We start from the raw sequence: 72,089 nt of genomic DNA on the forward strand, positions 1-72,089 counted from the left end.
TTATTAATTACTAAAATGTGGAAAACTTAATAACGTCCCAAGTCTCTTCCATAGTCCTGACATCACACACCATCCGCGCCACCTTGTCACATTCCTTTGCTAAATCTTTTCTTTTCCTGTATCTCTTCTTAAACCTACAACCGAACGAAAGAGGGCTTCTAGGGTTCCCGGAGGAGTGAAGATCTCGGTCTCTTCCTCGTGCCTACAGCTCCTCCTTGACGAGAGGATCTTGACAGTGTGAAGATCTCGCGAAAACGCCCCTTGGCCGGCGCCGGAGACGAAGCCCTAGCTTCGGCTGCAGTTTCGCCCAAGAGGAAGTCGACGCCGCGAGCGAGGAGAAGGAGAGGTTAATTCTCGAAATTTCACTTAAGTCCTTTCTTTTATAACTAGGGTAATTCGGTTACGGCTTAAGATTATTTCTCTCCCCTTTTTGTTCAGCAACGCTCGCTAGAATAGTTGGCTGGCTGGATTCGGTTAAGGCTCGATTCAGGTCCGAGGTCCACGGTTCGAATCTCGACTGGAATATTTTTTTGTCAAAACTTTCTTCGTTTCGTAAAAATACCAAACGACCTCCAAAAATTACATAAAAATACTCTAAAAATTTCTAAAAATCCCTAGAATATTTCTATAGAATTTTTAAATATTTTTAAATTACTTTTAGGACTCTAATTGAGGAAATTTGGGGCATTACAATTCTCCCTACCTTATAAAAAGTTCGTCCTCGAACTTAGAATAATTCTGGATATCTCTGTCTCATACTGTCCTCACGCTCCTAAGTAACTTCCTCGTGCTTCTGGTTCTAAATGACTTTCACTAATGGTACTCTTTGTTCCTTAGTCTCTTAATTTCTCGGTCCTCCATTATTCATATCGCATCGTACCCATTAGTGGTCCTTGGAAGGCTTGATATCTTTTCTATCCTTTCTAAACATACTTATGTATATGAATATGAGAGAACAAAACTTCTATCTCACTAAAGCGCATATAAGCAATTACTCCATACTGCAAATAATAAAGAAAGCATAAAAGGAAAACTTAAATACTTTCTTACTTGAAGACGGCAAAGATGGTGCTGATGTGTGATGCTGGAGAATAGAGACTGCTCTGATACCAACTGTAATGACCACCCTTCTCCCTACTATACTACTCTCTAAGGATGACCGTTACTTAACTACTAACTCTGCTTAACCGGTAAGATCGAAACCACGAGGAGTCTCTACCAAAAATTTCGGCAAAGTCTCCCCTGTACCGGTGACCATAAACTGAAATACATACATAGTATACATCAGCCACAGGCGGCTGGAATATATATCAATCACTCACGCAGTTAAATAAGTGACAAACATCAAAATATCTACTTATTAAACAAAACTCATCTCCATGCAATCTAAACAAAAATAATCTCAAATGACATGAACATAAAATACAACTTCAAATGTTTATTAATTACTAAAATGTGGAAAACTTAATAACGTCCCAAGTCTCTTCCATAGTCCTGGCATCACACACCATCCGCGCCACCTTGTCGCCTTCCTTTGCTAAATCTTTTCTTTTCCTGTATCTCTTCTTAAACCTACAACCGAACGAAAGAGGGCTTCTAGGGTTCCCGGAGGAGTGAAGATCTCGGTCTCTTCCTCGTGCCTATAGCTCCTCCTTGACGAGAGGATCTCGACGGTGTGAAGATCTCGCGAAAACGCCCCTTGGCCGGCGCCGGAGACGAAGCCCTAGCTTTGGCTGCAATTTCGCCCGAGAGGAAGTCGACGTCGTGAGCAAGGAGAAGGAGAGGTTAATTCCCAAAATTTCACTTAAGTCCTTTCTTTTATAACTAGGGTAATTCGGTTACGGCTTAAGACTATTTCTCTCCCCATTTTGTTCAGCAACGCTCGCTAGAATAGTTGGCTGGCTGGATTCGGTTAAGGCTTGGTTCAGGTCCGAGGTCCATGGTTCGAATCTCGACTGGAATATTTTTTTGTCAAAACTTCATTCGTTTCGTAAAAATACCAAACAACCTCCAAAAATTACATAAAAATACTCTAAAAATTTCTAAAAATCCCTAAAATATTTCATAGCATTTTTAAATATTTTTAAATTACTTTTAAGACTCTAATTGAGGAAATTTGGGGTGTTACATTAAGCTCCTCTTTTGCCTTCAAAAAGTTTAAAATTGACTATTCGAAAAATCCCTTCAAATTTAGCTAAGTTTTTGCAAAATTTAGCTCTAAAAAATTTCCTTTCAAAAATCATTTTGTTCTTTTTAGCCTTAGTCGTTCTTAAAAGTCCTTTTGAAATTAATAATTGTCAACAAAGCTTTTTTCGAATCTAGCTAAGTCTTTTAAATATCTCTCGTAATAACTGTTGAAAATTTAGCTAAGTACTTTCTAACAGATTTTCAAAATTTAGCTAAGACTTTCAAAGTATTCCAAGATGCTTTTCAAATTCTAAAACATGTTTTTCAAAGAATTCAACTAGGCTTCAAAATTGGCTAAAGTTATATTTCAAAGTCAACTTCTTATTAGTCTTTTAAACTGAGTTGAAAGAAAAATTGACCTTTAGATCGTGATTTCACTTAGCTAAGACTTTTATAATGAATTATAAAAAACTAAGTGTCCTAAGGAATTTTTAAAAGAAAATATTTGAAACTATAGTTTTTACTATGTTACAAAGAAAAATCTTTCTCTAGCAAAATTAAGATTTAAGATTTTTCTCTAAGTTAAGATTTTTTCAAACGTGCTTATTTTTTTTATAAATGGCAAAGGGGGAGAGTAGGGAAATTCAAAAGAAAATGTCATAAAGAAAAATTTATAAAGAAAGCCTTTATTAAGGGGGAGCCTGACAAAGTTTAAGTTTTAGCTTAATCATGTTGACATTCAAAATTTATTAAGCTTGCTTACTTAAACTTTATGCATCTATTTTACTTAGATTTGAATTTCAGTTGCCATAATCAAAAAGGGGGAGATTGTTGGTGCGGGAAGCATCCGACGATCGACCGTTGTTTTGATAATGGCAAAGGAATTCAAAGTTAAGTTGTTTTGTGATCTAACGTACTTAATTGAGTGTTTCAGGAAAGTCCTAGCTGCGGTTAGACAAGTGGAAAACCCTAGGGGGTGGTAACCCTAGGTCATAGGGGGTGGTAACCCTATGCGGAAAGTCTTGGCGGGTCGAGGGCTTTAGGCAAAAGTCCTAGGGGGTGGTAACCCTAGGTGAAAAGTTCTGGTATCGCGAACCAGGTTAAAGACTGGACGAGCCGGGAAGTGGGAGTCCAGTAGAAAATCCGGAAGCATCGAGCGCCGAGCAAAAGTCCAGTCGATCTGGAGGATCGTATTGGCAACAGGTAAATCTCTTTAGTGGAGTAAGTGAGGACGCGTTCCCCGCAGAGGGAACAGTAGGCGTCGAGTCGACCTAGGGTTTCCGGTCAAAAATCCGAAGTCAGACCCGGACAGTCTAGAGACTGTCAAATTTATTTCTATATATTATCGTTTGTGTTCTAACTCTGTTTTGCAGGAAACTAATAATTTTATGCAGGGTTAGGACTGACCAGGATCGGTCGACCGAACGTTGGGATCAGTCGACCGAACCCCCAAGCTACCATATCAGATTTCCGGAGGTTGAACCGGGCTCGACCAAGGGATCGGTCGACCGGACCTACAGATCGGTCGACCGAACCAAGGTTAGGCGTCGACTGGATCAGGCCGGCTGGACTGAGTCAGAGCAGCTAATCGGTCGACCGAACTTGTTGATCGATCGATCGAACCTCGGATAAAAGTTGACTGGATCGAGGCGGAGCGAGCGGATCAGATAAGGTGGAGGTCATCTGATCGGTCGACCGAACCGGTGATCGGTCGATCGATCCGCCTTGGGTCAAACTTGATCCCGAGCCTTGGGGATCTGGATCAGCTTTTGCAGAGCTATAAAAGGGAGCCTCGGGGTGCAGCTTACAACAATAACTCGAACAGAAGAACTTGTGATCTTTTACGCTGCTCCGAAAGCTTCAACTAGACTCTGCTACTCCGACAATCGACAACCACTTCATTCATCTTTGTATTTGTCGGTATAATCTTTTAAAGTTTAATACTTGTAAAAGATTTGCGATATTATAGTTGTTGCCCACCGAAAGCGATCAACAATCGCTGGCCTTGGAGTAGGAGTCGTCCTAGTCTCCGAACCAAGTAAATCTTGGAGTCTTCTGTGTGTTTGTTATTTTATCTATTTCCGTTGCGTTACTCGTAAGATTTCCGAAATGAAAAGTGAAAGCCACTAGCACTATTCACCCCCCTCTCTAGCGCTTCTTGATCCAACAATTACCTCCTTTTAGAGTAACATGACCCAGACATTAGACTTAGCTAATTTGTATATCAAACAATTTATTAAATTATACAACTTATCTACTAGAGTAGAACTTACAGTGTTATTTGACTATTCAAAAATGGATACGGATCTGTGGTTTCTCTCAGACTTATCTTCTGACTCGGACTCGACTTTGATTTCAATCTCGTACTTAGAGTCAATTACTTATTGTTGTGATGGTAGAGTGAGAAAGCTCGCTTGGGCTTGTTCTCTTCTTCTAATTCTTATGATGATGATTCATTCCATGTAGCTTTCAGGGCCTTCTTTCTCCTTTGCTTCTTTTCTCCTTTTAGGTTTGGGCATGCTAACTTGAAGTGTTCATTCTTGTTACAACCATAGCAGATTACGTCTGATTTGCCTTGTATACTTGTGTTTGGACTTGACTTATTGTCTTTTGTTTGGATCACCTTTTTGATCTCATTCTTGGTGAACTCTTTCTTCTTTTTACACGATTTTCGAACTAGACTTACTAGTTTGGCGGTGATCTCATCGTCGTCGGAATTTGATTCATCTTCAAATTGGGGTTCAGATAAGATTTTAGGCTCCAGCTCCTTAGTTTTGAATTTTCATGCAAGTAAGGTAATACCTTTCTTGATCGGAGTAGCATTAGATTATTCATATAATTTAAACTCAGAAAATAATTCATCTAATCTAATCAAAGAAAGATCCTTGTAAACTTTGTGTTGGTGCAATCTACCTCTAGGGTTTTGATGTTTGACAATATACCAATGTATGGTCAGGGTTAATTTAAACAGGACTTGATGTTTAGAAGAGAGAAGTCTAGTCAGGACTGAATGACTAGCAAGGGTAAGTCCTAACCAAAGAATAGGCCGGTGAGAAGTCTACCAAGTGAGTATTTCTAACTAAAGATTAGGTAAGGGGAAGTCTTGGTGAGTGAAGTTAGACCCTAGTGAGTGAAGCTAGGTGGTAAAAGTCCTAATGAGTGAAGTCATGCCCTAGTGAGTGAAGTTAGACGGTGAAAGTCCTAGTGAGTGAAGCTAGGCAGTGGAAGTCCTGTGAGTGAAGTCAGTCCCTAATGAGTGAAGCTAGGTGGTGAAAGTGTTGGTGAGTGAAGCCAGATAATAGAAGTCCTAGTGAGTGAAGCTAGGTAACCCTAGGAGGAGGTAACTTTAGGTAATCAAAAGTCTTGGAGGAGTAAACTCCAAGCATGTGTGACCGATTAGTTTTCGATCAACCATGCCTAGTAGACTAGACCATGCATGGAATATTTTCTTCTTCTTCCTTGATATACGACTTGATACTTATAATGAGGGTGAATATAGATTCTATATTCAATTAGTTCTCTATCTTTATTCCAAAATATTATGTAGTTATTTATACAACAATCAATCTTCTCTATAAGCAAACCTAAGGTCCTAACCAATTTTTTATACTATAAAAGTTATCAGTCATTGTGTTATAAGTAGAGAATAACTCTGTCATTAATTGACAAATGTCATCGTAACATCATTATGAGAAATGATGTTCTGCCTTCATATTCAATAGTCTTGTAATAACTGATAGTTAGAAATGACTAGAAGAAATGTCTTCCCACAATTTTCTTTCACTAACCTTTAACATGCCATATAGTTGCTGATATTCATGTGTTGATATTTCATCTATATAGGAATGATCAACTATATTCATTGTGTCGTAAACCATTGATTGCATTATAATATCATTAGTTGATGGTTCTCCTAGAGCAGTTGTGTCGGATAAAAAATCAACAGAAGGCCAAATTGGTTCATACAAATAAAGCTCTGCATGACAATACTAGTGATAGTAATTTGAAACAGAATCATTTCTACATATATGTACTTTCACGGTATACTCATCACGGAAAGTTGTATTTCTACATTTGTAATGATTACATAGACAGCATAACTCGATACCATTCATATATTCTAAATGACTCTTAGCAAAGTTCACAAACTCTTTAACTTTAGTAAAAATTTCATTTATAATAAATTCATTTTCTAATCTATTGTACATTTAAAATTTTGTTCATATACATTTTATAGCTTTTTACTGAACCACGTAGGTATGTTTCTAAAATTATCAAATCATATAGGGTAGTTTCAAAATTAAATCACATATCCATTTTTTGTTTTACCCCTATCAGTTGACAATTCTTTTTTATCATTCGAATCGATTTTGTTCTATGCCAAAATGTCAACATTTTGAGTAAATTGTTACGTCACCGCAAGTGTACGGTTACGTCGTCAGTAATACAAAGAATATCGAATCCACAGGACTGGTTATAACCACTAAAGATGTCTCAAAGTGAATTAGCTAAACAATCGAACAAAAGATTATATGACCTAAGAACCAATCAAAGAATAGAAGTAAAAGGTTAAATTCAGAAACTTAGTTTTATAAAGGTTCTAGGAGATCTAGTTTCTTTGTGATACTCATTAATGTGAAAAGATCTACTAATCCTATCCTCAATTGAATTGTATTTGTAAGAAGTCATCGGGTATTTCCTGCAAAAAATACCAGTCAAGGACTCTTATCTAAACCTTAAGTAATCAAATAGTTATGATCCCTATGAAGTCCGTTTAATGGGGCAGCCCTGTCACGACGACCCGCGATCATACAACATAGAAACACATCACCAATCAATTCACATTAAGATATATAATCCAGTACATCAATTCATCCTACTTCTTTGTAGATTCTTGTTTCACCCCTCACAATTATCCCCTAAATGTCCATTAATGGGGTAGCCCTGTCACGATGCCTCATGGCAATACAATCTAGAGAATTCCTCTATAAGATTCCACAAGAAATACAAACAACCAATCAAGAATGGTAATTAGGTTCAAAACACAACAATCCATACAAGATTTCATTGATACAAAATATTTCAACATCATTGAATCAAGAAAATGATAAATCCTTAAAATCTCACATCAATTACATCACAAATACTCCATCCATTCTAAAACAATGAGATCTACTCCATAGAACACAAGAAAAGAACCGAAGACAAGAAGATCATAAACATTCCGATCCCAATCAAGAAGATAGAAAAGAAATGTTTATCTAAAAGACGATGAGTGATATTCGGAACCAATCCATGCTATCGGAGTCGAATCTTGGATGAGAATGCCTCTTGATCGCTACATACATGCCAAGGATATGGAAAGAAGCCTCAAGAATGGATCTCCCCAAAGGGAGAGCCTCCCCCTTTTCAAAAAGGAAGAAGCCCCTTTATATAGAAGAGGGCATTTGGGCACCACACGGCCCGTGGCACGACCGTGTAAACCTCACACGACCATGCCCACTTCCCTCTCGGCCAAGGTCACACGGCCGTGTGACCATCACACGGCTGTGCCATGCTTTGTCCCTGGTTGGCTTGCATGACTGTGCAGATCTACATGGCCTAGCCAGTCTTCATCTCTGGAAACATCACACGACCGTGTGGCACACACGATCGTGTCATTCTTTGGCTCTAGAAAGGCTACACGGTCGTGTAACCATACACGGTCGTGTACTGGTTGGCTTCAAATGTGACACGGCCGTGTGGCTCTCACACGACCATGTCATTCTCCTTTGCTGCTGATGCTACACGACCTATCATCTCCACACAGCGAAGGCCATTATCCCTTGGCACGGCTGTGTAGCCCTCATGGCTGGTGTCAACTTCCTTCGTTTAATTGCAGAATTGGCTACGAGCATCAATTCTTCTCCAAATTTGACTCCTAAAAGAAGGAAATGTACAAGAACAAATCTCCGAACAAAGAAGAGTAAATATACTAAAAGTAAATGTTACGCTTCCGCAAGTGCACGAATACATCGTCAGTAATAAAAGATTATCGATCCCACGAGGGCTGGTTATAAGCACTAGCTATTGTTCATGTAGAATTAGCCAAACTACCGATGGTTGTAAGTTAACTATTTCCTAAGAGGAAAGGTAATGGGGAAGTAGACGTGAGAACTAGCAAAAGAGAGAAAGGTTAACTTGGCTTGGGAAGAGTTCTAGGAGTTCGGTTTCGTTGTAGTGGTACCTGATGTATCATGTTCTATCTTTTCTCATTGTCAATCAACATGCATTCGCCGGAAGTTAAAACTGCTATCCTTAAGCACTAAACAGAGAAGATCCCTGTAAAATTCTATTATGGTTAACCCCTGTCACTAGGGCGCTTCGATAGATCATAAGAATACAAATCTTATCGGTATCATTAAGGATATAGATAGGGGTTTGGTTCGGTCTCTTACTTCCTTGTGGAGAAGTTGCCTCTCCTTTCAAGGGAGTATCTTAGATGTCCGTGAATGGGTTACCCCTGTCACTAGGGCCCCTCGGGTATACGATTTAAGATCCTCTCTTTACGAAATTAACAATTCCTACACAATCGACTAATATGACGAGATAATCTCAGCGAGTCTCATGCATATCAAATAAAAATAAAGCATGCGAAATCATCCAATAAGTAAAGGCATAAACATGAGTCTTACATCAAACCCTATCCACAACTACTCCCTAATCCTAGAACAAGGGATCTACTCCATAGACGCCGGAGAAAAACCCAAAGACATAATAAAAGTAAGCATACAATCCTCAAACGAGAAGAGAGAAAGAGAAAAGATGCTTATCCAATAACATCGAGTGATCTTCGGGTCCAATCCTTTGCTTCTGGAGTTGATGTAATGATGATGGTTTTCTCGGAAGTCCGGGATAGCGTGGAAAGACACCAAGGTAAATCCTTTCTTATGGCTCACCTCCTCCTCCCGAGAAGAAGAGGTAAAAGCCTTTATATAGGCTAGGGCACGGGCATCGCACGACCCGTGCCACGACCGTGCGAAATCCGCACGGCCAAGCTCTTCTTGTCTTTGGATAAAGTGGCACGACCGTGCTATGTCTGCACGTCCGTGTCTTGCTTTTGGCTCGGGCTGCACTGCACGGCCGTGTGAGGTTCACACGACCGTGTAGATCTTGGCTGCTGGTTGTGAGGCACGACCGTCCAAGGTTGCACGACCGTGCTCTGCTCTCTCTCGGTTAATGGCCATACGGTCATGCAAGGTTGCACGGTCGTGCTATGCTCTCTGTCTGGAATCTCCACACGGGCGTGCAAGGGTGCATGGTCGTGCTCTGCTTTGCTCGGGTGCATCGACAATCACCATTTTTGCTCCAAAAGTTGTCCCTGTTAACACAAAACCAAACAAAGAGCAGATCTCTGACAAAAGAGTAATAAATACTGAATAAACGATAAGAGAGATGATCGTGCAAAGAATATATACAAATAAAACAAGTGAATGTGTGTTAAAACATGCATAAACGATCATAATATCTACGCACATCACACCCTCAGACTTGAACCTTTGCTTGTCCTCAAACAAAACGCTGCAATCTATGTTCATGAGTTCCTATAGTGTATCATAATCCCTAGTGTACTCACCTAACTCTATCAACTAGTTTCATTGATAAGCATGATTGTGGAGTAACCTAAGTATGACCTAAGCATAAGTTCTTTGTGCTCGGTGTAATAAGTAACTCAAACTCTTCAAGTTTCAATTTTCGATCCTAGTTAAGTCGTCATACAATTGAATTTCTAATATTCCCGATGATAGAAACTTACTTGCCACACACTTGGTTCGTTTTCCTTAAATCACACAAGGTCTCAAAGTATACTACTTGGAATCAAGAGAAACATAATATTTATTTCCCCAGTAACCTAACTCGGTCTTAAAGGGGTAAATTGTTAGTTTTCACTCACGATAACTATTTTTTTATCCCTTATTTAGCTCTTTTTTTTCTTATTATATATATATATATATATATAGTGCTATAGCACTAATCACAAATGCTAGATGCATATGTTGGGATTTAGATTTTTCCAAATGAGCTTCCATGATCCGAGGTCATCCAGTAACCAAAATGTAACTAAGGAATCCCTATGGGAACAAAAATACTAAGCAAATCGGATGAATCACAACTATTTCAAAATATTTCTACTATTCAAGGTTAAGTACTTAAGTGAAGTGAAAGTAATATCCTTAAGGTTAGGCCAAGACTTATACTAAACTCCGTACAATGCTTAGCTTATTTCATGCTACTAAAGATAGAGAAGGGAGGTACACCAAACATACTAACACTATTTCTACAACACATAAACTAAGAAAATACACATGCTAGTCATTTTACTATTAGACAAGTCAACAGAGGAAGTAGAGGGTTTGATGTTCTCAAATATGTATCAAAACTATAAGTGGGAAAAGAAAGTGCAAATGAGATGCAAGTAAAAATATGAAACTAAAAGAAATAAAAATGAAATGCAAGCAAACTAAATAAATTTACAGACAGAAAAGAAAAGGACTCGACACGACTCAGGTTATGCAAACACAACACCCCCCAGACTTAGATTTTTCATCGTCCCGATGAAATCAAAATGGCTGATGAGGCTAAAGGTCAGGGAGGTCGGGAAGCTCAGGATTAGACTCAACTACCCATCTCAAGTCCCTTGTTTATGATATAAGAATAACTCATCAATATTACTATGAAAATTCCTCATATACCACCTAAAATCCTCGTTCCAAGCCATTCTCTTCCTATGAGCATCCATGAATTCAAGCATTCGTGTGCATAAATCTCTTTCACTCCTAAAACAGTCCTGCAAGTGCTTAAATTGCTCGTCCTTCATGCAAAAATTTCTAGTAAACAATCTATTAGTTTGTTCCAAGTCATGATGAAGAGAGTTAATAATAGGACGAAATTCTTGGAAATCGAAACGCAAAATATCTCGACTAACCGAAGGCATATTTCTAGGAAGGGAGGTTGGAGGTGGGTTAATTTATTGCTTTGCTAAAGTCAAACGCCAATTCTCTTTAACATGGATTATGGTCAAAGCCGGGTTGGACAATCTAAGGGGAAAACTATTCTTAATCACAAGACTATACCCATATTCCTCTCGACGAATCAAATGAGTGGTTAAATCAAAATTTAAATCCATTCGATAAACATCTTCAATCATTTCAAGACCACTCAGATCATAACCTAGTACTTCCGCAATACGAGTAAGCAATCCTCCTAAAACAATGGGGGTAGAGGAAGAAGCCTTCCCTAATGTTATCAAGTGCCTTAAAAAGAAATATCCAGAATTAATATACACATTTTCTATCATTGCCCATAAACAATACAAGTATGAAAGTCTTACAATTCCTTCTTTACCGCCCCTTCCAAATATCATGTTCCTCATCACCATATGGACATATCAAAAAATTGGGTTAATAATACTAGTACCATTAGAAACATGTGGATTAAAACAAAGATCTGACAATAAAATAGAATGACAAATTGATAACAAATTAAAACAAAAACCCTTGGGTTGCCTCCCAAGAAGCGCTTGTTTTAGGTCTTTAGCTCGACCCCATATCAGTTAGTGTGGACTAAACCCATGGAAGCATGGCTCTCCTCCTAGGGTTAATGCTCTAGTCTGCTCCTTCAGTTTCGCGCGTGCAAGACAGATGTACTTCTCTTTTATTGTTGGAGGCGACCTCTCTTGGAAATTGCATTCCTCAACTTTGTGTATATTCGTCTTGCTAGAATTTCCCCGAGAAGAGGAGACGTAGTTAGGAGAATCAGATAAATCAAATTCCAACCTTTCTTTGTCGATCTCCAAGGATAACTTGTGATTTTTCACATCGATGAGGGCTCCAGCGATGGCGAGGAATGGTCTTCCAAGGATGATTGAGATCTTGGGATCCTCCTCCATGTCTAGGACAATAAAATCTGTGGGAATGATGCATCCGCCTACCTCTACTGGCACGTCTTCCACTATACCCATTGGATATCTACATGAATGGTCAGCCAATTGTAGTGTCATAGTAGTAAGTTTGATGTCCTGGAGTCCTAGTTTTTTACATAATGAGTATGGAAGTAGGCTAACACTCGATCCCAAGTCGCAGAAAGCCTTTTGTATGAGCTCAGGGCCAATTTTACACAGTATAGAAAAGCTTCCTGTATCCTGAAGCTTTGGGGGAAGATCTGCCATGAGTAGAGCGTTGCACTTCTCTGTCAATGCCACAGTCTCGAAGTCGCCCTTCTGTCTTTTGTTAGATAGAATACCTTTTAAAAATTTGGCGAACTTCGACATTTGGTGCAGTGCATCTATCAGAGGTACTTCAATACAGATTTCTTTAATCTTCTTAAGGAATCAGTGGAACTCTTCATCCTTTTGGGATGTAATTAGTTTCTGGGGGAAAGGAATTGTCTGGCTTTGTGGGGGAAGTGGAATTACCGTTCGACCTTCTTGGTGATCTCCTCCCTATCCTTGTTCTGGACCAAATTAGGCATAAGAGGAGAGGGCTCTTCTTCTGAGTCAATTCTGTGGGACCGTTGCGGTTGGCTAGAAGGGGGGGGTTGAATAACCCTGGAAAACAAAAAACAAAAATACCTTTCTCGAACTCTTAAACTAACACTTGTAAATTAAAGTAAGCAGAAAGTAAATCAGAAAGATGAGGCATCGGATTTGACTTGGTTACAACCAAGGAGGTTGTTAATCTAAGGAATGTCGTACTAGTATCTCCTTCGGGCGGAGAAGCCTCTTACAGCAGTGAAAGGGTAAAACAAGGAAACTTATCTAAAACTGAAGCGTACAAGCGTTGGAAATGAATTGCTCTGAGTTGTTGAAAAGCTTCTGAACCAATGCTATATTTATAGTTTTGGTCGGGGCATCCTGAGGGTTCCAAGCGCCCTGGGGGGATAAAATTTTATCCCCCAACGTTCAGATCGAGTTTTGACTTGATCTGTGAAAAAGTCAACTCCGGGCACCCCGGTACGTTCTGGGCGCCCCGGACCCAAAAGTCAACTCTGGTTGACTTTTTCGGTCCGGGTCCTCTACTCCGGCTCTGGTCGCCTCGGTCCGAGTCTTCAACTCCGGATCCGCTCGCTTGGGTGATCTCGGACATCCGGAAAAGGGCTCACCCGAACCCAACTTCCGGTCTTCTCGAGTGGGCTTCCGCTCCGGCTTCTCGTCCCTCAGAATTGTCGCGTGTTTCCTTCTCGTCCGCCGGCGTACTCATCCGCAGTCTTCGTTCCTCGGACGCACCGTGTGTCGTCCTTCTCGTTAGTCGCGTCTCTTGCTCCTCGAGCAGTCTTCCACTCCGGCTTTCGTCCCTCGGAACCACCGCACGCTTCCTTCTCGTCCGCCGGTGTACTCTTCCGCGGCGCCTCGTCCCTCGGACGCACCGCGTGCCGTCCTTCTCGCTAGCTGCGTCTTCCACTCGACTACCTGTGCTCCTAAGCTCCTGCACACTTAGACACGAGGTTAGAAACACACAGGACCTAACTTAACTTGTTGATCACACTAAAACAACCTTGGGGTTCCAACAATCTCCCCCTTTTTGGTGTGAGCAGCCCAAGTTAAGCTAGGGTAAAAATAGACATAAAATAAACTTAACTAAGTTTGCAATTAAGTGCAAAAATAAAATAAGTTAAGTTTTGGTCTACCTCCCCCTAGACTTATACTTTTCCTTCTCCCCCTTTGATCACATAAAAAATGGGGTTCTAAGAAAAAATCTAAGGGTAAAAACTTCAGAAAATTTTGAGATCCTTAAAAATTTTTGCAATAAACCGTCTCTGTAAAAAAATTTTAAGTAAAATTTTAAGAAAATATTCTAACTGAAATGATAAGGAAAAAAAATTCTAACTTAGACAGCTTTGCAAAAATATTTTTTTTAAGTCTTTGTAAAAATTATTTTTGAAAAAAATCCTAACTTAAGATTTTTCTAAGTAAAAATTTCACGTAAAAGTATTTTTCTAAGTATAAAAATATTTTGAAAAAAATGTTTGAAAAACTTTCAAAGCATTAATTAATTCTAATTTTAATGCTTTTTTGACCGAAAGTTAATTAAATATTTATTTCAATATTTTAGCTTCCAGGTCGTGGCGAGGCACTAGACCTTCTTGGTTATTGGAATAACAACCACTTCCTTAGACAAAGCCTCATAGATAAATTCACTGTTTAATTTTCTCACTGAAAGCATTAATTTCGTTTAAAATTTAGACTAAGTAAGATTTATGAACCCAATATAGGTTCCAGTCTACTGGATTAACTAAGGTGACATTTGGTTTAGAGGTTTGGGAATGAGGGAATGAATTCATTCCCAAATCTTGTGTTTGGTTGATGGGAATGGAATCAAGATTTTGGAATGAAACCCAAAAATTTGGGTATGGATGAAACTCACCCCCTCCCTTGGGTTTTGATGGAATGAGAATAAGAATTAAGGTGACGTTTGGTTTAGAGGTTTAGGAATGAGGGAATGGATTCATTTCCAAATCTTGTGTTTGGTTGATGGAAATGGAATCAAGATTTTGGAATGAAACCCAAAAATTTGGGTATGGATGAAACTCACCCCCTCCCTTGGGTTTTGATGGAATGAGAATAAAAATTAAGTTTTGGACGAAAATACCCTTAGTATATTTGTTCAATGTTTCTTTCAATTCACTCACTCTCTCTCTTTGTTCTCTCTCATCATACTTTCTCTCTCCTCATTTTATCATCACATTTTCTCTCTCAACATACTTTCTCTCTCCTTATTCTCTCTCATCACACATTCTATACCATTTTCTCTCTCATCACACACACTCTCTCATATTTTCTCTCTCCTCATTTTTTCATCATACTTTATCTCTCATCATTCTTTCTCTCTCTTCAATCTCTCTTACCATACTCTCTCTCCATATTTTGTCTCATCACATTTTCTCTCTCTTCATTCTCTTCCATCACACTTTCTCTCTCTTCATTCTCTTCCATCACACTTTCTCTCTTCATTCTCTCTTATCACACATTCTCTACCGTTTTCTGTCTATATTCTCTCTCATCACACACACTCTCTCTTATTATTTTCTCTCTCTTCATTCTCTCCTCATTTTTTCATTATACTTTCTGTCTCATTATACTTTCTCTCTCCTCAATTTCTCATACCATACTCTCTCTCTCCATATTTTCCCTCATCACACTTTCTCTCTCTTTATTCTCTTCCATCACACTCTCTGTCCTATTCTCTCATGACACTTTCCCTCTCTTCATTTTTCCCAACATACTTTCTCTCTCATCACACTTTCTCATCATACTTTCTCTTCTCAATCTCTCATTTTCTTTCATCACACTTTCTCTTTCTTCATTTTTCCCATCACTCTTTCTCACTCAACACACATTCTCTTTCATCATACTTTTTCTCTTCTCAATTTCTTCTATCACGCCCTCTCTCCTCATTTTCTCTCATCACACTTTTTCTCTCATCATATTTTTTTCTCTCATCATTCTCTCTCATCATATGTTTCTCTCACATTCAACTTTATCTTCCATCTAATTTTTTTTTTCTTATTTTCCTCTAAAGGTAAAAAAGGAAATTTAAGTTCATTCCGATTGAAAATACTCAACTAACCAAACATTATTTTTAAGAATGATATCCAAACTCATATCTATTCCCACTCCATAATACTATGATACTCATTCTCATTCCGATTCTTAGGAGAGAACCAAACTCCACCTAAACATATTTGGACAAAATTAGATATATGGTAAAAATAAATTAAATATTGAACTTTGCTTCCCTTTAATCATCCAATATGACTATGTTTGACAGGTGGAAAAAGATTAATGGTGTTAGAGATTAATGATATGATAGAGAGTATTTTATAGATGTGATAAGATTAATCCTATACCATCTATTAAACATAGCCTAGTTTTACTATGTATCATCTTGATACAAACTCCTTTAGTTAGGCACTTAGGCTCCTTCTTACAATTTTCACCTTACTATTTCTACATATGATAATCTTAGTTAGTCTTATTGATTATCTTTGGGGTGATCGGTCCGGCCCCAAGGAAGTTTCCCATCGGCCGTCAAGATAAATCGGGAAGCACAAGCGGCGGCCAGCCCAGAAACCCAGCATCTTTTGATTATGTATTCTTGTAAATACGTCGTAGTTGGGGTTCGAAAAATCATGAATACCTGAGAGATAATCTGGATATCCTATTATGATACCATGACTCTGAGACTAGTTTCAAATAAGAATGATAAGATGCAGGTATAATATAACTAACGAAACATCAATACAAATTATATTTCCGAAAACATAATTAAAAACTAATATTTAATATTTTTAAACAATAGTTTTTATTGAGCAACGGACACGTCATCGACTTCCAATTGTGATCGTTCAGGTCCCCGACGCGGAGTGGAAAGTTTTTCCGGACCGCGTGACAGCTGGCTCGAGCCTAAACCAACCAATTCCATGTTCTGCTTCGTCTCCAGCCTTTGCCCATTTCTCTCCCCAATTCCATTCCATTCCATTCCATTCCATTCCTCCTCGATTTCCTTCCTGCCATGGCAGCGCGTCGATGCGCTAGCGATCTCGCCGCCAACATCGTTTTCTTCCTTCTTTTCTCTTTCGTCCACACCCAATCTGCTGCCATTTTCTCTCCGCCGGATGACCACCTGATCGCCTGCGGCGCAACCTCCGCCGCCGCCCTCCCCGACGGCCGTTCATTCCTCACCGACTCCAGCCTCCCCACCACCATCCTTCGCTCCCACGGACGCCGGATCTCCGTCTCCAACCCATCCTCTGATGCCGACCCTCTCCACCGTACAGCTAGGGTCTTCACTTGTCCGTCCTCTTACGAGTTCGACATCAAGAGCAAGGGGGTCCATCTGATCCGCCTCCACTTCTACCCCTTTCAGACCCCGGAGTTCAACCTCTCTTCAGCACGATTCCACGTTTTAGCCTCGGGGATCACCCTCTTGTCCGATTTCTTCGCGCCGAGGCCTTTGTTGAAGGAGTACTTTATCAACTTGAAGGAAGAAAAGCTTGTTATCTCATTTTATCCTGCCGACAGGTCCTCCTTTGCCTTTGTAAATGCCATCGAGGTCGTCTCCGCTCCCAACGATCTCATATTGTACCCAGCGAGGTTAGTAAAAGCCGACGAAGTTGCAAAATTTGATGGGCTGTCGGAACAGGCGTTTGAAACTCTGTATAGGGTTAATGTTGGGGGTCCGAAGGTGACGCCTTTTAATGATTCCCTATGGAGAACGTGGATTCCTGATGGTGTTTTCCTAAAACCTAGCTCTGCTTCAGAAATTGTCTCGTACAGCGGAAGAATTAAGTACCAGGAATATGGTGCGAGCCGTGAAGTGGCCCCTGACCATGTGTATAATACGGCAAGAGTGATGAATGGTGCCGTTCTTTCTGGTTCCAATTATAGCATGACATGGGAATTCCCCGTGACTTCTGGTTACAAATATCTCATCCGAATGCATTTCTGTGATATTGCTAGCTTGGCACTTAATCAGCTCTATTTCAATGTCTACATCAATGGGTACATGGCATATGAAGATTTTGATCTCTCAGATTCTACTGGGTTTCTGGCTTCACCACATTATGTAGATTTTGTTTTGGATGTTGATATAACAGAACTTTTGAGCATTTGCATTCGACCATCGAATCAAAGTAGTCCTTTGTGGATTAGAGGACTGTTGAATGGACTGGAGATAATGAAGATGAACAACACAATGGGCAATCTTGATGATGAGTCTCCAGTTATCTTGTTTTCTGCTAATCCACTAAAGAGAGGGTTGGGAGCTTTTGTTCGTTCCCTGACTTGTGGCTTTGCTTTTGTTAGCTTGTCTGCGATTGCCTTCATGTTGTTCTTGAGATGGCGATCTGAACAAAGGAGTCATGCTGCTTGGTCACCTCTACCCGTGGATGTTTCAGATAGTACACTGAAACCAGGTAAGCTGGTAAACTTCTGATGAAATAAACGGACTGATGTATAATATTTCTAAGGCTTGTGTGGCGTGCATGTACACTTTTCTTACATAAATTACTTTCATGTTATATTTGGAATGTATTGCCCATTTTGTTTGATGAGTCTGATCCTAAATAATGGTCTGGTACTTTTTCAGTAGTTTTATTGTCCAGCAGCTTGTAGATGCTATCTTTTTAAACTTGTTATATATGAATTGTTTTTTAAGTGAAATTTGGGGTGCTTGGTTGGATGGTATGGGAGTGGTGCTTGGTTTGGAGAATTGGTGGTGGGTCCCATAGATTCAATTCCCTAAATATAGGAATAGGCCATTACTTAGCAAAATGGGAGGAATAAAAATCCTTCCATTCTTATTCTCTACTTCTATCATTCTCATTTTCATTCCCTTCCGGGAACCAAGCACCCCCTTTCACTGTTGCAAACGATTAGTTATTGTCGAGTTCTCTGGTTACTATCCTAGGTACAAGTCTTATATATGGAGCATGCACTTCGTAGTGACTCTTGATGTGTTAAAACTTTTTATGCTGTCATTACTGTGGTACTAGTATTGCAAGAACGTGTAATCATAACTGCTTTCTTTATCATATTTGGCATATTGGTCTAGCTGTATCATAAGTTAAGTGAGCTGTGAGCAAAACACTCGTTCCAGGAAGGCTATTTGTTACTTCGAGTTGTTGCTGGAAATTTCACATATTGATTGAAAACAGATCCAGTCATGCATCTCTGCTTCTGCTTATTCTTCAGTTGCAGCTGCCATCTTTGGATAGTTCTATAGGTGATTAGAAAGAACTACCAAAACTAAACATTTCTAGACTTACCATTTGGAAACAAATTAAACAACTGATTGACCTAAAATGAGTTCCAAATTAGTGTTGATATGTTCCCAATCAAATTGTGATGTCTTTTTTGCGATTTTCTAATCAAATATGCTTCTGCCTTCCTCATTTTACTCAGTGAACTCATACGATCATTGAAAAAGAAACAAGAAATGCAAATCATGACATCAGTTAAGTCATGGCACCAAGGAAGCTCATGTCTAGCTCGTTAGGCAAGGATACTTTGATACTTAAGCATGCCAAAAAGTGCTTCACTGGACTATGTGATAGACATACTTTACTCTCCTGTTAAATGTGGGATCCTCATTGATATATCGAGTCCTAGTATGTAGTATAGAGTCTTTGACTGATCGAGCATTTGATGGTTGGAATTTGATCTACATATGCAATCTAGGGATGCCCTTTTGGTCTCATACTAAAGCCAAGGTTTTGAAAGTTGAGGTTGGATTTTGAAGATCAGAGTGGCCCCAGATATGCATCGATTTAAGTTCGAGTTCCTGATAAATTCAAGCTACCAAGCACCCTTGAGACTTGGCACTATCATTAGACTCAACCATGCATTATTATTCAAGTAATCAGAATTTCATTGTTATTGCATGGAAGTAATGTAAAAGAAATTAATCAATCAACAGTTGAATGAAAGAAATTATATTGTTTTCAGAAGTATGCGGATCTCTTATGTTATAGTAGAGAAGAATGAAAGAAGAGATGTCGCCACAATTCTATTAATCTTGATTTGAATCCATATATATATCTTGTATTCCTGTATTTTGTGTTCTGCCTTGTTTCTTTCCCACCCAAATAAAAATATGATTTCTAAAAAACACCAACAGCGAACTGTCTCCTTTTCTCTTCAGCTGTCACCTTCTCATTTCTCCTACACAACTAAGGATAAGATGTTTCTCTGACTTGTAATGCTCAATATGCATAACAAAGATAACCATAACAGCTAAAAAAACATGAGTAAAGTTATCTAAAACTGATCAGCTAACATAACAGATCTGAGTAAATTCCATGAGTACTAACCAAAACTTAATATATAGTTAAGAAATAGATGGCTGATACAGAAAAAGGAGATCTGCAGAAAATTTCATATTTCCCAATAAACCATCCTTGTGGGTGACAAAGATATGATCCTGGATCAGCTTCAGACATGCTAAGTGACTTGATTTTATCTTAGTTTGTAAGCCAGCCATCACATTAAGTTTATCTACTAACCAGAGAATAGCAAGCTTCAAGAATGAGAATAAGTTTTGTGTTCTATTTAAAACCAGACGGCTACTTTTACCATTAAGTTGTAGAAGATGAACGCCATGGAGAATATACAAATGTCAGATAAAAGTGTTAAATGTATGGCGATGAAATACTACACAAAGCATTCTCAGAGGAAGAAATTTGATGGTTCGAACTATGATAAAGAAATCGATGAGGTATGCTAGTATCATCTCTCTATCAACATATACATACTTTATGGGGCAAAGCAACTTCTAGTGCACATCACTAAATTAGAGAGAAAGATAGCATAGCAAAGTGGCATTTTGCACCAAAAACATCAAACATCAAATTTCTTTTCAGAATCATGATAATTGATCAGATATTTTTCAAAAACATGAATGATAAATATGAATCTTAAAACTAGTTCCTTTATTACCTTATAATTAATGGATGAAATGCAAAAGGGGCTCTTATTTTACCTGCATTTTGAAAATATCTTTAGTCTAGTATTGTAGTTATTTTGGCCAAAACAATACTCAAAATTACTAAGTATATTATAGTCAGGATTATTTTAATATTAAACCAAACTGTTCAAATGTTAATAAATATTATTCTAATTCGGTTAAAATTGATCAAATACTATTGGGAAATTTTGATGAAAATGAGCTAGTAGTTTTGACCAAAACTAACCTAGAGTAGTTTTGATGGTTGGAAAAATGAATGAAAAAAATGGGCTCTAATATGAATAAGAGTTTATTGTTTAGTCTCACATTGAGATTTTTGTGATATGTTGGTTGGTTTATATTAAATTATAAATTTTAATTTTGTGAATATGTATGGATGAGAGACTCCCTCTCACATGTGTACTTGAAGGGAGTATAGATCTAAGGTCCGAATTATACTAAACTTAGTTGATTCGTGTGCAAGCCAGATCTATATGCGTCAAATATCGAACCTGTCAAGGTAAAAATTGTCCAAATAAACCCCTCAATGTTGTCACATGATATTTTTCATGCATACCTTAAGAGTGTAATCTAAAAATGGTTGATCGGTTCGATATTTGACACATGTAGACCTCGCTCGCACACGAATCAATTGAGTTGAGTATAATTCGAACCTTAGATCTGTACTCCCTGTGGGCACATATGTGAGAAAGAGTCTTTCAACTATATATATTCATCAAATCAAAATTTATTATTTAGTATAAACCAACCGATGACTCTATTTTAAGAAAACTATCTTTAACATAGGCCTCGTCGACAATGCAAGCACTCCTTCCCACTCGACCTATTCCCTACTCAAGTTGCTGACACTTGGCTTACTCGAGCACTCGACAATTGGACCACTCGTTAGCTTGACACTCGACCCACTCGGACACTTAGCCTTCTTTAACCACTCAATTTCTTGACACTCGGCCTACTCAAGTCACTCGACAGTCAGTTACTCGGCTTGCTCGACACTCAACAACTCAGGCATTCGGCTAGCTTGAGCACTTGACACTTGACTCGCTCAAGCACTTGATGCTTAGCTGACTTAGGCACTCAGGAGCTCAACTCACTCAACACTCGGCTAACTTGGACACTCAGTAGCTCAGTCATTTCAAGCAGATCAGCCCTAGCTCGGCAACCTTGAGTTTAGCATGTCCAGCTCATCTCGACAGATCTGAATTTTAAATTCAACGATTTTAAAATTATGTAATTTTATTATCTTCGATGCAAATATTAATCAAAATTATCACAAGGTAGAGTAGTAATTATCTGAAGCAGTTTTAACCTACTCTAATATGTAAAGCAACTTTGATCAAAGTTGGTCCATTATTGTTAAAAATTTCTTAAGTCAACGTGGTGAGGCTATTTGTAATAGTTTTTCTTGCCATTATCAATGCTCCGTTGTGGTGAAACTTTTGGCATCTATATAGATGCTTAGTTGTTTTGTTTTTAGTGTTGGGCATCTTCTCAAAACAACCATACTATGGCTATCTGGAAAACTTTTTTCTATTTCTCCATCCTTGATCTTGTAGTATTCATTCAAACTATGATATGCATTTAAACAACTTGATTAATATGAACTTGATAAAATTTTGAACGCAAGAATAATCAATTTATCGATATGATAGCAACCAAAGTTCATTATATAAAAAATAATCAAGACTATATAAAATCCAACAAGCTAAGGTTTCATGATTATTAACCTTATTTGCGGCAAAAATCACAAAAGAAAAGAGATAGATAGGGCTGAAAAACTTGAAGGAGAAGAGAGCCTAAGGTTTTGATTGGAAGGAGATGAGGATTGATCTCAAGAAGGGTGCAGTGATGATCCTTTCTAACACAAGAGGATGGATGGGGGTAGGGGCGGCTATGTTTCATGATCTCTTTCTCCTCCTTTCTTTAACTTATTCTCTTCTAATTGATCAAAACTAACGAAAAAAAAAAAAAAAAATCTTTATACTAAATCTACTAAAGTGAAGGAAATTTAAATCCAACCAAACCTATCTCAACCTCTACTCATTCCAAGATTGAATCGTTGGTGCTCAACCTAATCATTTATAATTAAATAAAGCTTGAGTTCAAGTTTTCAGTCGATGTCCAATATCCCTCTCACCTCTTTGCTTCAATTCAATTCAGTTATGTTTTTTAGGTCAATAGTTCAACTATGTCGAGCTGTGTATTAGCCCGGGTGCTTCGAGGAACCTCGCCCAGTCTCCGCCCCTTTAATTAAAGCCACAAAGCTTACAAAGACACCCAACCCACTTGCCGGCTGGCACCAAACTCAGGCCATTCATTTTCACAAGCAAATTAGCGCTCAATAGAACTGTTGGTGCAATTGGCCTGTCACCTAATCTCCACTCACTTCTTCAAGGAGAGAAGTAATAAAGGCCAAGAGTCCCGAAAGGAAGAAGATTCTTGGAGTAGAATGAGCAGAGGAGGGAGCTTTGGGGGTGGCAAAAGCTCTATCGGCTACCTCTTCGATTCATCAGGTGAGGAAACCGCCAAGCCTCCCTCCGGCGAAGATGCCAGCCAGAAGAGCATGCCAATTCCGAGCCACTCTGCTACTACTGCCGCTGCAGCAGACAAAATTCAAGACACCTCCAACAACTACTCCAGGCCTCAAGGCCAGAACTTGGGCAACTTCATCACTGTGAGCAGTACCTCAATCAGATTTGAAATTCCATGCAATTGCAATTGGAGTTTGATTAACTTTTTCCCTTCTTAATCTCATCATTATTTCTTGATTCCAGGGACGTCCATCTACTAAGGTTCAGTCAGTTCCAGGCGGAAGCTCATCTCTAGGCTATCTGTTTGGCGAGCATAAACAAGTATGATTTGGAGTTCTCGCATGCCTTCACGAAGCATTTTGAGTTCAGTGTTCGAGTTTTAATTCTGAGTGGATCTTGCTGGATGATGTGTGTGTGTGTGTGTGTGTGTTTTCATGTAGTTTTGCAGATGAAATATTCTTCCATAATAACTACTGATGCCATGTTGACTGATGAATGATCCGTGTGCAGAATGGACTCTTCTTGAAAAGTTCTTCAATTCAGTGTCCAAAAAAACTTTCAAACCAACCGAAATGAAGTTGAATTCATTTGTGATGGTTGGTGACATGTAGCAATTTCTGAATTGGCTTTCCAGCTAATATATCTATAGAATGTAATCTGTCCGTGGTCCATAAAACTATTCAGAATGTTTTTCAGGTAAACATGGGCTTTCACCACCAACATGTCCTCCCGATGCATCAACATGATTAAGAGTGAATTTAATTGCAACCTAAATAGAATACACTATAGTATTAATCGTTCTAAGTAGAAATAGCACTCTCGTTCATGGTGGTTCACTGTGTTTACGTTCACTAATTCTTTTGAGGAGACAAACCACAACCGTGTAGCAGCAGGGTATATTTTGATTATTCAACCAAGTCATTCCGAGTGTTCTTCATCATCATCAGCCCCATAGTGAGATAAAAGAGGATAAATCATGATACCAAATGACCTCTTATATGAGAAGACATTTAATCCTCATGAAAATAAACCCGTAAAAATCAACCATTATCCAATAAACAATTCTATCCCACTCAACTATAGCAGCAGGGATATATTTTAATTAGAGTAGAAAGTGGTTAAGGAAACAACCCCCAATATACTTTTCAGAAATCAATTCAATATATATTTGTTAAAGTCAACTTAATAAAAGTACAAATGGAATATTATTATATCAAAATATTTTTTATCCCTATCAAAATTGCATAGACTTAATAAAAATTACTTCAATTTATCAAAATTTATTCAATTATTTTTTTTATACTAGTTATGGTCGCAACTACTGCGACAATATAAGAATAAGGGTTTTTTTAGAATAAAAAAACACGTTGAGCGGTTTTTTAAAAAATAAAATAAAATGATGCCCTTTTAAATTAATTAATTATCTGATTTTAAAAAAGATATTAAGAATAATTTAAAAGAGTATTACATAAAATAAAGCCTTAGCCGGTCGACAATCAATTTTAAAGCTTTTTTTTTAAGGATAATTTCGCAAGAAAAACGTCGTAATCTGAATAAATCCGACGAATCACGCGCACGGTTGGTTTAGTCCGTTGGTTGGAGGATCAGATCAGCTCAGGGTACGGTTACACCTTAAATCCTCACTTTCCTACTTCAAGTTTGATTTTATCAACTCGATCCTTCGAATTATAATCAATGGCAACGGCAATTTGTAAACTTTGTGAAGACAAGTTGTCAACCTGAATAGCAGAAAATGAAAGGGCTAAATTGAAATTTGGCCTGCTCCGACCTAAAACCCATGTTGCTACATTGCTGCTTGTCTGAGGAAGACGGGAGGGGACGAAGTCGCCGCGAATCGGAGCACCATCTCCTCTTCGGTTGGTTGGAAGATTCAGAACGAGTAGAATCTCTCCTTTTTCCTCTTTTCATCCGAGGAAGGTCCGAGAATGGGGTTCGCTGTCGCAGCGACGGCGGTCAAGCCCTTTTTATTGATAAGAGCGAACCACTCGACCGCCCTCGACCTTTCCTCCGATCGTACCGGCGGTAGTGTCTCCCGGTCGAAGAAGAACTTTGTCTTCGTCGTAAATCCTAGAGGTTTCGCTTCTCTTATCTCTCTTCGGTCGCATGTCCTTTCCTTATTCCTTGACGGAATACTGAAATTTGGGGGAAAAAATTAGGTGCTAATGGATGTACTGGAAGGGAATGGAAGAAACTTCTGCCCTATCTGCGCACCCGGCTTGGTGAACACTGCAACGTGAGCCTGCTTGCTCTTGTTAATACTATGAAAGTTTTCCTTTTTTTTGTGTGTGTTTTTTTGGCAATCAGTATCGTCCTTCCTGTTAAGTTTTCTATGTTTTTTCCAGTTCCTGTTTCAAGCATAAAAGAGTTTTTTCCAGTTCCTTTATTTCAAGCATAAATAATTCACGAAATCGTCGTTTATCAACAACTAGGTCAATTTAGTGAGCCTTGGAGAAACTTGATGGTGAGCAACCTATTAAACCAATCCTACATATTCGACATTCTGAACATCTAAAGTGGATAATACATCTTTAAAATCAATAACAGCAGCTTGGAAGCAACCTATTTGAGTCATGTAGGTCATTTCGGCGTCACCTTGACACAACTAGAACAAACTACCAATAATGTTATAAGCATGAGTGACGCTATGATACTATGCGAAGGCGGAATCATTTACCAATCACAACCCTAAGTAGCCTCACTACTTGATATATATGTTATTCAAGGATAAAATATTATACACACACACCCATACATTATGTATTTACATACAGGTCTACAAGAATATCCATCCATATTAACTATTTCATTCATTATGTTCTTGTTATTGAAACTATATTTTATATATATTCAAGTTTTGTTCTTTATCATGAAATCTCTATAGAAATTTTTCTATATAAAGAGACATTATGAGGCAAAAAATGAGGCAAGAAAAAAGTTATAGAAAATGGTTGAGAAAATATTATCCTAGTTCGTGTTTCTTCAAAGGGAACAAAACCATTTAGGAAGCATTTCCTTACAAGGAAAAAGAGCTAAAATATATATATGAAAAAAAGTCAGCCCGGTGACGAAGCTCTCACCATGCAATGTCCCGGGGAAGGATCTATTGTATACAACCTTACCCTGCTTTTTGCAAGCGTTGTTTCCAGGATTCGAGCTCGTGACCTTTTGGTCACAAAGCAACAACTTTACCGTTGCGCTAAGACTCCCCTTCAATTTCTAAAATTGATTTAATAAATTTAAAAAACATTAATTTTGATATAATAGTTTTGGTTTTTAGCTGGATTTAAATTGTAGTTCTTTGGTTGGATTTAATAGTTGTTCTATTTTTCTATCTAAATTGGTGGAACCAATTTTTTTAAAATTAGAAAAAAAATTCACTAACGTTTTCCTTCTTTCCCTTTATTCCCATCTAAAGAAGTGGAAAGGCAATGTGGCAAGGGAATAGATGGTGTGCACCATTGGCTAGAGAGAGTGGGCTGAAAAGTCTAAATCCTAAAACTAATATTTTTACAAAATAAAGACAATTCAAGCGTCTTAGAGGGTGCTTGTGTATGCTTGGTTGTTTATGTCAAGTATAAACACACAAAAAAGGATAAATGTAATGCTAACACATGTTGTAATGTGGTTCAAACTTGACTCTTACTTTACAACCTATAGCTCAAAGATAGACCATGGCCTTGACTCTTGAGAAAACATCTTATACCAAGAAATCATAAAATCAGAAAACAATAAAACAACAACAAAAATGAAATCCATAAATGTAACCAACAAACTTGGCTCAATTACCAACTAAAACTATCATGTCGAGGGGTGTAGTTTTCACTTACTAGGAAGCACTCCACTTGGTGAAAGTGTAATAATAGGATATCAAGAATCATGCCAATAATTACTAGCTTCAAATAAATAAGTTTTCCAATATATATATATATATATATATATATATATCTATATATATATACACACACACACACACACACTAAAAAGTACATGAATAAAATCAACTAGGAATCAACACATTGAGGATCTGTGAGCAACTTTAAGTATTGGCTAAAACCAACTATCACTCCAAAATTACCTTTACTTGCAAAAATTCAAAGCTAAGAAAAAAAATAGTTACTTAGCACAAATTATGAGAGATTAGGAAAAAAAATAGATAAGTAACATATTATGTTATAACTTTAAGTTCTTATTTGAGATCTTTAGTTTTTATATATAATAACTCCTTTTCATTTCACTTATTTATCATCAATTGCAGTCATGAATTATTCCTCTCATTTATTGTAATCTTTTATCACAAGTTAATATACTTTTAATTATATCTTGGAGTCACCATTAATATAGGTTACATGTAAACCAATAAGTCTATCATTAATAGATCAAAAATCAACTAAGAAGTGAATCAATTGAGGCAACGCCCTTAGAGAGATTGATTTATAAGCAAAGTCGTCATCAGTGATATACAACGACAATATGGCACTGTCTCATGAATAAATATTGACTACATGCGATCGCTCGCTCCTACAACCTCATTTGGATGATCAACTACTTTGGTTTAAGGTTAGACTCAAAGTTTTCACTTTTTTAATATTTATTCTCTCCGTCTAAAATTATAGTTTCATTATAAATCTTATACTTCGATTATTCTACTTTGAGTTTATATCTTATCGGTTAGCTTTTACAAGTAACCTAAATTAACTTTTAACAAAAGTTGTGCTAATTTAACTATGTATTAGCATATGATGTCCCAGTAAGGGTATGCATCATAAAAATATAAAGTATCAACATATAAGTCAACAAATAAATGAAAAGTCTAAATTATAGGAATCAAGTGACGAATAATGAGGGTATCAACTCTTATTTTTAAAATCAAGCTCTTCCTAATCCCCATACGCTCACCCTTGTGTGTTTAGTTTGAAAAAAAATAATTATTTAACCCCAATAGTTTAATTCTTTTCTAAAACTTATTTCGTTATTTTAAATGTCGTGTTAATTCCTTTTTTTAAAAACATATATGTATCATCTATTTTTATACATTTGTTCGTGCATGAGGACATCTAAACAAGGTAGAGTTTGAACAATGAGGGTATCAACTCTTATTTTTAAAATCAAGCTCTTCCTATATTAATCCGCATACACTCACCTTTGTGTGTTTAGTTTGAAAAAAAATCAATTATTTAACCCCAATAGTTTAATTCTAAATATGCATTCGAAAATCTGAAAATTGGCAAGCTTTACTCAAATGAGTAATCATAAATGCAATATAGAAAGAAAACTCAACATAAATCTCTAATAATGATAATAACATAAAATCTAATCTCGATCCCACTTAAAGCTATCAGACGGGCTGGCTCATGGTGGGGCAAGACGCCCCGCCAAAAATCCATCATTCGGCGGGTTAGGGTGAGCATGGCGGACTAGGAAATCCCCAACCCAATCCAAGGTGAGTTGTGGGTTAGGTGGGCCTGTTCATGGACCCATCAAAAAACAAAAAAATATTTATATATAGAAAAGGTTAAAATTTTTAAGTTTGGGTTGTGAGCCCATTGAGTTTTTCATTTTAGTTTTAAGTTTTGGATTTTTTTGTTCTTCTCATCCCGCGGGTCAACCCACCGCAGGCTGGCATGTTTAGGGCCGCTTTTAAATGAATTGATAAAATTTCAACCCAACCCTATTAAATTATTTGGTGGGACGAGGCGGGCCAACCCGGGCTCAACCTAAATTAACGACTCTAATCCCACTACCTTGATTAAAACCCCAATTGCTAAACACCCACTAATTTCGAACAACAATTTAATTTTCTATTTTAAACCGATACACTAACTTAAAACAAAAATAACAATTGTTTCATTAATACAAAATACTCGAACCAATTGGACCTAAATAATAGGTCACAATTAGTCTGAAATAGTCAATCATTCCCCAATAATAACCATAAAAGTACTCGCTGAATCTTTACCTTTAATTTGGTATATGTACGAGCAATGACTTTGTTCATTTGATCAATTGACGCAACAGAAACAATCAGAAAGGGAGAGAAAAGGAGGCTGACTTCACTTTGCTTGAATTCAAATGGCCAAATGATGGCTACAATGTAGGGAGAGGGAGGAGAGAAAGAGAGAAGGAAGAAGAGAGGAACGAGGGTCAATGGCCCCTCTTGGCTCGGCCAAGGGTGATCGACTAGTCGTTATGGATTTAGGGAGTAGAGGAAAAAAAAAGAGGGAAGAGAGGGGAGAGATGGCTGACACGATGTATCTCTCGCCTTTGGTCACTACAAGGTGTCCACATGCAAAGCGTTGGCGTCACACAGTGAAGAGATAGAGAGGGCGTGCACGTGTGAAGACACAGAAGAGAAGAGAAGAGAGGAGAGAGCTTATATAACCTCAACTCCTTATAATATTCCTAATTTAAACCATGACTAAACCAGGCTATTCTCACTTAAAAATTTGGTTCGCCTACACTAGCTAAAATAAATCTGAATCCATCTCTCTTTAAACCTATGTGAATCACTATATCTACCTGATGAGTTCCATTTGAACCCAATTCAACTTTAACTCAATGCACAAAATCTAATTTATTGATTCTGTTCAATTTATTTCATCATTTAAAATTTAAAAAATAATAATTTAAGAAGTAAAAAAATTAAATATGATAAAACTCAATATCTAATAGGATCACCAAGCTTTGTGAGTTTCATGTACATTATTCCAAACCCTTGCACATTTGATGCATAACACACATGTCAAATCTAACTTGAACTTTTTGTGAAACAAATCAAAATAAGCATCTAATCTGCCCACTTAGGAGCATCATTTTCACAACAATTCTTTCCTTGATCATATTTCCTTCTCAAGTGTTATATATTTACTTTCTAGGTCCTTTAAATGCACTCTTAGTTTCTAATAATTTCCTCAATTTAGGTGTCAAATATAATCTAAATACTCACATCAATTAATATTTTGTTGGTAAATGGCATGCACTATTTTTTTAATTATGATTAGTTGATTCATTGACTAATCTGGAACTTAGAACTGACGGACTAATCTGGAACTTAGAACTGACGCTTGATTAAACCTACAACTATAGAAAAATCATTTGCCACACTTTGAATGACTAACAATACTAACAACATTATCAATTTATCATACATGTTTTTAGCACATAAAGATAATTATTGGATATTTTACTTGAACTCTGAAACCTCCCACAGTAGTTGTCTAAGATCTCAATCATATTTTTTTCTATATTAATAAATCATATGGAAATCTTTCTTTGCTATGTATTTTTTCACTAGTTGTCGTACTAAATAGCACCTATAGTTGATCTTCTAGACAAATAAGTTTTTTTGTTCAGTCATGAAAACTTCATTATATATCTCTTATCTTTTTCTTGATAGTATAATCCCAATTAGGTAAGAAAATTTAGTAGAAACAATACACTGTATGGTTATAGCATGAATTTTGAGTTATATTCTTCAGTGCCCAAGTGCTACATTGTATCAGGGGTTTGCAGGTTACAACATAGAGTTATGATGCTCCTAGATGAGCAGGACAGATTAAAACTTGGGTATGATTCAATTGTTAGCTGAAGTTGATCTTTGACAACTTCTACTAAATGTGCTTGCATCTTGCTTCTGTTATGTCACTGTAACAATTCCTGAGTTGCATGGCATCCCAATCATGGCACATTCTGATAACAGCATAATGAATGCTGATGAAAAAGTGGGAGGCAAACACATTTATTTTCAGATGTGAGAAGTGAAAACTTTCTGGTTTTCTTTGTTCATGTGTTGAGAGGGGAAGCTTCACGGTGCTACTGATCTAAATAATCTTTTGGCAGTTTTGCTGAATGAGTAAAGCTAAACAGCTAACTAGATTATAGAGCAGTTACCTAAATAGGGCCTCTTGATACTTGGAAATGCCACAGTAGCAACCATAGGTTCTAGAATGTCTGAATCAGGTCTTTCTTTTTTTGTTGTACCAGATTTCAAGCTATTTCACCAACACTTTGATTCAAAGATTCAAGCTATTCCATTGAACTACTTATTTGATTGAAAAACAATTCATAGAAAAAAATAGGTGGCAAATGCTTATTTAATTGTATAAGTAATATATTTTTAATTTTAAAAACAGAAAAATATTCTATTTTAGTTAGTTAAGGTGTTGGTAAATAACTTGATTGACTGAAACTATCTATAAAGAGAAAGTATCTAATAGAAATATCTTTTGCCTGTTAATACTTTTTAAAAATGAGATATTTCAAAAAATGGGAGGGGCTCTCTGAAAATGATTGACTGAGGATTAAAAAAAAAACAGAGGGTAAATGGCCATTTAATTTAATAGGTAAATGTTTTTTATTTGAAAATTAAGCAACATTTATTGATTTCAGTCTATCATGGGCATTGTTGAAACAACTTAATGAATGAAATTAGAAAAATTAAATTTTTAGTTCTTTTCTTTTAAAAAAATAGATTATTTCAGTCAGTCAAGCTATTTGGTGAAGTTGATTGGCTAACTGAAATTAATTAATTTGTCCTTTCAAATTGTTACATATAGGCTTGCTTTTAAAGGGGCATTTGCCTCCTGTTTTTTAATTTCTTTTTGGATTTCTTCAGTTACTCAAGTAGTTTTACCAAATAACCTGATTCAAAATGGAAGGTGTTTTGGTCTATAAAATGTGAAGGGCTTGATTCAGGCATATTAGAACTTAGGGATCTGATTTCGGCATTTCTCAACATCAAGCGCTATATTTGGGTAATTGCTCTAGACTCTTTTGATATGCTCTTATTGGTGGGTGCTAAAATTGAAATAATTAAGAAGAAATTCTTGTCTCTAGATAATGTGATTATCAAGCCGGCAAAAAGTTCCGAAACTTCTGAGTTTCAGTAGATAAGATGGTGAAAATAGATGTTTTATACAGTTCCTCTGAGTTTCGATTCACCATGTGGTAATGCTAGGAATGACATCTAATTATAGGCTAATAAAAATGCAGAATACTATTCATTATTTGAACACAATTATTAATGTGAGAATTTTTTTCTTGCAAATTTGTTCTGCAAATGGGAATAAAGAGATGAAAAAATGTAGTCTTCTTTTTTGCAGCTATTTCATGTGGTATTTTCATGCACCATAACGAAGGTCATGTCTTTTGTTAATGTTTGATATATATATATATATATATATATATACATACGGTTTTGATATGTTGCCCGATCCCCGTGCCTGACTCCTATGTCCGATTGAGTGTGCGGGGTGACTGAAAGTGTGAGTCAGTCTCGGACGGAGTTGCACATGTGGAGTCAGGTAACATAACATTACTCTATATTTGTTTATATACACACATAATATATACATATATCATTGTCTAAAGGGTTTAAATTCTAAAATGTGTGTTTCACCTATAATCATAATTTGGCCGGCTTTAACTTTTTGAATTCCATGTTAGCACTAACTATTAGATACATAGTATTTGGTTTAATATGTCCCACTTCCATTTATTACCAACTAAGTTTATTGCTTGTGGATTTATCATTGTCAGATATACGAGTCTATTACATCTGGTCCTTTGCATGGCGTGGACATAACAAGGGAGGTAGAAAATTTCATTGGAAGTATGACCATTTAGTCTATTTAGTGAAATTTCTGTATAATGACTGCTTTTTGACATAAGACTATTAATTACCCATTAATGGACATTTTTAGGCAATAAAGGAGGGAGTAGATGCTGTAGTTGCTGTTGGAGGTGATGGTACACTTCATGAGGTTTGAATGCTCAGTTCTTTATTATTTGATCAATATTATCATATTGGGTTTGTCTAAAAGTTTACCTTTGATGACTATAGAATTCTATTTGTACATTTCTCGTTTTGATTCTACTACCTGTAATTATATTCACTTGAAAATTTTAGCAAGAAACACGCCAAAATGATAGCTCCAAATGTGATAGGTTGCCACTTTATTTTGTTAAACCAAATAATTGAAATGAGTGATTCTGAGAAAATTGTTAAAAATTTAGAAATTAGATTATGTTCATTTGCCCTTCCATTCACGAAGATAAAGAAATTGATCTAAGAATAAAGAATGTTACCATATTTTATTCATTTTTTGCCAGCTAGGAACTTGGTACATCAAAATAGGATGCGTCTATTGATTATTATCAGTCTGCAAGGGTTGATGAGCATCCCTAACCAAATCATGTCTTCGGGAAAATTTGCCTAAGTATACATTTCAAAGTAAGCCACATTAACTGTTTGGCCCTTTGACACAGATATGTTGGACAATTACTTTTCCAATAAAATAGTTCTTTTATAAATTACGCACGAAGGAAATTATGCAGAGAAATGGTACTACAAATTTTGTGGATGTTTAACTAACTCAAATTTCTAATATCTATTCTATGCTTTCACATTTTATCTATTTTCTCCTTTACAATACCAATTTATTCTAATATCTTGCAAAGAGGCTTGAATCATAAAGATTATTGATAAACCCAGTTAGCCTCATGGACTAGCCTTGGGGTGACCGGCCCAGTCCCATGGAGTTTTTCCACTGGCCACCAGGGTAAATCGGGAAGCGCTCGCGGCGGGTAGTCCAGAAGCTCAACATTATTTGATTGCGTGCCCCATTTGAAGGAAAAATTCCTGCAAATATGCCATAGCTGAGGATCGAACCGCGAGTACTGGGTGACAACTTGAATGCCCTACCGCTGCACTATAGCCCTGGGAACTGAATCATAAAGATTATTGAACAATGTGTTGCTTGTTTAATTTTTTTCATTTATGCAAGAGTGAAGCGACACTAACAACATTTACATTGTCCCGTTATTTCAGTTATGTAGTGTATGATTATTGCTTTTCATTTAATCAAATAAGATATCAATGATGTTTTTTTATAAGCAATTATCCATATATGTATTTTAAAACTTGGCATTGTATAATTTGAAACCATTCTTTTTAGCTTTTTTCCATGATAGACCTTTATATCTAGTGTCCTATTTTTTGCTTCAATATGCCCTTGTGGACTTAGTTGTTATTCTGTTAGAGTTCTTAGTTCCATTAAGTTCAAATCATGGTTAGTCTCTTTAGTTTGCAGTTGGTTGATACTTACAGGTCATCAATGGTTTCTTCTGGGAGGGTCAACCAGTGGCAGCTCTTGGACAAGGGCTTAAACCATCCACCACACTTGGTGTTAGTGATGTTGTCTTGTTTTTAAGATCAATCTTCTCATCTTGTTCTAAGATGCATTCCTTTTATATCATATTTAATTATATATGACAGATAAATTCTGTTCTTTCAGCTCATTCCACTTGGAACTGCCTCAGATTTTGCTAGAACATTTTCGTGGTATGTTTTCCTTTATCTGCATACAGATATCTTAAATGGTATTGCTTACAGTTATTTCATAATTGATGGTTTCATGCGTTTCATTACACCAGGAGAAATGATCCAAATGAAGCAATTGAGAGAATTCAAAGAGGTTGTTATTTTTCACTTTGCATTTCATATAGACTTCTATTTGCAGATGTGTTAAATTCCCTTTTCTCCATTTCTCAAATGGATGAATTGAGATTATGAGTTTAAGAATCAAAACTACAGAGATTTTTTTTCCCATTAAGAAGATTTTTGAATGGTACCTCTTTATAACCTGTGTGTGATTGAACCATGGATTTGTTTTTTAAATGTTGTGTTTCTACATCTTGTTAGGATTGGTTGCTCCTGCACTTTGCTTGCAAATCTATACCGTCTTCATACTCCAACACAAGAAAACATGCATTTAATAGCCTCCCTTATTGTTCTTTTTGGTTTACTTTGCCTCTTGTTAATAATTGGTTCCTGCATATCTAGCTGCTTGTGACTTCCATGTCCAGATCCACGTATGACATGGGAAAACACTACATGGCTGTCATGTCATATTTTAACGAAATTATAATGGAAGCTAGATTTTAATACACCTTTTAGATTTGAAACTTTTAAACATTAGGAGAACATGTAAATTTTAGGGTAGGTTACATGTATTAATTGTCAGGGATTATCCATTGAACTTGATATGTTAAGGTGACCAACCATGTTTTGTGTGCTGGAATCATGTCAGCCTGGTAAGTGCCAGTCTGATAATTAAATCCACCATTTATAGTTTATCACCTTTGGGAACACTAATGATGGTCTATATCTGAGGACTGGCTGTTTGTTTTTTTTTTTTTTTTTTTCAAATTTTAAGAGTTTTAGTATAATGAATTGGTTCTCAAATCAAATTTAAAGATTAAATTCCATTTAAGAAGCTGAGTGTCCCCATGTTATGTGTGCCAGAACCATGTTGGCTTGGTAATTGCCACCAGTACCTGGTCCAGGTGGCGGAGGCTAAAACTGAAATCCATCATGTAAAGTTTATCAGCTTTTAGAACACTGATGCTGGTGTACATCTGATTTTCTGGGGATTTATTATTTTTCCTAAATTGTAGGAATATTCATTACAACAAATGGCATAAGATCAAATTTACAGATGAAATTTCATCTAAGAAACTAAGTGTAGCATAAAACTTCAAGCATAATGATCCAAAGCAGGCTCACTTTTAATATGTTGAAAATGTTGCTTCATAGATGAAAACATACCTTTGTTAATATTGCTAATTGGTTCACTGGTTTTCTAGCGTTATTGGTTTTTGTTTTATTTTGTTGATATATACAAGCTTATGGTGTTTTTTTTTATAATTTCAAGCGTTTAGTGGAATAGATATACAATTCTTCCCAGCTTCCCAGTTCTTTACGTGCTTTTCTTCTTGTATTTTATGTTTACATGATGTTTTTGTTGTCCAGGATTGAAATCTAAACTAGATGTTGGAATTATTACCGGTCAGACTGGAGAACATCATTTCTTCATTAATGTTGCAGACATTCACTTGTAAGAACTTAAATTAAATTGTTTGAGGGAGATAAAAAAACTCAAGTCATGGACTTCAGTTCTATCAAATACAAGTACTCAGTATTCAAGTTATTGTTCTGTAAAAACAATGCAGGAGTGCAAAGGCAGGTTATTATGCTTCTAAATACAAAGGTTTTGGAAATTTTTGTTATGTTTTGGGGGCTTTAAGGGCTTTCATAGGGCATGAAAGTCGGAACCTGAAAGTCAAGGTTTGTGTTTTACTTAAGTATTTGTTAAAATCGAGATAGTCCCTGCATTCCAAGTTTGAACTTATTTTCCTAGGTAGCTTTCTGACCCCTTGTATTATTTGCTAAATTATAGATAGATGATGGGCAGTGGGAGGTATTCCATAATGTCACTGCTATCTGTATAGGAAATGGTAAATATTTTGGAGGTGGGATGAAGATAACCCCAACAGCAGATCCATCTAGTGGAAAACTTGAGGTGGTTGTACTCCCTAGATGATATACCTTCTTGAAATTGCTTCAAGAATTGGTATTTTTTTTTTTTATCTAACATGTTTTAATTTGTTTATCATAGGTTGTGATTCTCCAAGACTTTAAGTGGTATGACTTCGTTTTTAAATTGCACAAACTATATAATGGATCACATATATCAGAGAAAAATGTATGTTTGAAAAGGTAATTATTTTTTTCTCCAATTAAATAAGCTTTACCTTTCCATGTTTCATGATGGCCATGGTTGGTTCATATGATCATCCTTCAATCGTCAAATTTCGACAGGTGGATGTATATTTTATGTATTGTGACGACCTTTTGATATAATATTTGGATCAGCTTTTGCTTTTTTGCCTGGATTCAAACACAGTGGAATGTTCTTTTTTCTTGTAACATTTACAACGACATTGACTTTTATTTATTTGGCCTCTCATTTTAACCTTTACTTCTTATTTACTTTTCCCTTTTTTTTCGAAAATTTTGATAAACCTTGTGAATTGATCTTACACAACCTGTTTCTGATAATATTTACAGTGTAAAGTCAATTGAAGTAGTTGAGGAAATTTGCAAAGGTGACATCTATTACCAATCTGATGGAGAACATTTAGGATTTCTTCCTGCAAAATGTTCAATTCTACCAGCTGCAATCGACTTCTTCTGCTGACAAGATCCCATCTGCTCTTTGTTCCATTACAGTTTTTTAGCTACTTTATTTTTTTAAAGCATGCATAGCTTGCATTCTCTGGAAGTATTTATTTGCCTGTAACTGCAGATTTGCACTATTCTACATGGTTGGTATATATTTTCGTGTGGGGTTTCATAGAACATATGAAATAATGATGAGCATATGCAGTTGAGCGATAAGGGGGAAATAGAAGGTTATTCTCAATATGGAAGGTAGAAGTCTACAAGGATTCTGTACATTGTGTATGGGGGAAATATAAATTATTTATAAGCAAATTATCAATATAATTACAGCGAATTCATGTAGCCTACACAGATGATTATGTCATATTTTCTTTTTTGAAAACCAGTGTTTCAGTGGAAGAGAGGCATTGGGTAAATAGCAAAATGGTTTATAGCATCTAAAAAAGGTAGTTCTTCCCTGTTAAACTTTAATTTTATGGCTATTTCCTTATGGATATGATGAATCATGTAGGTTCTTTTTTTAGCTGTGTACTTGATATGGTATTATGGTGAATTATTTTTGGAATTATAAATAAAAAAAAAATGTCTGTCTTGAGCTCATGTGAAATTTTTAGTACGATTGTGCTCTTTTATGATGTCATATGATTTGGTGCATGAAGGGGACTTACTCTTCTGTGATGCAGGATTTGGTGCATAAGGGGGACTTGATCATCATGTATAACAGTGGATTTGTACATGATCTTATCATGTGAGATATAGGGAATGACTTAATATCCATGTATGCATCCAGAAAAGAAAAATTATCAATTTGTCATATGATAGAATGTATTCACCTCATTTACCGACCTGTTATCTCATTTATAGCCTGTTGATGCGGTGAACACTCGATCTCAGGTGGAGTCATGCATATCGAGTGGGTATAGAGGTCCACTCTAAGCGAGTCGGGGAAATTCAAATTTTTAGTGGTTGGCCTCATAATGATTTACGAATAATATTATATTCTATAATTTTATAGTGTTACTCCTGAGTTTATATATAGATATATATAAATACCCTTCATAGTGTATTAGTACTTAGTTCATGCCTTTATTTTTATAGGTAAATAGCAAGGCATTAGAAATTAGTTATGGTAAATTTGAATCTTCTCGAGGACGCACTGTATCGGTGAAGAATTAAAGATTTCGAAGTTTTGTTTCTGCCGTTGCGTTGTTTTCTTATAAATGTGGTTTAATAGAATTCACGGGGTGGGTAGCGGAATTGACGTTTGGTTAGCTGTACATGGTTTTGGCACCGTCTTGCTGACAAAAAGGTGAAAACTTTCATTAAATAGAGATTTTATGAAAGCGGACGATTACTCTACTCGCAGTTTGTCTAATGCTTAATTTGCCCGGAAGGGGGATAGAGGAAACATGAATGATCATTAGGAAAAAACAGTGGGAAAGGAAAAGACGAAGGATTCAGTCAGATTAATAACAACGTATAACGATTAAACTCTATTAATAATAGCTTTCCATTTGTATGAAGGTTTGGTCTTGTTGGTTGCCATCAATGCATAGTATTGCTTCCTCAGATAGGTGGATGTATATTCTATGATTGGCATCATCACTTCTGGAATGGTAAAGTATTTCCGCCGGTACGATGACAGCTCGTTCTTGCATAGAGAGTCGCAATTGTGTTTGCAGATATATTTGTTGCTCGATAGTGTAATTGGGAGAGATTCCTCCCATAAGCCTCCTTCCCAGCCTCCTTGTGGCCTGCTGGGCATTATGTAGCCTTATGTGGTTGCGCCTGTATTCACGAATTTGATCTTCAAAGAGTGGAACCTGTGGGAGGCTGGTTGCTTGCTCCTGGATGATTCTGGTAGTCATAGCCATCTAGTTTTTTTTAAACTTTTCCTGCTCCTCCTTTAGAATTTTGTAGGGATCTTTGAATACTCGTAGCTTGTCTCTCTTCTTTTTTGATTTCTCCGAAGGTCCTAGAGATAAATTTTGCAATTTTTCAATAAGGGAATCAGGTAAACTGGTTGAAGATTTACCTCCCTTTAATTGCTCGATGATTATTTTCAAGTCTACCTGTATGTCTTTGAGACTTTCAGTAATTTGGACTAGTAGTTGAAGTTGCATGTTGTTTTGTTTGATGAGGGCACTACTTGATGTTGAGACAGTAGGGTAGTCACTAGATTTTGCAAAACCTATAGCGAGGGGCTGCTCAATGTGCTCTGTTGCTTGCACCGCATCTTTGTAAGATTTGGCTCCCCTTGTAAGAGTGTGGTTCATCAAGCGATCAACTTCTCTATTTTGTGAAGCAGTTGCTCCACCCTTTTCAACTTCTTACTCGGGCTTTTTGCAGATTTGCTGGCCTCTTCTTCTACTAGCTTTGGCTGCTTAGAAAACTTGATCGCAAGTTCTGTGGCTTCTTGTTTTGTTAGAGGTTTGCCTTCTATGCAACTTGTAGTTAGGTTTATCAAGGCGATTTTTATGTTTACAATTTCTTTTTCAAGATATTGTTGTTTTTCAAGAAGTTTGAAGTTTCTTAGGTTGACTTTAGAAGATAGGCAAGTTTGATCATAAATAACATCAAAGTTATGAAAGAGGTGATGGTTTGTAACTTTGGTAGTTGGAGCAAGATCAAAGTACTCTAGGTTTGAGGTATGAGACTTTGAATACCACTCCTGTATTGATTCTTCCCAATGATTGGACATTAAATCCCTTATTCTTTCTATGTTTGTTTACGGCTTAGAGTCTAGGAAAATTTTCATGCTCATCCGACTGGTTGCTTTAAGGCGTTGTGCGGCCTTTTGCAATTAGTTACCTTCTTGGTCGCCTTATTATAATGCACAAATATACTAAGGGAACGTAATGTTCTTAACATTATATCTTCTTTTTACAAGATAAAAGCCTTTAGGTGAGAAGTGAGTATTACCAGTTGGATCCTTCAGATTTATCGTCTTACGCACTTACTAGCCTTACCAAGGATGCATGTCGAGTCTCCATCTTTCAGATCCGGGGTTCTCTCTACTATAACCCTAAAGACTTAGTAAGTAAGTAAGACAAGTCCTTAGTTACTTAGTTGCAGGGACCTCATACCATTAAGTACCTTGACCTCTCTAGGATTTACAGTACCATGGTCATATCTTGGACGTAGCTCTGATACCAGGGTGGGAAGCGTATTTGTATGAATGCAAGCAAAATAAAAATAAGGAGAAGATATGAAAAACTCATAGATTTTATATGCTCACAATAATTTACAACTTCCCAAAGGAAGGCTCAGGGTCTCCTGAGGTGCTTTGCAATGGACTATGGGAGGTTCTTATATAGAAAGAAAAGGATGAATCAGGTGCTCATTGGGCCCCATCGTCATTCATCATCTTTCTCTTTTGATAAGAACGAATCCTTTTTTGAGATCACGAATCTTCTCTTTAATAAGGACCCTAGTCAACTAGCTTGTGAGGTTGCATATAGAACAATTTTAGCTCGACTAGGCAGTTAGACGAATGTTATCAGTCAACTATCATAAGGACCCAGTCGACTGCTATGAAGAAATTCATGCACATAACATTTCTAGTCCGACTAGGCAATTCGACCAATGCTATCAGTCGACTGGTGCTCATGAGGTTGTATATAGAATGATTTCAGCTTGATTGACAGTTCAATCAATGTTATCAGTCGATTGTCATAAGGTCCAGTCAATTGCAATTGATAGAGTTGTGTAAAGAACAATTCTAGCTTGATTGGGCAGTTCAACCGATTCCATCAGTCGACTTCCATAAGATGACTGGTGTTCATCAGTTCATCAACATAGTTTGACTAATGCACATCTGTCAACTAACATAAGGTCCAGTCGACTGGTGAGGATGAACTCATGCACAGAACAATTCCAACTCAACTGGTGAGTTTGATTGATGCAGACCAATCGATTGTCATTCATTAGGAATCCACTGATGTGTCAAGAATTCGGCATATACAGTGTGTTGGGGTTGCAAGGTTGCAAACATAGTCCCATATTGAAAACACATGGAAAAGATCATGAGTTTATAAGAGAAAGATATCTCCATTGACATGAGGCCTTTTGGGTAGAGCCCAAGAGCAAAACCATGAGGGCTTAGGCCCAAAGTGGACAATATCATGTCATTGTGGAGATATCTAAATTCTTTTCGATCCTACAATTGGTATCAGAGCCCGGACTGCCAGAAGGTTTAACCACCGACTGTGCACAAGAGCTATGGTCTAATTGAACCATGTGAGTACAATATTGACCTCGAACAAAGAAAGTGGGGGCTCCTATGTTCGGATCAAGAGGACCAGACACCAGGCAGGAAGTCCTAGTAGGTCGGGTGGACCGAGGGGCAGGAAGTCCTAGTTGCGGCTAGGCAAGAAAGTCCTAGTAGGTCGGGTAGACCGAGGGGCAGGAAGTCCTAGTAGGTCGGGTAGACCGAGGGGCAGGAAGACCTGGTGGGTCAAGGATCGGACGTGGGAAGCCCATGGTCCTTTGTTTGAGGGGGGGATTGTTGGGGTTGCAAGGTTGCAAACATAGTCCCATATTGAAAACACATGGAAAAGATCATGAGTTTATAAGAGAAAGATATCTCCATTGACATGAGGCCTTTTGGGTAGAGCCCAAGAGCAAAACCATGAGGGCTTAGGCCCAAAGTGGACAATATCATGTCATTGTGGAGATATCTAAATTCTTTTCGATCCTACACAGTGTACTAGTTAATTCATGAACATGGGAAGCAATTGTTAATAGTACCAATTGATTGATAACATATATTAATACTGATACTAATAAGTTGTGTTTTCAATAGTTTTTCCCGTATTCTTCTTCGTATTTTTTTACTTAGTGATGTGTATGTTGGTGCAATATTCCCTAGGTCAATGTTGATCTCAGTGACTAAGCTTGAGATGACTCAAGCTCGATGTTTGATAATACATGGAGACTGCAGGTGCAATCATTCATTTGGGGAGATTGTTGGTACAATTCTCCTCTGGTTAAGGTTGACCAGTTAGATGTGAAGAAAAGTCAAGTAGGTCAAGACTGACTAGATACTTGACTGAGAAGTCCCGGTGAGTGAAGCCAGGCAGCTGGAAAATCTTGATGAGTGAAGCTAGGTGAAAGACCTAGTGAATGAAGCTAGGCAGAGAAGAAGTCCCGGTGAGTGAAGCTAGGCAGTATGAAAATCCTAGTGAGTGAAGCTAGGTGAAAGTCCTGGTAAGTGAAGCCAGACAAATGGGAAACCCTAGTGAGTGAAGCTAGGTGAAAGTCTTGGTGAGTGAAGCCAGACAGATGAGAAGTCCTAGTGAGTGAAGCTAGGCAGATGGGAAGTCCTAGTGAGTGAAGCTAGACAGAAGGGAAGTCCTGATGAGTGAAGCCAGGCACGTGGAAATCCAGGTGGGTTAAGATTGATCAGACACCTAGTATTGAGAAGTCCAAGTAGGTCAAAGGGTTGACCGGATACTTGGCACGAGGAGAAAAGTCCAAGTGGGTCAAAGGGATTGACCGGACACTTGGTGAGGAAGTCCTAGCAGGTCGAGGGTGACCGGATGCTAGGCATGATGTCCCAACAGGTCATGGTTGACCGGATGTTGGTTTTAAGGAACTTTGGATGTGATTTGGCAAGTCACGAGTGAGTCCAATCGATCAACCGATCGATTGACTCATGCCCAATCGATCGGTTACCGATCGAGTGAGACCCGCGATAAAAACTCTTCCCAAACGATCGGTGGATCGATTGGGGAAGAATCGGTGTCGAACAGAAAGTCTCCCAATCGATCACCCGATCGATTGGAGCACAGGAAATCGCGTGAGAACCCTGAATCGATCAGGCAATCGATTCAGGTGATTTTCAGAGAGCACAGAGGCGCTCTGGATCGATCGGTCGATCGATCCAAAGCCTCCCCAATCGATTGTGAGCAATCCAATCGATTGGGATTCGACCATTGGCGCTGGATAAAGCCGTTGCGAGCATTTTCTTCAGCAGACTTTCGCCCAATCCTTCACCGATCAACACAGCGATTTCTCCACAGCTCACAACCAGTTCTTGGAGGCTCTTGGAAACTAGTGTTGGTGCACTTCCAAAGTTCAAGAGGCATCAACAAGCAAGAAGAAAGGCAAGCTAGGGGTTCTACCGTGTAAATCTTGTAATGTTTACTATTCTATCAGCTTGTATTTTTGTTCTTCTTGTGTATCTTTGTGTGTGAGTCCTGTACAGGCTTCTCCACCTTCGATAGTTACCGTAAAGGAGTGTTTTCATAGTGGAGAGTGCGTGTCGTGTGTGGATCCTTGGATTAGTCACCTCTTCTTGAAGTGGATACCAAGTAAATCCTTGAGTTAGCGTTGTATTTGTGTTTCTTGTATTTTTCGTTGCATATCATCACCAAGAAATAAGCGACGAGCGCACAACGAGCTATTCACCCCCCTCCCCTCTAACACATTTTGACTAATAGTGCATATATTATATACACTTTTATGCATATTTTGACGTACATTTGCTTATATTTCATGAGCATAATTTATATTTATTGCACCCTATTTCATTATAATATCATATTTCCACTCCTTTTGGTTCAGAGATCTACTCTTGTATATTTTGTGATGACAGGAACGCTTTTGTGGTAGAAATGGAGAAGAAACGCGCTAAGGAGAAGCATGTGGAGAAGAGAGCAGAGTAGGGTTGTGCCTCTTGGCGCGACCATGCCTCTTGGCACGATCGTGTTGGCGCTACTTGGAATTCCGTTCTGTTTTCCCTGTACAAAAATTTGTACAAGCACAGAACTTTTCTTAGCAACCCATGTGCTTTTCAGAAGTTAAACTTGAATTGCAAATGAAACTTAACATTATTAATCCAAGTTCAGCCCATGTGTTCATCAGAAGTTAAACCATATTACAAAAGTTGATTAAATATCTTTTCAAGGATTGACTTCCAGGTCGTTGGCGAGGCACTCGACCTTCCTGGGTATAGGATCATCCACCACTTCCTAGTCAAAGCCTTTCAAAGAAATTGAATATTTAAACTCCTTACAGTAAACCTTAGGTTAAACTATAGAGACCTTAATCAAAGCACAAGATCGCTAGCCTCTTGTATTGGTACTTCAAGATCCATATAAAGGAAAAATAAACTAGTACACAACGGAAACAATTAACTAGTTATACCTTTCATTGTAGCTTAAAGACCTCTTGATCTTCTGCTGTATTCCTCTCCTCTTGGACGTCGTGTGGACGACGATCTACCAAGACACAAAAATCACCCAAGTCCTTCTTTCTTCCAAGACTTTCGGCCACCAAGGGATCAAAGCTAGGAACATCACCTCTTGTTCTTCTTTCTTCCTTGCAACCTGCCGGCCACAAGATGGTTGAAGCCTCTTGATGCCGCCGGCCTTAGGTGAGAAAGCAAGGGGAAAATAAGAATATGAGGGAGTTGACCACAAGGAGAATAGAAGAGGAAAAGAAATTGTGTAGATGATTATTACCTCTAAGACACCATCTATCCTCTTTTATAATCCTTGGTAATGGCTAAAAAGGAAAGATTTTAACAACAATTAAAATCTCTCTTTTAAATTTCCTATTGTGGATGGCTACAAAAGGAAAGTTTTAAAATTAAAAATCCTTTTTTTAAACATTGTAGATGTCTACAAAAAGGAAAGATTTTTAAAATTAAAACCTCTCTTTTAAATCATGGTTACAAAAAATAAAAGTTTTAACAAAAATAAAATCTCTCTTTTAAACCATTGTAGATGACTACAAAAGGAAAGATTTTTTTTTTAAATTCAAAACTCTCTTTTAAAACCATGTGGATGGCTTCAAAAAAGGAAAGTTTTTAAAATTTAAAATATTTCTTTTAAAACATTGTAGATGACTACAAAAAGAAAGATTAAAAAAATTAAAAATTCACTTTTATACCAACTGCTAGTGATTTGAATTTGGTAGAGCCGAGGGCTGACGTGGTAATGAGCTAGATGATCCGACGTCGATTTGCAGGGAAGGCCCACCTCCTACTCTGAATCTACCATTAAAGAGAGTGGCTTCGTGGGGTTGATAGTGATCCCCCCGCCTTCGTTCTAGCATGCGCCTGCATCGATTTCTCTGTCTTTATTACCAATAATTATTAGAGAGTGGAATGGTCCCACCTAGCCTACCAAGTCCTCCCACGCTCCCTAGCTTCAGTACTTAATATAAGGATGAATGCTTAACCACTGAATTTAATTGAAGGAGTGCTTCCGGATCTGCCACTGCCTGATAGCCGCTCCTGACTTCTGCCCAAAAAATTCTGAGTTCCTCTTATCGACGAATTTTTTATAATCGATATTCACCCCCCCTCTATCGAACGTCTACGATCCAACAGATGCGAGCCTTTATACATAGAGGCTACAACAAGGACCTAGAGGAGGAATTGATTTTGACCTCCTGATGAGCTTGAGCTTCCTATCTTCGACCCGAACACCCAACTCAAGTTCATCAATAATAACTCATACCACTAAAGAGTTATTATTGAACTACCGCACCAATCCCATATTACATTATGGGCTCATTCTTATCATGAGTGCGTTAATCTCCCTGTGTTTAAGATATCGAATGTTCATTAATTAAATGAGTTACTGAAAACTCACTTAATTAACATCTAGCTCCAAGAGTAGTATCACTCAACTTCATTGTCATGTCGGAACTAAGTCTAACTGTAGGGTTTACATGACAATCCTTATGAGCTCCTCAAGGGGACATCATCATCCTAATAAATAGGACACAGTTTCCTTTTATAATCAATAACACGCCATATAAATAATATTATTTTCCAACTTATTGGGCCTATTGATTTAACGAATAAATCTCACCTTTTGATAAATTAAAGAAATAAATACTAAGTACATGTGCTTGTTATTATATCGGGATTAAGAGTACACACATCCATAATAACAGAGGTTCTGTTCTTTTATGCAGTTAGTATAATAGAAACAACCTCAAATGGTCTTGCTCTATACACAAATAGTGTATTAGTATAATTTTATAGTCAAGATAAATTAGTACCAAATTACACTACAACCATTCCAATGGTTTGTCCCAATCCATCTTGGTTATGAGCTTTTATTTATAATTTTTAAGGAACTGATAACATGATCTTCTGTGTGACACCACACACCATGTTATCTACAATATAAATTAAATGGACAACTGCATTTAACTAAATGCAGACATTTGTGTTGGATCGAAAAGAATTTAGATATCTCCACAACGATATGATATTGTCCACTTTGGGCCTAAGCCCTCATGATTTTGCTCTTGGGCTCTACCCAAAAGGCCTCATACCAATGGAGATATCTTTCTCTTATAATCCCATGATATTTTCCATTTGTTTTCAATGTGGGACTATGTTTGCAATCTTGCAACCCCAACAATTTGACCAATGTGATTCTCATTTCAAAATAAATATTTATATAAAAAACTAGGCTTTTAGTATACATTCTAACAGATCGTGCCTCTTACCCCGAGCATAACTAGAACATGGTCATGCCCCCAAGCACAACCGTGTGGCAGTTCTCGTGGCCGACAGCTTCAAGCCGTGTAGATCTACACGGCTGTGTGGTTTCTCTAAAGTTGAATTGGAGTGGGGTCGTGCCTTTTGGCACGGCTGTGTCTTACATCCAGACACTAAATTCACTGAGGCCGTGTGGATTCCACACTACCGTGCAACAGTTCCAATAGCCAAAAGGCTTTGGTCGTGCCCAAGGGGCACGACCTGTGGCAGGGGTTGTGGCATCCCTATTTAAGAGGGGGGGGGGGGCTCTCCCCTTTTTAGGAATCTTGGATCTTGGAGAAGGGTTCTCCCCCTTAGAGGAGCCTTAGGCTTCATCCTCCCTAATTTTCACCGATCCATTCACCTCCGGAGCAAGGGAATGTCTCCAAGGACACCATGCTTCAAGGATAAACATTCATCTTTTCTCTCAATCCATATTTTGAGTTGTAGATGTTATATTTATCATCTCTTGGTTATATCTCCCTTGCAATGGAGTTGATCTCTAGATTTAGGTTGTAGGAAGTAGTTATGATGTGATATAATGTATGAACTTGTATTTGGACATTTTCCTATGCAATGATGTATTTACTACTTGTTATATGTGTTATGCCTTTTATGTGTTTCACAAAATATGTGAATGGTTTAAACATATAGACGTGAGAGGTTTGTCTCTATGTTAAGATTGCTACTAGACTAGATAACCGGGGGATCCTCAGTGACAGAGGATACCCATTCAACCAGACACATTATGCCCGTATTAACAAAGGGCATCGATAGCTACCTACTTTCTAGAGTCAAAAGATTAACATAGGGATTAATCTGTAAAGGGTTAGTCACCATGTAGATAAGGTGTCGTGGATTGTAAGATCATGGGATCCAGTGACAGGGGGTATCCCTTACTTTCCACAGTATTCCCTTAAAAAGGGGATCAATGCTCTACTAGGGGTTTTAATTAGAGTTTTAGGATTTTTTTTGAAATTAATGTTAGAAAGTGACTGTATAATCTAGGAACATATGATCGGGGGGTTCTAGTGACAGAGATTCCTTTTTAACTGGACTTTCTAGGTTACCTCTTTACTTAATAGCGTTAGAACTTGGGTAGACTCTCCGGTGCAACCTACTCGAGGGTTGTGCTGGGCTTTAGTTAGAATCCCTACACGAGTGTAAGCATAGAGTTAGATAGATGAACAATGCATAGGGACCTTAACTAGCATCGTAACGAAACTGAAATCCTAATATCTATCATCCATCCCCTTCTAAAATCATCTCTATTTCCCTCTCTCTCGCCTTCTCTTTAATCTTTTTCTTATTCACTTTTTTCCAACCAACCTTTCATTTATCTAGGGAATTGCTGTGCGAAATCAACTAGTGCTTAATCAGCAGTCCCTGTGGGTACAGTTCGTCATACTTAGTTGAATCAATATTATTGCCAAAGAGAGAACTTTGGGGAGGTTTGGAGTATTTGTGTGGATGGATGTACATTCATGCTAAAGATGGTTGACCCAAAGAAAAATCATTCTTTATATCATATGTATGTTTAAGGAAGCTCACAAATCAAGTTTGACTTCTAAGTCATGTGCATAGTGTGTTGTTTAAAGGAAGACGCACTATATGACTGATTAGAAGTGTTATGAGTAACCCTTGAAAACATAAACTAAGGAAACTCATATATAAGATTAATCATGTGTATGATTTGTCGGTTTAAAGGAAGGCACGTTGTGTGGTAGTTGAAGATAGTTATGAATTGTTAAGAGAATACCACTAGAAAATTGTAATTTAGTCCAAAGACATAATATGATATTGCACTAGGTATCTCATTGAATGTGCATAAGGTTGCATGTTTTATTTGTTGCATTATGTTACTACACGACTATAAAAATATATGCTTTATTTGTTAAATTAAGTTATGTTCTTTGCTTTTGTTTATATAGCACTCTCAATATTTGCTAATTTAAACAACATCCTCATGCATACTGGCACACACTTTAGTCAATGGAAAAGACATATTAAGGTATTTTTAGGCTGCATGGATCTAGACTTTGTGTTTAGGCACGATCATCCTACACCTTTAACTAGTAATTCTACTGTGAATCAAAAGATGATCTTTGACAAGTGGAAGCAATTGAATCACATAAGTCTTATAATCATCAAGATAGCTATTCCGAAATCTATTAGGGGTTTGATAACTAAGAATAAGGATGATATGACCTTCATTAGGGAGTTAGCAGACTGATTCACCTCAAACAAAAAGGTTGAAACTACCACACTTATAAAGCTAGTGTTCATGCGGTACAATAGTAAGGTTAGCATAAGAAAGTACATAATAGAGATGCCGAAATTGGTTACAAGGCTTAGGACTAAAGTTAGAAATGTTCGAAATGTATGATTGATGCACGTGAGAGAGTAATGTGAATTTTAAAAACTTAATCTTTTTTTATTTTGGAAATATGAGTGCACAGCAGAAAAATAAATGAACAAATAAAAAAACACAAGGATTTTTTATTTGGTTTAATTTGAAGCATTTAGTGACTCTTGCTCCAAGACTCAGGTCCTTGGACCTATCGATGGGTAATCTACTAAATTTTATTTCAGAATCACCGGAAGAGTAATCTGAATACAAGTGATCGAAGGAAGTGTAAAAGATAAGTAATAGATAATTGCAACTTAAATTAAAATCTTGGAGTCGGTGTCACAATGTCTTAGCAGAGTAACAGTGAGGTTGGAGGGTTGATTACGTCAAGGAATGAGCTTGTATATAAGTTATGCATTGTTGCTGGTTGAATAGGGAATTTATAGTGTTGAGGGTGCCCCTAAACTTAATTCTGATCTTGTTGAAATCAGACTTTATCTGCTCCAAAGTCTGTGGTTTCTATCCGCGTGATGGCACCTCCAATCTCTTCGAGGCACCTCCAATGCTCCTCCAAGGGGCCTCCAATGCACTCTAGGGTACCTTCATGTTACAAAACTTTATTCGCTTTAAGGGTGCCTTCGACCTATCCAAGGCACTTCCATTTGAGCTCCGAGGCACCTCCCCACAATTTCGAGCTGCCTCGGATATTGTTCATCCTAAGCTAATTTTTACACATTAACTCTGTAAAAAAGCGTCAATCCATAAAACAAAACATAACCTATAAATGACCCACCAGGTCTTCCTGCCAGTTGTCCGGTCCGACCTGGTGCATTTGACTTAGTGCCCCAAATTTTAAGTTAAATTAAAATAAATTTTAAGTTAAATTAATTTTTTAAAATAATTGTTAAGTTAAATTAATTTTTAAAATAAATTTTAAGTTAAATTTAAAATAAATTTTAAGTTAAATTAATTTTTTAAAATAATTTTTAAGTTAAAATAAATTTTAAAATAATTTTTAAGTTAAATTAATTTAAAATAAATTTTAAGTTAAATTAATTTTTAAAAATAATTTTTTTAAGTTAAATTAATCTTTAAAAATAATTTTTAAGTTAAATTATTTTTTTAAAATGAAATTTAAGTTAAAATAATTTTTAAGATAAAATAATTTTTAAGTTAAAATAATTTTTTATGTTAAATTAATTTTCAAAATATTTTTTAAGTTAAATTATTTTTTTTTAAAATAAAATTTAAGTTAAATTAATTTTAAGATAATTTTTAAGTTAAATTATTTTTTTTAAAATAATTTTTAAGTTAAATTATTTTTTTTTTATTTTTTTTTAAAATTAAATGAATTTTTAAGTTAATTTTTTTTAAAAAAGAAATATTTTTTTTGAATTTTCAATTAAATTAAATTTAATTTGATTTGGTTTAATTTAATTTAATTTAATTTTAATTTTAATTTTAATTTTAAATTTAATTAGATTTAATTTAATTTAATTTGGTTCGGTTTGATTCGATTCGATTTGGTTCGATTTGAAGTTCTTAGTCATCTCACCCGAGCTATGCTTTCAATCAGGGAAACCTATAATTTTTGTGAGTTGAAGTTAAGTTCAATTTTTAACCTTTGGTTTAACTTTGTCTTAGATTCAGGTTTAGCTTTGGGTTCAACAAATAGACATTCTTTGAATAAATTTTTATGCTATGGTGAGTCACTTGGACATCATTAGAGTAACTATGCCTTCGAGGTTTTCCAAATAGTCCTATCCACTGAACTTAGTATAAAACCTTGATCTAACTAGTTAGAATCCGTAAGGGGTAGCTTCAGTTAGTTCCACTAAGTCAAATGCATCATGTCAAAATCATATCTTCCTAGGCATGCATAGACAGAGCTTCCCTAACCTACTATCATCCAAAACTTCACCAGTATCATAGGTCAAGTTAAACTTTTGTCCTTTTTTAATCTAATCCTAATTACCCTGCCGGATAGGTTACTTTTGGAGGTGCCAACTAGTTTGGAGCCTCCCCATGAATTATTGATCTGGGTTAAATTTTAGTTTTGAGTTTATGTCGATTACTTTTATAATTATATTTAACTTGATGGTAGTCTAATTTTTGATAGGTTCTAAAATAGTTTGATTTAGTCAGTCTAGGATTGTGTTTTTTCCTTTTGATTTGGTTTATCTGATTTTACATAAAATATTTTATCTTTGGGTATGTAATATTGGTTAATTCCTACTTGCGTGGTTAAGTATGCTTTCGGAACCCAAGTTTTAGTTTGTTGTTTATGTTGGGTTATTAGTGATATAAATGACTTATTTGTATTTCACTTGTATTCAAGTCCAGATTTATTATAAACAACATTTTGATTATTTAAGATAAGATCTAAATTTTTTGATCTATTTGTAAATTTTTCTAAAAGCTCTTTTAGTTTTTCAATTTCAGCTTTTAGTGTTTAATTTTCCTCTTCAAGTGTTAAAACTTGATTTGGATTTAAATTTTCAATTTGCTCCTTGAGGTGTTGGTTTTCCTCAAGTGATATTTTATTTTCATTTTCAATTGCAGTTAGCTTTCTATCTAAACATGCAATAACTTTAAAAAACTTCTTATTTAAACTAAGATATACCTCCTCGAGACCTTCGGAACGAGTACGAACTCGTGGCTTGATTCGGGTTCGGACTCGTCTTCTGATTCGTCCTATGATTCTGATTCGTCGGCCATCAACGCGAGGTGGCTTTGATGCTTCTGCTCTTCGGCCTCCGATTCCTGTGAAGATGAGTCGTCCCATATTAGGGATGGTAATTTCATCTGAACCCGATGGATGATCTGATATTCGATCCGAATAGAGGAGGGTATGGAGAGACTATCAATACCCGAATACCCGATTAAATAATATATATACATATATTAAAGAAAATTTCCTTTTTCCAAAATCAACTTTCTATTTTTGTTGATATTAGGAGGATATATATATATATATATATATATATATATATTTATATATATCTATATATATATATATATATATATATATATATATATATATATATATATATATATATTTGTTAATGTTAATTTTAATATATTTTTGTTGAATGATAATAGTTTGATAGAAAGAAGAAAAATTATAACTATAGAAGATATCTGATCATTTAATGGGTATGAGCGTACCCATCGGAGATCCTATACCCGATGGGTATGAGAACAGAGGATATAAAATCCGATCCGAGCCCGACCCATTGTCATTCCTATCCCACGTTGCTTTAAGTGCCTTCTTCTTGGTTGTCTTTGACTTATCGTTCTTTAATTTTGGGAACTCGTGCTTGTAGTGGCCCTTCTTGTTGCACTCGAAGAAGGTCACGTTTCTTGGTTCAGTTGTGGAGTTAATCTTCTGTAGCTCTTTTCTGCTGAAGTTCTTCTTCCTCCTGGTGAACATCTTCCTTACCAAGTTCACTAGGTACTCTTCGTCTTCTGAATCTTGGTCAGACTCATCCTCTGGTTCTGGCTTGGTCTTTGTCTTTTACTTGGAGGAACCTGCAAGCAAGGCGATACTTTTCTCAGTCTTGGCGTTAGTTTGCTCGTGTAGCTCAAGTTCACAAAATAGCTCGTCTAATTTTAACTTAGAAAAATTCTTCGAAATCTTATAGGCATCCACGATGGATGCCCACAATGCATTTCGAGGAAACACGTTTAGAGCATACCTGATCAAATCACGATTCTCCATTTGGTGACCTATCGCGTGAAGTCTGTTGAGGATGTCTTTGATCCTCGCGTGGAGTTGACTTGCTGTTTCCCCTTCCTACATTTTAATATTAAATAATCTATTTAGAAGAAGATCACGTTTAGTTACCTTGGTGTCGCTCGTTCCTTCATGTAGTTTGACGAGCTTGTCTCATAGTTCCTTCGCATTTTGGTGTGGGCTCACCCGGTTCAACTCTTCCTTCGTCAACCCGCATTGCAGAGTGTTGAATGCTTTGAAATCCGTCTGGGCTTTCTTCTTTATGTCCAAATTCCACTATTCTGGGTCCAATGGATTTTCGAAGTTGTCGATCGGCGCCTTGTATCCTCTGGTGACGCTAAACCACTGGTCGAAATCAATCTTCAGATAGATATTCATTCTCTTCTTCTAGTAGGGGAAATTGTCACCGTTGAATAGAGGGGGACAGACTGTGCTGAAACCTTCGATTCGAGACATTTTACCTTGCACACAAAAAAGAACAAGAAAAAAATCTCAAGACTTGGTCTTGGATTAGCAGTGTAGGTGAAAGAAAGAAATTTTAAGACTAAATTGGTGTTGCACCAATTCGGTTTAACTTGCTACGAAAAAAATCTAAAAAGGAAACAATACCAGTTTGGATCGTTTCGAAAAACTTAGCAGAAAAAGAAAAAAAATCCACCCCTTTTGTCTGATTGGTGGTTGCACCAAATCAGAGCGGTACTTGCTCTGATATACCACTTGTTAGATCATGAAAGTTGTTAGAGGGGGGTGAATAGCGATCGAAAAAATTTGTAGCAAGATTGTACGCAGCGGAAACAAATGAAAAGACAATGCTAACACTGTTGGATCATATGAGTGCGATAGAGGGGGGAGGTGAATATCGCGCTTTTAAAACTTTTCGTTTACTTTAGAAAATAGAGTCGTACAGCGGAAAGTAGAATGAAAAATTTGTTCGGTTACTTGGTTCGAAGTCTAGGTCAACTCCTACTCCAAGGCCCGCGATCCTTGACCGCACCGATGGGTAATCCACTATAACTCTTCTTTCCGAAAACCACGGAAAGAAGCAGTGCATACAAATGAGTAAGATAGTAACAACCTACTATCTTACTGATAAATGAATACAATGCAAGCTAAAATAATATACCGACAAATGTGAAAGTTGAAGCTTAGGTCGGTACTTCCGGACGGAGTAGCTTGAAGAGTTGTAGATGACTTGTAGCACGAGTAGCTTGCGCAGAGGAGAGCTTTGAGATGATTAGTAAGTGTTGTACAACCTCATACCTCGAGCTTCTTTTTATAAGATCGTCGATGTTCGGTCGATCGATCCCTGGGTTCGGTCGACCGACCCAGCTTCCTTCCTTCCTGGCTGAGATCCGATGTTGATTCGATCTTCGACATTAATTGATCATTAAGGGTTCGGTCGACCAATCCCTTTGTTCGGTCAATCGAACTGGCTCCTTCCCTATTCGTCGAGATTTGCCGTGATTTGCATTTACTGTGCCTTTAATATTGATCGTTCTGTTGACCGATCCTCTGGTTTGGTTGACCAATTAGTGTAGCTTCCTTCTACTTTTGATCATTGCTGATAAATTGACCTGTGCTGAGTCATCCTGGTTCGGTCGACTGATCCCTACATTCGGTCGACCGATCCGGTTGAACCTGCACCACAGAGTTAAGCAAAGTATCCCTGCAACACAAAGGTTAGCACAGTAATATATAATGCATGAGTAATATTAGACAGTAGAACTGTCTTGATCTCAACTTGGAAACCTTCCTGATTTCTTCAGTTGGATTAGCGACCTTAGGTTGTTCCCTTTAGGAACCCGACCCCACTGTCGCTCCTCCAGTTGTTTACCTCAACTTACCTGTCAAACATGGTCCCCCAGACATATTTGGACTTTGCTTGCTCAGTGTTTGATCGCCTGATCCACTAAGACATTTCCTGCAATACTATATTAGCCAACAACAATAATGTAGAATACAATGGTAAACCTAAACCTAGATCTACCGAGATCCGCTGGTCCGGTCGACCACGCGCGGTCGACCGGAAACCATCCGATCAACCTAGCTTGGAGTTCACTCCTTCAAAACTTCTCGTTACCTAAGGTTATCTCCCCCTAGGTTTTTCACCACTTGGCTTCACTCACCAAGACTCAGTATTCGGCTACCCAGGAATCAGGTCCTCCAAACCTATCCGCCTGACTTCCACAATATACCGAGATTTCACTTGTCTCAGTATTCAGCTACCCAGGAATCAGGTCCTCCAGACCTATTCACCTGGCTTCCACGATCTACCGAGATTTCCCTTGCCTAGCCTGCAACTATGACTTCCTTTGCCTAGACTACAACTAGGACTTCCCTAGATCAAGCTCCATACTTAACATACTTAAACATATTTGTCTGACATTAAAACCTCGGAAGTCGATTGCACCAACAAACACAAACTAGTTTTACTTGATTCGGAGCCTTCATCGACTCCTACTCCAAGGCCCGTACTCGTCGAGTGATTTCGTTGGGAAATTCACTAGTAAGCTGTAAAAGGTTACAAATGCAAGTACAAAAACTTAAAAGAAAGAATACCAACAACAAATAAAGGAAAGAAAACTTTTAGCAGCACGTTGTCAGAGAAGCTTCGCAGAGTCGCAACATCGTAGAAGCACAGCGCAGTAGAGCAGTCGTTGGAATACGTTGTTTTTTTTGCTCCAGGGCTAGACCTCCTTATATAGGATGCTCCGGGCGCCTGGATCCCTTCCGGGAGATCGGACCGTGATGTAGGTCCAGCCAACCAGCGCACTCCATATTGTGATGCGATAAGTCTTTGCCTTCCGAGCGCCTGGACCAATTCCGGGTGCTCGAACCAACTCCGAGCGCCCGGACCACCATTTTCCAGAAAGTCCTTCTCCTGCAAGAAAATTTTAGTCTGAGGTAAAAATAAAAGTTATACTACCCTGCAAAATAGAAGTTAGCATGATCATAGTAAAAGAATAGTAATTAGATTCTGTCTCACCGGGACCAGAATCTAGTCACGATCTCAACTTAGATTTTTGAAATGGTTCTAAGTTGGATCGACGCCTACTGTTCCCTCGAACGGGGAACGCATCCTCACCAAGTCACTCCCCTCCAGTGACTTACCTTAACTTACTTGCCAGACACCCAATCAGCCCGTCGACTCGTCTAGACTTCTTGCCAGCTATCAAGTCTGCCCTTTGACCTACCTGGACTTCGTACCAGACATCCAGTCAGCCCGTTGACTAGTCTGGACTTCGTGCCAGCTATCAAGTCAGCCCATCGACCTAGATGGGCTTCGTGCTGGCTATCAGGTCAGCCCGTCGACCTAGCTGGGCTTCGTGTCAGATATCATGTTAGCCCGTCAACCTATCTGGACTTCTCCTGCACACTTCGTCAAAGTGTTAGATCACAATGAAACTAACTTAACCTACTTTATCATTCATCAAAACTTTAGTTAGACCGTCAGTGCTAATCGCACCAATAGATACAATATACCAAACATGATCGCATAATTAAAATTTTACGAGAAATAAGTTTATGCTAGGTATATCTTACAGATGACCTATAACGAGAAGGCCATCAACCATACTGACGTTGTCGAACCTTGCCTCTATTCATATTCACACTGAGTTCCTCAAGACAACTCCTTGAGTACAAGACTTTCCTTCGGAAGTTACTAGCCACGAGTGAAGAAGAGGGATCGAGGAAGAAGAAGAGAAGCACACAAGAGAGAGTTTTTTCCCCTTATGATGGTCACGACAACAAGAGGGACCACCCTATTGTTGGCGGTGGGAAAGAGAGGAGAGGGAGAGGAGGATTCGGTTTCCAAAAGTCAATCAATCAAATAATGAAACTTGTATCTAATTCTCTCCCAATTACATCTATATATAATCCTCTTTAATGAGTTAGATTAGAAATCCTAAATCTAACCCATTATTCCTTAACAAAAAATTAGCCTATTAATCCCTTGGTTTAGTTCATAACTAAACCAAGTTGGTTCATGACTAATTCATGATTAAACCAAATATGATTCAACTCTACCATAAGAGATGTAACCCATCCGCGCTTCCATCAGGACAAATATTTTCATATTTGTCTTATGTATATCCAACCAAACATTTATCTCTTGATCTAAGAATCCTATTCTTTAACTTATTTTACGTCTTTTAGAGACTTGTTAGTGCGTGTGACCCAATAGGTTCTGAGTTTAGCTTGGCCATCCATAATTAAGTACTTAATTATAGAACAATCGTGAGTTGCACCTAGTAGTACATTATAATCCCTAATTAGCTAGAAAATCATAGTTGATCTTAGATCTGATTCTAAACCCTTCATGCCTTATTCTTTTTACTAGTCTTATACCCACTTGGTTTAGGACATGGTCTATGTGTCTATCCCCACTAGACTGACTATGTCACACCTAGCTCAAGTAATACTTCCTCATTCTACGAATTCAAATTACTCATACAAGTGTCTAAGAGTCTCACACTCTTAACATGTGATGATTTGACCAAAGACTTTTGAGTAATAATCCTAATGAGTGGTCATAAAGTATACATCTCCTCGCAAGGAGCGGTAAATCCTCTGTGGGCTATCTAAACATCTTCAGACATTTTGATTTATACCCAATCATCTCGGGTCCACACCTCAAATTGGTGTTTACTTAAGATGTCAAAGTATAAGTCTCCATGACCAAGATGACTTGTATACCTCAAGTCGAAGGAAACTTGTACTCGAGCTGCAGTAAGAGCTTAACAGACATATCCATATATAGATAACCATATGAAGTCTTACAGCGAGTCACTCCAATAAACTAGTTACCATAACTAGCATCTACGTTTAACTCTCGATATCTCAATGTCTCCAGCCAGTGAGAAAACAACTACTTGACGAACTAAGGAGTATAACCCGTGCTAGTCTTACAGAATTCATGATGTCTGAATGCATCAATTCGACGACTAGGGAATTCCAATACGTTAATAATTGCACATGTAGAGATAATCACTAGTTGTGATCCAATCATAATTTCTCTCATGCTATGAATTGTATTATGGACATTCAGTAAATGAGTTAAAGATAATCAAACATATAATATATACTCAAATAGTGAATTTATATTTAGTAAAAATCACAAGGTGATTGCCTTTGGACATCCCTCAAAATCTAACAGGTCAGAGTTGGGTTCGGGTAAGCTTAACTCCAGTTAGCCGGAGAATCACCCAAGTGAAGAGATCAGCTACTAAGGAGCTAATCTGCCACTTAGAAGGTGCCTTCCATGGCCAGAAGGCGCCTTCGATGAACAGTATGAAGACGCCTTCCAACTTTTGAAGGCGCATTCCGATAGCCGTTAGCGAAGATAAAGTTTTATCTTCACACAGATAAAACTTAACCGATTGAAAGCGCCTTGAACCCTCTTGGAGGCACCTTCCACCCTCGGATAAGATTTTCCAGGAGCTATAAAAAGGTCCCTGGAGCTAGGAAAGAAATAACAACTTGAACAACAACTCTTGTACTCTTTCCTAGTCATTTCTGAGCTATCAACGTGTGTAAAAGGCTTCTCCACCTTCAACGAAGGAGTTTCCTAGTGAGCTTTTCAACGCCTTGGATTAACCACCACCTAGGTTATAACCAAGTAAAACTTTGACTTTTTACCTTATCCTTTAAGTTTTTTTCATTAATGTATATTGTCTATATATTTACTTAATTTAATTGTGCATCCTTGCTAAGAAAAGCAAGAGCTTCATTTTAACTTTGATCGTAGGCAAGTCACTCCCCTTTTGTCGGCCCCACTACACCAACAAGTGGTATTAGAGCTCAGCCGCTTTAGAAGGACTAACCGTCAACTGAAGTACAAAGACGATGGTCGGACCTAGCATCCACCCACCAGTATTTGAGGGGGAGTTTGCATTTTGGAAGCGACGAATGGAGGTATTCTTTAAGATAGATTTTATTTATTAATAATGAAATATGGTTTTGAAGCATCAAAGAACAATAATAGAAATGAAATCAAAGAGCACCTCTGGACCAAAAAGCAGCGCGACGAGCTTATGGAAAATGGTAAGGCTAAATTTCACCTAATAAGCATACAACCGGTTGAGGAATTTGACAAAATTGGCAACTACAAGAATGCAAAAGAACTTTGGGAAAAGTTCTTAAAACTCTATGAAGAACCAAAAGAAGCCGAATCTAATTCCTCGATGGACACCGAGTTGTCGCCCAAAGAACCTGGGGCCGAGAAAATTACCAAAATAGCATTAATAGTCGAATACCTACATGAGATAAGAATCGATGAAGGGGGAGAGTCTTCAGAAGAAAGCAGCGACGAAGGGGGAGTATCAGACAACGAAATCATAACGGTAAGTAAGGTACATTCTCGACCTCATGAGGAATTATTTGAATTCATTAAAATACTTTCTAAAAATATGATGTATTTATAAAAAGAGAATGAAAAGTTAGAATTGACTTTAACAAATGCATGCAATCTGGAAGACTTTGATAAATTAAAATTTAAAAATGATAAATTAAAAGATAAAATAAAATGGCTAGAAAAAGACAATTCACGCTCAAATTCTTTACATGCTCCAGAAAGAAATTACAAATATCATTGAAAGCTTAACGAGTATTTTAGATATCATAAGGGTCAAATTACAAAAGTAAAAAGACAATTAATTCTCAGAAAATATTTGATTAACCCAGTAGGACATAACTTATTTTGAGTTCCTAAATCTTGTTTAGATAATTAAATAAATTTTTATTTGTGTGCCTAAATTATGTTGATTTTATTAGATAAAGTAATGCATGCTAGAAATTTAATTTACCTGATTTATTATACTTGTTCTATATATAGATAATATTTTGCAGACAAAAAAGATAAGGGTCTATTGCTAAAAACCAAGTCGTTCTTATCAACTAAATTTAAAATGAAGATTCTTGGTGATTCATCCTTTGTATTAGGCATACAAATTATTCGTGATCGTTCAAAGAGTACACTTGGACTATCACAAAAAACCTACACAAAAAAGGTGCTCATTCGGTATGACATGCAAAATTATACTTTTAGTGGCACTCCTATGTCAAAAGTGTTGGTGCGGGAAACATCTGACGATCAAACCAAAGTTTTGATAATGACAAAGGATTCAAAATTAAGGTTATTTGTTATCTAATGTGTTGAATGAGCTTGCAGGAAAAGTCTTAAGGTATCTTAGGCAAAAGTCCTAGCTACGGTTAGGCAGGCAGGAAAACCCTAAGGGGGTGGTAACCCTAGGTCATAGGGGATGGTAACCCTAGGCGGAAAGACTTGGCAAGCCGAGGTCTTCGGGCAAAAGTCTTAGAGTCGGGGACTCTAAGTGAAAAGTCATGGTGTCGCGAACCAGGTGAAAGTCTGGGCGGGTCGGGGAGCGGGCGTTCCGCGAAAAGACCTGAAGACTCGGGCGCTGAGCAAAAGTCCAGTCGGTTTGGAGGACTGGACTGACAACAAGTATACTCTCCTGAGTGGATTAGGTGAGAACGCATTCCTTGCTGAGGGAACAGTAGGCATCGGTTCAACCTAGGATTTTCGGTCAGAAATCCGAAGTCAGAACTAGACAGCCCGGTGATTGTCAAACATCTTTTTATATTCATTATTATGTGCTAATTTTATGTTGCAGGGTATTTTTGGGACTAACTTATCTTGCAGGGACAAAGGAACAAACTTTGCCTCGGATGAACAGTACCCGAGGCACCTTCCATGGAGCCTGGAGGCGCCTCGGGTGAAAGGCAGAAGGAGTGCGCGCAGCGAAGCTGGAGGCGCCCTCAAGGAGTGCTGAGGCACCTCGGACGGCGTTGGAGGTGTTAGATCGAGATCGCGCTAGAGGGGGGGGTGAATAGAACTCGTGGCTTTCACTCGTTTTGGATTCTAAAAACGTTTGAGTTAAAGCAGCGAAAATATAAAGGAACACAACGCAAACACAAGGTATTTACTTGGTTCGGAGTCTGTGGCGACTCCTACTCCAAGGCGCACACTGGTTGAGCGTTTACGTTGGGAAACAACTATAATTTAAAAAAGGATTACAAATTAAGTACAATCAACAATAGTAAAATATACCAACGACAAACAAGAAATAGTAGATTCAGAGCTCCGGGTCGTCGGCGTCAAGTTGTAGCTTCGTCAGAACTTCTCGTTAGCAGCTAGTTGCATAAGGATTGCTTGGAATGTGATGCTACTGCTGCTGCCTCGAGACTGCCTTTTATTGGGCGTTGAGGGCGCCTCCAATGCCCCATGGAGGCACCTCGGACCCAGAATTATATCCCGAGTTGATCGCTGTGATAAGCCTTCGCCGTTGCCTCTTATCCTCCTGAGGGCACCTCCAATGCCCCATGGAGGCACCTCCAAGAAGCAGTCCAAGGCGCCTCCAAGCTCTATGGAGGTGCCTCCAGCTCCTCTGCGCAGACAGCTCATCTTTGCACCGAGGCACCTCCATGCTCCATGGAGGCGTCTCGGACACTGTTCATCCGAGGCTTAGCTTGTTCCTTTTGTACCTGCAAGACACGTTAGTCCTAAAACAACAACATACCCTGCAAGACAAAGTTAGAACAAATATAAACATGATAAATAAAGTGATCGACAGTCATCAGACTGTCCGGGCCTGACTTCGGATTTCCCACCAAAAACCCTAGGTCGACTCGACGCCTATTGTTCCCTCTATGGGGAACGCACCCTCACCTACTCCCCTCAGGAGAGATTACCTGATGCCATTCCGGTCCTCCAGACCGACTGGACTTTCTGCCTAGGGTTACCATCCCCTAGGACCTAGGGTTACCGCCCCCTAGGATTTTTCTCCACCTAGGGTTACCACCCCCTAGGACCTAAGGTTACCCCCCTTAGAGTTTTCCTCCACCTAGGGTTACCACTGTTGGAATGTATACTGAAAGCCTAAGCTTTTGTAAACATTTATTTTGAATAAAGAATCAGATTTGGTCAAATTGTCTACATTTAGTTGTAGTTGTTCAATTAATTTATATTGTAGATAACATAGTATGTGGTGCCACATACAGAAGAGGATGTTATCAGTACCTTATAAATTATAAACAGTAGCTCACGACCAAAATGGAAAGGAACAAACCATTGGAAGGTCGTAGTGTAATTAGGTATAAGTTTATCTTGACTATATAATTACACTAGTACACTTAGAGTGTATTGAGTAGGACCATTAGAGGTCGTTTCTTTTATACTGACTTTATAAAGAAACAAAGACCTCAGTTATTATGGAAGTGTGTACTCTTAATCCTAATATAATAACAAGCACATATATTTGATATTTATTTCTTTAATTTATCAATGGGTGAGATTTAGTTCGATAAATCAATAAGCTCGATAAGTTGGGAAATGATATTACTTATAGTGTGTGTTGTTGATTATAGAAGGAAATTGTGTCCTAGTAATCTAGGTTGATAATGTCCCCAAGATGAGCTCATAAAGATTGTCATGTTAAACCCTGCAGGTGGACTTAGTCCGACATGACGATAAGGTTGAGTGGTACTATTCTTGGATTAAGATATTAATTAAATGAGTTGTCAGTAACTCACTTAATTAGTGGACATTTGACATCTTAAACACAGGGAGACTAACACATTCATAATAAGAAGGGGCCCAAAAATGTAATTTGGGATTGGTGCGGTAGTTCAATAATAGTTCTCTAGTGGAATGAATTATTATTGATAAAATTAAGTTGTGTGTTCGGGGGGAACACGGGATGCTTAATTTTATCGGGAGACCAAAATCAATTCCTCCTCTCGGTCCCTATCGTAGCCTCTTATTTATAGAGTACTATACCCACCTATACCCACCTTCGTACCCATGATATAGGGGTCGGCCAAGCTAGCTTGTGGTTCAAGCTAGGGCCGGCCAAGCCTTGATTCATGGGTGGCCGGCCCTAGCTTGAACCCAAGCTTAGGTGGTCGGCCCCCATTAAATTAAAAGGAATTTTAATTTTAAATATTTCTTATGTGAAAGATATAATTTATTGGAGAGATTAAAAATTAAAATATCTCTTTTAAAAGGATCTACAAAAGATTAAAGAAAGAGATTAGATCTCTTTCCTTATTTGTAGATTAGAAAGATATTTTATTTTTCTTCTTTATAAATTATTCACATGTAGAATAATTAAAATTATAGAAATTTCTTTTTTATCAACCATGAAGGGATTTTAAAAGGAAATTTTATTTTTTAAAATTTCCGAAGACAAATAAGGAATTTTAATTGGTGATTGAAATTACTTTGTTTAGTCTTGTTGATGTGGCCGGCCATATACAATTGATTAGGAAATTTTATTTAATTTTTCTTAATTAATTGTTATCAAGGAAAGTTAAGGAAATTTTATTGTAATTAAATTTCCTTATTTGTCAAAGCCAAGGAATATAAAAGAAGGGGTTGGGGTGCCTTCATGAGACGCAACTTCTATTATTTTCTCCCTCTTTTCCTTGGTGTTGTGGCCGGCCATCCTCTCTCCCTCTCTTCCTCTTTGTGGTGGCCGAAACTCTTCTTTGTTTGGAGCTCTTGTGGTGGCCGGATACTACTTGGAGAAGAAGAAGAAGAAGGAGAGAAAGCTTGCATCTCTTGGAGCTTGGTTGGTGTTTTTTCTTCATCCTTGGTGAAGCTTTTGATTTGGCCGAACCTAGCAAGGAGGAGAAGAAGGTGCTTTGGTGGTTTCTCATCTTGGAAGATCGTTGCCCACACAACGTCCGAGGTTAGAAGAGGAATACGGTAGAAGATCAAGAGGTTTTTCTAAAAGGTATAACTAGTATTTTTCCTTTCCGCATCATACTAGTTATTTTTGGAAATAAATACCAAATACAAGAAGCATGCGATTCTAGTATTTCGAATTTATTTTCGATGTTGTGTTCTTTGTTATTTTTTCTTTTCCTTGTGATTTGATTGTTCCTTTCGGTTAACCTAAAGTTATTTTAGGAAATTAAATATTAGATTTCCTTAAAAGGTTTTGTCTAGTCGGTGGTGATTGCTCCCATATCTAAGAAGGTCATGTGCCTCGCCACGTCAGTACTGGGAACCAATTATGGAAATTAATATTTAATGGAATTAATAACTTAGATGATTTGGATCGAACGTGTTAAGTTCCGCAGGAGATCCAAGTCAAAACCTAAAAGAACAAATATATTAAACTTTGGATCAAACGTGTTAAGTTCCGCAGGCAATCCAAGTTTAATTTAAAAGAACACATGGTAGCTAAGAAAAGGTTCAGACCTTTGTACAAAATTTTTGTACAGTGAAACCATTAGGTTTTCCGAGTAACAACCAACAACCACCCCCTTGGACCTAAGGTTACCACCCCTTAGGGTTTTCCTCCACCTAGGGTTTTCACTTTGCCTAACCGTAGCTAGGACTTTTACCTAAGACCTCATTTAAGCACGTTAGATAACAAGGAATCTTAACTTTGAATCCCTTTGTCATTATCAAAACCTAGGATCGATCGTCGAATGCTTCCCCACCAATAATCTCCACCTTTTTTATTATGGCAACAAAAATTCAAAGTTAAGAAAATAATGTCATAAAAAGATAAGCATGAAAAGACAAGCATAAAATTAAGTGTAGAGTTCCCCCTTAGTAAAAACTTAAGTATAAAGACTCCCCCTTAATAAAAGCTCCCCTTGAATTCAAAAATTTCTATTCTTAAATTTTCTTAACCTTTCTTTGAATTTTCTTATATTCTCCCCCTTTGCCATATATCAAAACTAAACAAAAGAGTAAAGGATAAGTTGAGTATAAGCCTTAGCTTGTTGTGAGAAATAATAATTTTTATCCATAACAACTTTAAGAAGATAGATGAAAAGTTTAGCTTGAGAAAAAACTTTTAAATAGAGGGGAAAACTTTGATAAACACTTAGCTTTTTAGAACGGATTTTCTTGTAAAACTTTTTTTTGCTAAGTGAAATTGGAAGATTCATTACATGTGTAAAGGGAAAACTTACTGAGAAGGATTAAGTTTGAAACATACTTTAGCTAAGAAAAACTATTTTTGACTTTGAAGAGTAACTTAGCTAATTTTGAAATAGTTTTGAAAAATTACTTAGTAAAATTTGAAAAAGTTTTTGAAGAGAAACTTAGCTAAACTTTGAAAAAGCCTTTTTGAAATACTTAGTTAAATTTGAAGAACAACTTGACTTTAAAAAGATATTGATAAAAGCTTAGTTAAGATAATAAACAGTTTAAAGCTTAATTAAAAAACTTATTTTCCTGGATAAAAATAATTGGATTTGCTTTAACTTTTTAAAGAGTTTAACTGTCAAATAAAAACTTGGCTTGACTCCACTCACTCCCCCTTAATTAATGCCAAAATAAATCCCTAGGGTCCTAGAGTCCAAGCATGTAATATATAAAAACATAATAGGTATTTTATAGTTTCCTAATTTTCCATCTCACCCATTTTAGGTTATCAAGCATGTTCAACTTATGAGTGAGTGTGAGATGGAATTCTGTTTATTTTAAATTGATATTGAAAATAAGTTTGAGTATGACTTTTAAATGAGTAAAACATTTAAAATTTTGAAAATTGAGTTTGAAATTATAAATTGAACATATGGTTTGAAAATTAGTTATGATTTAAAAATTAATAATCATTAGAATATAATTATGATAACAAATCAGATTTTGAGATAATTTTTAAATTGATTTTCAAATGGATTTTTAAAATATTTTTAAAATAATTTTTAAAATGATTTTCAAAGGATTTTAAAATAATTTTTAAATGATTTTCAAAAGGATTTTTAAAATAAGTTTTAAATGATTTTCAAAGGAATTTTAAAAATAATTTTTAAATGATTTTCAAAGGATTTTTAAATAATTTTTAATTTATTTGATTGAGCTAAATACATTTGATTAATTAAGTTAAGATTGTTAATTATTAAATTAATTATGTTAATTATGTTAATTATTTAAATTGAGTTAATTAAGTTGATTAAATTGAATTTAATTAAAGTTAATTAAGTTGATTTATCTGATTTTATTTGATTAAATTGAATTAATTAAAATTATTTTAGACTAAGTTCAACCTAGTTCCATCTCACCCGATTCTAAGTTATCAATCAGTTAATCTTAACTAATTTTGTGAGATGGTTATCTTTGATTTAGATTATTTCTAAGGATTAATTTACATTTGAGTTAAACTTAGATTTTCCAATTAGTCAATTAAATACACATTTTAAAGATGGGTTCCCAGGTCGTGGCGAGACACTCGGCCTTCTTGGGTATGGGATCATCCACCACTTCCTAGACAGAACCGCTCAAAGAAATTATATATTTAATTTTCTTTTTGAAATTCCTAGGTTTAACTACCAAGTGTAAATCACGTCTAGGTTCTTAATCTAGCCTAATCTAAGCATTTAATAAAAGTAGGAAAGAAAAATAAGGCAATCATCAAACAATTTTAAAAATGGTCTTTTTATTTGCTCCCCCTGGATCATAGCCTCGATATGGTCTATCAAGGTAATGGATTTGATCCTTGGGGATCCAATAGTATCCAAGTTTGACTTGATTAATCAGGTTTGACTAGGGGACTCATGCTTGGACTACTTTTCTCTTTGACCGATTTACTAGAGACAGATAGGATTTGTATTTGTGTTTGGTCTTAAATCCAAGTCCGGATTTGTTGTAAACGGCTCGCTGTTTTCCAAGAATCAAATCAAGACTCTTGGAATCCAAGGTGAACTGTTCTAACGTGTCGTTAAGTTCTTTAACTTGAGTTTTCAATTTGGAATTTTCTTCCTCAAGTTGTTGGACTTGGGTTGAATTGCCAATTTGAACTATCTCAGTTAAGGGACTTGAGTCAGTTACTTCCTTAAGGGTTGTTACCTCCTTTTGGAGTGACTTGACCCGGACGTTGGATTTAGCCAATTTCTTTAATAGGTAAGGAACTAAACTTTCTAAATTATCTATGCCAAAAATTAATGAGCTTACAGTGGGTTTTGGCCCTTTGGAAAGGGATATGGATCCATGGCTTTGCTCGGACTCAGTTTCTGATTCGCTCTCATTTTCTGAATCGGACTCGGAATCGGTTTTGACGATGTTTGCTTGCACTGGTAACGCGAGGAAGCTTGCTGGTTCTTCTTCATCCGACTCGGATTTATCTGACCAAGTTTCCTTTAATGCTTTCTTTCTTTGTTGCTTCTTATTTGGGCAGTCCGACTTGTAGTGTCCCTTCTGGTTACAGCCGTAGTAGGTGACTCCAGTCCTGTCCTTCGTGTTTGTTTGAGTCACCTTTTTCAATTTGCATATCTTCTGTACGAGTTTTATCAGTTCAGAAATAGCCTCATCGTCGTCTTCTACGTCTGATTCATCTTTGGATTTGAGTTTAGTTTTACGCTTTGGTTTAGTTTCCTGGGTTCTGCTTGTACCTGCAATTAAGGTAATACCCTTCTCAACTGGGCATGCATTAGTCTGCTCATGTAATTCAAATTCATATAACAGTTCATCTAATTTAATAACAGAAAAGTCCTTAGAGACTTTGTAGGCATCTACCATGGATACCCATAACGTATTCCTCGGAAAGGCGTTTAAGGAATACCTGATTACATCCCTGTTGTCGACCTTTTGCCTGATCACATGTATCTGTAACGCCCGAAAATTCTCAAAACTGTTTTAGAAATATAGTATGATTTTCTGGAATTTTTAGATATTTTTCCGGCATTTTCCGAGTAGCGGAAGTAGCAAAAATAAATATAAACGAAAACGGCCTAAGCGGGAATCGAACCCGAGACCTATGTTTTAAGGGATGATGTTAGTAACCAGTGAACCCAGCAGGGCCGTGCTGAGAGAAAGGAGAAACATCTATATTTATGTTAGAGTTGACCGGAATTACCACTTAATATAAATAAAAGGGTTAAGTAGGTTTGGGTTATTTTGCTTGGTTCGGCAAACTCCTCCCTCTCCAAACCCTCAGCGCCGACGCCACCACCTCCTCCTCCTCCTCCTCTCCCGGCGCCCAAACCCAAGGACTCTCGGCTCATCTTCCGGCAACGACTCCAACACGAAAGAGGTTCTTCTCCGCGAGAGGAACGCGAAGACGTGAGCAGGTCATCGAGAAGGTCATCTCCACCGGAATTCTAGCGAATAGAATTGTAAGGAATTTAGCGTACGAGGTAAGAAACCCCTCACCTGCAGTATAATAGCTTTCGTTTGATTGCATACTGTTAGATTTAGCTATATGCAGGTTTTTCGGCACATAGGGTGTGTTTTAACCCTCCTCGAGGATTTAGGGATCTAGTTGAACACCTCTAGACGGGTCGGACACGTTGTTCTCCTTTAGTTGGAGATTCTAGACGTTGTCGGGTGCCTAGAGGTGATCTCCCTATTAGAGGAGAGAGTTGGAGCACACCAAGTGTTCGGTAAAATGTTAGTGTAGCTAAATACCACCTCAGTTATGTTTAATAGCTCAGTTAGATGCATTAGAGGCATTTAAACCAGCACATTAGTTTAGTTCAGTTTTATGGGACTACGGTCCAATGGGTGGGCTCCCACACTCGCCTCTAGGTTCAGATAACCTAGCTCTAGGTTCAGATAACCTAGAAACAGCATGTTATATCAGTTAGCTATAGATATCAGTATTTTATTTTCAGTGGCACTGTACTGGATTAGATATCCATTGGGTTGGACTCCCACAGTCGTCCCTAGGTTCAGATAGCCTAGACAACCCTGCTAAATTCGGGACTTGCAACCCCGGGTCTAGTAGGGATGCGCGCACAGCAAGTACAGTTGCCGGGCCCAACAGCATGTTTAGTATTTTCACTTATTATGTATTAGATTTCAAAACTCAAAATCAGTGATGCTAGTTGAGTTTGTTTCCAGTTACAGATTTAGTTCCAGTTAGTTTAGCCTATATTCAGTTCAGTGCTTATTTGGTTGCTTTGCCATGATTCAGTGCTTATGCCATGCTTATATGTTATGCCTTACGATTTCAGTATGTCATGTCTTAGCAAGTTCAGCGCATATTTTCAAATAGCATGATTTAAAAACATATTGCATCGAATGCATGATTTTGTGAGGTAGATGGTTTCTTACTAAGCTTTAAGCTTACAGATTCTACTTTTCCTTATACTGCAGATAAAGGTAAAGGAAAGATGGACTAACAGAGGAAGCTGGAGGGCAATGCAAAGATGGTGTGTGTGGCAGGAACTGGAATCAAAGGTCCTTAGGGGACTTAGCAAGTTTAACTAATTAGAACTCTAGCAATTTTTACTTTCATACACTTTCAATTGTTAAATGTGTTTAGTAACTTAAAATGCCATGAACCAGTGAACCTTACTCTAGCTTAAGTCTAAAATTGTTATTACATGTTGTTAGAATAGTTATCATGCATGGGATAGTTGATAGGTGGAGTCTTGGCACAACCCAGGGGCTGAAATCAGACTACGGTCGATCGGTCTCAGAACCGATCGGATCTAGGGGACTTATTGCTCTTAACGACCCTAGCACCAGCCAAGCATACAAGGTTAGACCACTCCAACCATAAAACCCATGGTGATACATGTCTAACAATAATTGAGTGTCGGTTCAACACCAAAGATTTTTCAACTCCAACCAGTACACACGATCGGTCCGACCGATCAGTGAGGTCCTGGATCGGTCGGCAGACCGATCCAGGTGCGTATAGAAGCGAAAGAAGAAGAGAAAGCTTTTGGATCGGTCTGCTGACCGATCCAAAGACTTCTACCGTGCCAGTATCAAGCTGGATCGATCCCGTGATCGATCCGACAGCCCAATCGATCTGTGGATCGATTGAAATGCCTGATTACAGCTAGCAGGTCATCCGGGAGGCATAGGTTGTCTCCCCTAGCAAGTGTACAACTCCTAGGTACACCCAGAGCATTAAGTTTTGATCAGTTTAGTAGAAAAATTTTAATTAGTCTAGCTTTCCGCACAGTATAGTTTAGCATTATTGTGACGATTCGCCTTACAGCCTAGTAGTAGAAGGTGGGTCGTTACAGAGTGGTATCAGAGCAGTATTCCATACTTCCTACACACACATCAGCATTGTACCTGCAGCTTCCAAGTAAGAACACCTCTACTTTATTTATGCTTCTTGTTTATTATTACAGTTCATGTTTATATACCTACTGCTTGTTAGTATGTGATAGTTTAAACATGATATCAGTAGTTAGATAACTGTGATAGTGTTAGTTATACCTATGTCCTCTATGTCTTTAGAAATGGCACGAGGACGCCCAGCTAGGAGGGCACTAGCTACTGAGCCCCAGCAAGAGGCAGGCAGTTCAGTGCCTCCTCCAGACCTTACGGCACTAGTGGCTCAGTTACAGCAGCAGCTCGCTGAACAGCAACAGGAGATAGCCACCTTAAAGGCTAATCAGCAGAATACCCCCACAGTCACCCCGGAACCGAATCTGACGACTCCAGAAGTCTTAGAGGTTCCCCCAGCTCAGCCTACAGCGCCAACACCGGCACCAGTACCAGCACCAGCAGTCCCAGCAGCTGAGCCAAGAAAGGAAGCCTATCTGATCCAGTGGCAGCGAGTCAAGCCAGAGAACTTCTCAGGCACTAGTGAACCATGGGATGCACAAGCCGGTTCAAAACACCGGAGAGCACGATGGAGCTTCGGGACCGCCGAACACGAGAAGGTGAAGTGTGCCTCCTACTGCCTGGACGCACGCATGTGGTGGGAAAAATCGAACGAAGCGCCCAGTGAACCGGATGACATGGGCCGACTTTGAGAAAGAATTCTTTGAGGAGTTCTTTCATATGTTACAAACCGCCACTATGACGAGTTCACCGAGTTTCGCGGCAACCTATCGATTGAGGAAGCCGTGAAGAAATTCAACAGGTTAGCTCATCTATCAGCACGGAAAAGGAACGGATTAGGTTGATGCTCAAGATGCCGAGGCCGAGATAGAAGTGAACGTGGCCGGTGGCATACATAGGCCACAAACCACAGAGGAGTTGGTGAGCAGTGCCTTGACCACAGAACACTACCAGAACAGCATGAAGCAGCAGAGGCAAGTCCAAGGAAACTCTCACACTCAAAAACAGCAAGGCCACAGCTCTAACTGGAAAGGGAACTCCAACAACAAGCGCAAATCGTGGAGTGACTCAAAAGGAGGACCATCTAGCAAGCGACCCAATTATCCAAAGTGTGCCACTTGTGGGAAATTTCACCAGGGGTTTGTCGCAAGGGCACACGAGGATGCTGAATGTGGACAAGAAGGGCACATGGCCAAACAGTGCTCGAACAAGACCGGTCTTCCTCAGCCACAGCAGATTCAGATGCAGGCCAGCCAGCGCGGTTACATCGATGCAGTCGCTCTAGAAGGTCCACTTATCAGCCAGAGCCGATTAGAAGCCCCTCCAGCTATGGCGAATGCGAGGATCTACTCACTCACCGGAGAGGACGAGCAAATGCCTCGACAATCGTCACAGTCGATTAGCATTTTCAAGATAGTGCTCTTTCTATTTGACATCTGGGCAACCCATTCATATATAGCCGGGATGTTCTCCGAGAAATTAGAAATACCCCGAGGTACTCGGTGGTCAGTTGCACTACCTTCAGGAGAGGTCATGGCATCGACGCCTTGGCTCGAGGGCGCGATCGTTATAGCATCGAACTCTTTTGTGATCGATCCTGCTGAAATGACCACTCCGACGTCATCCTTGGAATGGACTTCCGATCAGATACGGTGCTTCCATAGAGTGCCGTAAGCGAAAGTCGATTCCAACCCGAAGCACGCTCGAGTACATCGAGAACCAAAGAGAAAAGCCGAAAATTTCTCTCAGCTGAAGGCACGAAGTTGATGGATTCGGGATGTACGGGGTACCTAGCACACGTAGTCACTACAGGACGAGGACCAGCAGCTAGCAGAGGTCCGAGTTGTATGTGACTACCCAGCCTTTCTGAAGAGTTACCAGCCTAGCACCGGCGGAGATTGAATTTGAGATAGAGCTCTTCCCAAGACCAATCCTATTTCCAAAGCGCCTACCGCATGGCTCCAGAACTGAAGGAACTTCATGAGCAGCTACAGGAGCTACTTGACAAGGGCTTCATCGGCCCTAGTCACTCACCATGGGAGCACCTGTGTTGTTCGTGAAGAAGAAGGATGGAAGCATGCGGCTATGTATAGACTACAGAGCACTGAATCAGGTCACGATCAAGAACAGGTATCCTCTTCCCGAATAGATGACCTGTTCGACCAGTTAAAGGGAGCAGCAGTGTTCTCTAAGATTGACCTCGGATCGGGATATCACCAAGTCGAGTCAAGGAGGGTGATATACCGAAGACAGATTCAGGACCAGATACGGACATTACGAGTTCGTAG

General features: G+C 37.8%; 3 protein-coding genes and 1 long non-coding RNA gene across 7 annotated transcripts; all 4 read left to right on the plus strand.

Annotated features, from left to right (window-relative positions):
• Nucleotides 1-16,555: 16,555 nt before the first annotated feature.
• On the plus strand, nt 16,556-18,253 carry LOC121986049 (probable receptor-like protein kinase At5g24010). The gene has a single exon (XM_042539825.1). The coding sequence runs from the start codon at nt 16,677-16,679 to the stop codon at nt 18,096-18,098; it is 1,422 nt and encodes a 473-aa protein (XP_042395759.1). The 5' UTR covers nt 16,556-16,676; the 3' UTR covers nt 18,099-18,253.
• Nucleotides 18,254-22,956: 4,703 nt separating this feature from the next.
• Nucleotides 22,957-23,654, plus strand: LOC122013410 (protein SPIRAL1-like 5). Its single transcript, XM_042569725.1, has 2 exons — nt 22,957-23,301; nt 23,402-23,654. The coding sequence occupies exons 1-2, from the start codon at nt 23,077-23,079 to the stop codon at nt 23,483-23,485; spliced, it is 309 nt and encodes a 102-aa protein (XP_042425659.1). The 5' UTR covers nt 22,957-23,076; the 3' UTR covers nt 23,486-23,654.
• A 1,296-nt stretch (nt 23,655-24,950) lies between these two features.
• LOC121986057 (sphingoid long-chain bases kinase 2, mitochondrial-like) lies at nt 24,951-37,378 on the plus strand. Of its 2 annotated transcripts, XM_042539838.1 has the most exons (12): nt 24,951-25,252; nt 25,336-25,412; nt 32,714-32,767; nt 32,878-32,937; nt 34,284-34,361; nt 34,471-34,517; nt 34,610-34,650; nt 35,988-36,072; nt 36,188-36,302; nt 36,415-36,537; nt 36,634-36,734; nt 37,086-37,378. In XM_042539838.1, the coding sequence occupies exons 1-12, from the start codon at nt 25,105-25,107 to the stop codon at nt 37,213-37,215; spliced, it is 1,059 nt and encodes a 352-aa protein (XP_042395772.1). In that variant the 5' UTR covers nt 24,951-25,104; the 3' UTR covers nt 37,216-37,378. The 2 variants fall into 2 exon arrangements, 1 of the variants encoding a protein (XP_042395772.1); XR_006113330.1 differs by lacking the exon at nt 37,086-37,378 and having other exon boundaries at nt 24,966-25,252; nt 32,714-32,786; nt 36,634-36,900.
• A 1,331-nt stretch (nt 37,379-38,709) lies between these two features.
• Nucleotides 38,710-43,979, plus strand: LOC122013502. Of its 3 annotated transcripts, none has more exons than XR_006120594.1 (3): nt 38,710-39,059; nt 39,549-39,629; nt 43,798-43,979. It is a non-coding gene; the product is annotated as an uncharacterized LOC122013502 (long non-coding RNA). The 3 variants fall into 3 exon arrangements; XR_006120591.1 differs by having other exon boundaries at nt 38,730-39,458; XR_006120587.1 differs by having other exon boundaries at nt 38,730-39,439.
• The last annotated feature ends 28,110 nt before the right edge of the window (nt 43,980-72,089 follow it).

Source organism: Zingiber officinale, chromosome 1B (genome assembly GCF_018446385.1).
Source record: "Zingiber officinale cultivar Zhangliang chromosome 1B, Zo_v1.1, whole genome shotgun sequence".
Lineage (NCBI taxonomy): Eukaryota > Viridiplantae > Streptophyta > Magnoliopsida > Zingiberales > Zingiberaceae > Zingiber > Zingiber officinale.

Bases quoted from the DNA above. Each gene is read 5' to 3' on its own strand.
- LOC122013410 (XM_042569725.1), top strand. From the start codon at position 23,077: ATGAGCAGAGGAGGGAGCTTTGGGGGTGGCAAAAGCTCTATCGGCTAC. The intron at 23,302-23,401 runs GTGAGCAGTACC...TCTTGATTCCAG, and splicing joins ACTTGGGCAACTTCATCACT to GGACGTCCATCTACTAAGGT.
- LOC121986049 (XM_042539825.1), top strand. From the start codon at position 16,677: ATGGCAGCGCGTCGATGCGCTAGCGATCTCGCCGCCAACATCGTTTTC.
- LOC121986057 (XM_042539838.1), top strand. From the start codon at position 25,105: ATGGGGTTCGCTGTCGCAGCGACGGCGGTCAAGCCCTTTTTATTGATA. The intron at 36,303-36,414 runs GTTTGTGTTTTA...GCTAAATTATAG, and splicing joins GTCGGAACCTGAAAGTCAAG to ATAGATGATGGGCAGTGGGA. The intron at 36,735-37,085 runs GTAATTATTTTT...TAATATTTACAG, and splicing joins AAAAATGTATGTTTGAAAAG to TGTAAAGTCAATTGAAGTAG.